General features: G+C 35.1%; 2 protein-coding genes across 2 annotated transcripts; both read left to right on the forward strand.

Annotated features, from left to right (window-relative positions):
- The first annotated feature begins 32,682 nt into the window (after positions 1 to 32,682).
- Positions 32,683 to 33,891, forward strand: LOC145685188 (uncharacterized). The gene has a single exon (XM_081757544.1). The coding sequence runs from the start codon at positions 32,683 to 32,685 to the stop codon at positions 33,889 to 33,891; it is 1,209 nt and encodes a 402-aa protein (XP_081613670.1).
- A 257-nt stretch (positions 33,892 to 34,148) lies between these two features.
- LOC145685189 (uncharacterized) lies at positions 34,149 to 36,788 on the forward strand. The gene has a single exon (XM_081757545.1). It carries the CDS (start codon positions 34,149 to 34,151, stop codon positions 36,786 to 36,788), a length of 2,640 nt encoding a protein of 879 aa, XP_081613671.1.
- The last annotated feature ends 35,301 nt before the right edge of the window (positions 36,789 to 72,089 follow it).

Here is a 72,089-nt window from a genome sequence, read left to right on the forward strand (position 1 = left end):
TACCTGTCATTTTTCGTAACAATTAAATCTAAGCTACCTATTACTGGCCAATGGTCTGAAATCCAAGTTTTTATCACATAACAACCCATACTACTACTACTGTTAGTAACAATATTGTCTATGCAACTCCCTCCATTAGGTGGGTTAGGTCTAGTCACTTGTGTTGTTGATATGCTTAGGCCGAAAGAGGATATGACATTATTTAAGTCTTGGCACTCTATACTTTCTCTTTTTCTAAAATCAACGTTAAAATCAGCACACAGAAATATTCTACAATTGTATTTACAAACATATTCTAAGATGCAGCTTAACCTATCTAAAAATAAATCAAAATTCTTATTCTCTGTATTTGGTCTGTACAAGGAAATGATAATTACTTTTAAATTTACAAGGTATATAGCTGTTACTTCAAATTCCATCTCAACTGAAAATCCCGTAACACCATCTAATCGTTTATAATCTGTACCATTTTTTACATAAATTAAACAGCCACCATGTTGTCGTGAGGGTCTACAGTAATAGTTTGCAATGTTGTAGCCGTTAATATTGTGAAGTTTAATCTCGTCATAATCAAGCCAGTGTTCTACCATACATATCACATCTAAACTTATATCCAAATCTTGTATAAAACTGGCTGCTGAGTGAAATTTATTGGAGAGACCTTGTTCACACGCTCCATGGCTCCAGGGCCTCTTCAACATGAACCTTTCTGTGTTTACTTATTTCGTCGTCCATGAACACGAAATATGGTCTGCTACACCACAGAAAACACGCACACATTCCGTCAACATGTTGTAATATCATTCTCTGGTGGCGGATTCTTCTGCAAAGATGCAGTGGTGTTCGTCCATTTTTCATGATACCTACACACACCATAACAGCAGGCTAACGATGCCTTCCACATTCAAGGATATTCTGTGACTATGATGTGTTTCGGTCTTTGGAACACCAATTGATGTGCATGTCGTAATTACTAGATACACAGAAATGTAACTTATTTGAAAACATGATATTGGGCAAGTTCACTTCGTCGCAGTTATTCATTACATGGTCAATATGAAAAATGGATTAACACCTCTGTACAATTTTGCAGTCGGATCTGTTATCAATATTGTAATGAGACCCTAACATTAAATACACGTATTTTCTGGGGTGCAGCGGGTCCAGATTTGATGTTTAAGGGCGACACGCACGTTCACACAGACGCGCCCAAATTGAAGAGACCCTGAAACATGAGAATGCATATCGAAATAACTGGCAACAATATTGCCTGATCTAAATCATATTTACCATTGCGGGTTGTTCTTGGCCAACCGAATACAACGACTTTTGTCTTTCAGGACAAGTAAATTACCCTTAGAGAGGACTGGATTTATTGGATTGTATTGGATTTTGAGTTTAACATCCCTTTTAGCACTGACGCTATATGAGACGGAACCTACAGACTAACGTGGGATACCAACAAAATAAGCTCTAGCCGGGAATCGAAGCCGGGTCTCTAACGCCAAAAACGCATACGCTAACGAAGGGGCACTGGGGAGGGATTGAATAACCTACTCCTGGAACTCACGATTTTCCTCATGGGCAGCATAGCAACAACGTGCAGCATGTGTTCGTGTTCGATGTCGTTATAAACCATATTGATTTGCTCAGAACCACTCGATATTCATGACAACTATAATTTCATGTTGTTTCTCTCTATGGATCTTTTTTATAAGTTCTGTTTCTATCCATTACGACGAATTCCTGCCATATTTGGTCGACCAATAAACTTAGCATTATGTCGGTACCCATGTATTCATCAGTTGCTTTACCCTTGACAATGCTTTAAAAATAGCTAAAAAATGTATTTGTTATCAACCAGTCTGTATCCCTATACATATCTTGAAAAAAAGTCATAATAGTAAGAAAGTTACATTTGTATGTATTTTTTTCACAAAAGGTATAGGTAGATCTGTCTTTGTGTATATAAGAATGCAAGATACTACAGTTCTATTTCTTCTACAAATTTGCTAGTATAATTCTATGATATGTGGTCAACATTTCAGCTCTCATTACAAATTTCCAAATTGCCTCACAATCCTTGATCAATACCGAAAAATGTACACAGTGAATATAACCCGACAGCATACGCGCTAACAGGAACATATTTGTGTAACGAAATGAAAAGTTTACTTTAAATTCCACACACAGGTAAGGAATAATTTTTAGCAGTAATTTAGCATAAGCATTCTACGTAGAACACAATTAAAAATTGTCAAAATGAAACACAGATTCTATAATTATAACATGATGTCTGTACTGCTCTACTGGGAAGTTAATCAGCATGTAGCTGGGCCAGCATTTTCTTTTGAAAATCCAGATGGTATAGGTAGTGCGGCGTTAAAGCGACATCGTAAAGGAAAATGGATAAGTGATTGAAAAGAACAAGCATTACCGGCGAAGGAGAGCTGATGTGGTAACTACGAATTTCATCTAATTTACAAGCGTCAAACCCGAAAGATGAAGCCTGGCCTTATGGCTTCTTCTGCAACTTATTTAACATTTTTACTATTATTTTACATATAAAATGTTACGGGCCTCAATCATTGGACCACTCAGAATTTAATATGTACAAAATGTAATTTATAATTGTATATCGTATCAACAAGTAAGACCTTAAAATTGGACCTGAGATGCAAGGGCCCCTTTCTAGGTTTGAAAGCAAGCGCAATCATTCGCTAAAATGGAAGGGAATCAGGTGGGAACTGAAAAAATACAATAAAACAATGAAGTGTCAGCAAAAACAATATACCCACCTACTCCTCCTTCAAAGGCGTGACCAATGTCTATTTTATAGCTGACATATAAACAGGGGTCGAAAACCTATTTTAAGAAGATCGGCCAAATTCTTCGCACATCGCTAAAAGAAATAGAAACAGAGACAGCGCTGTTGCAGACCTTAACGTAAAATAGGAAAAAATTGGACATTTTAATTGAAGGCTTGAAGTTAAATTAAAAATCCCTGTGCCCAATCCTGTACTATCAAAATAACCCATGAACAATCGTAACTATTTGTTCATTACTAACTGAGAAACAGTCGAAAAGTGTTTCAATGTTTTTAGACAGAAAAAACTCGACTCAGGAAGAAAGAGGTACCAACTCCCTTAAAGTATAACCTAATCTTCTACGGGGAATTAAACCCCGGACCTCATGTCTCAAAGGGATACGCTCTTGCCATTAGAAATCTTGCTGTTTAACGTTCCGCGACTATGCCCTTTAGATAGTGGAGGCATATGGTTAAGACAAATGAATGATGATGGAATTATTTGTAAAATGATAATGGGCAGAAAAGTATGTGGGTAATTTTGTTTCTGTCAATTTTCTCAAAAACGACTCAGATCGTTTTTTTAAATCTGATCATAGTCTCATTTCACAGCTATTTAATTAAATGGTGGTCCTTCGAGGACACTTTTATGTGAGAGTTACCCTAAAAATTACTTGCAATAGTTTTAAATAATTTGTATTAATATTTAACTTTCGAGGATTACATTTGCCATTTTCCTTCTTCGAAAGAACTAAAATCATACAAATTGCAGTTAGTATTTTGTTCTGGAAATCAGCGTTTCAATTGCGTCTTGCAATTGAATCCAACAGTTCCTAATGAATCGTATGCAACCTCCTTATATGCAAAGCATGGATTGGAGGATCATTACGGAAAGATGTCACGGGCCTTAGCCCCTGAACGATGGGAAGGATTTATTTGAGAGGTTACCTTTATCTATTGTTCATTCATCACCTATCCGTTTGTATCACCTTGTTTGTTTTGACAACCTCCACAGATCTAGATGACATTAATGTACTCAAAATTATGAGGAATTGTGTTGTAATGTGGCATACAAGTGAGATAAACACTCCGAGAACACATTGCTACCCTATTGTGTTGCTTAAAAATGAAGATAATTTATGAAGCTGAAATATTTTTTAATAATGAGGTTTAAATAAATAATGCTCTTAATGTCATAGAGAAATATAGAGTGCCACGTAAACCCCATGACGATAAGTTTTCTTTTTGATAAAGAAGTAACACACGTACGTTAATCAACTACATATAATGACATTAGGTGTCATGTGGTTTTTATGATTTATATCGCTGTTATTTCGAAACAAAAGCAGAATGTTATTATATTTCACATAATGCTAATATAAGTATAGGGAACGTTCTCATACATTATATTGTATACATGAAAATAAAGGAAAAAATCATACTATGCAAACAAACGAATAGAACAATCAACGTATTCAAAATAATAAATAATACAATAATTGATTACGGTACACCATTACCAAATAGCATCTTCATTCTGTTATTGTAGTTCATTTTGAAAGCTGATGACAAAATAGAGTACAAGAATTATTCTCACTGTACTTTACCGTCGTTTTAAGTCTTGAATATTTACTCATCCACTAGTCTATATTTGTGCTTGAAAACTGAGGCTGTACCTTTTATGCACTGAGAGCAGCAGTTGTGTATTCCATAATGAGTTTAGCTATCAAGCGGATGGACCACATTACATTCCTGGTGGAGGCTGGATTTATTCCCTAGTTCTCGTATATTTCCCTATAAGCTAATTAACATTCAAGAACTGCAGTGAAATTAAAGCATCGCCAAAAATATACAGTATAAGCATAACAATACACGGCAAATTTGTGCAACTGGAAATGAAATGATAACTTGGCAGATAGAATGATTTTCACAGTTCTACAGAAATCGAATGTTAGTGTCTTCAAGAGGACCATGAGTAAGGAAAAGAAAATGTCAAAATCGGTGAGCATGTCGAAGTAGCACTTTGGTGCTTTCTTACAAAAAAATTTGATTTTTCCTTTTAAAAACAAACTGTTGCTATAGTAACGAAGTAATTTATGAGCTTTTATTTCAACTTTCACAAACTTTTATATGAATCGGCTATATTCTTATAGATCTAAATTAAGTCGATTGATTGATGTATGAATATTTATGAAGTCGTCAATGGCGTGACTATTTGTTCCCGTCTGAATATGATAATTAGCCTTCACATTAAAATAAATTGTAGTTCAAACGTAAGTTCCACAAAATAAGAATAAAAGTATATATATATATATATATATATATATATATATATAAGTTAAAACGGAAGTCGCAAAGAAGCTTAAAAATAACAAAACAGTAACAGTAACACGCAAAATATAAAATAAAAATGCAATAATTCTATCATATTCAACCTACTCAATGATTGACAGTTTCCCTATAAAACCCACACTTATCTTCTAATAATTATCGCAGAAGCCACAGCCTGAGTGGGTGAGTTTTAAGGGGGTGGGGGTGGTCGAAAAGAACGGGTGGGACAGAAGAAGAGTTCGGGAAATCAATATTACTATAATTCTGAAAATTCTAATTTGTTACCCTAAAACTTTAATGATTGCGGGAACAAAAAATTTTCCAGAGTCTGGCCTCCTAGAACCCTTTACCTATGAGACTGGTTGTTACTGAGTTTGGGAACCTTCTGGAACTTCTCCGAATTTTTAGACAAATTTCGGAGCTGTTTATTCCTTACGTTCATGATTTCTGGTTCTTACAGCATTATCTTCAATTATGAAGCAAACTTTCGAATGATTCCACAAACTTGTCATGGATGCATAAAATTGGAAATATTCGAAGTCCATTTAAAAATGGACCACAGACACGGGGCAAAAAATGGGACTCAGGTGACACGAGAGTTATCTCCATAATTCGACATGTCCTATCACATTTCAAGTAGGCTGTAAGGTAAGAATAAGATGTTTTCTGAGAGAATAGTGTTATTTCTGGGCATTATTTATTTTACAAAATTCCATCTCTCTACACATTTTTCTTAACACCTAATAACCGTATTTTAACGAAATGTGAGTTTGTTTAGCCTAGTGTATAAACTACTCTTGAAGTAATGTTGTGTTTCTGAAGACTTTTGGGGAGAAATAGGATTTTTCATTCAGCCAAAAATTTGAAAACAATTCTTGCTTTACATCCCCAGAGGTGAGCATTCTCACTCTTTTAAACATCCTAATTACTCAGGTTTAATTGATTACTTATTTAACATGTTCACCTATACCATTTTATTATTACCTACATTATTTTACCCATAAGGACGCACTATCCGATTTTCTAAAGACTTTCTGACGTTTAACTTCTTTCGTCAACTTACTAGGACTACTGGACACTACAGGCACATAAACACAGAAACATCGAGGATAGTCAAAACCACAAAGGCTCTTTCCATGGCAAATCGAACCCGGAACACCGTGCACCAAAGGTACATATGCTAGCCACAAGACCTTCTGAGTCGCCGTGCTATGTCATTCAATTACATGTTACACGCTTAAGGCAATGAAGTACGAGCCACAGAGCTAAGATATTTTGGGATTGCACAGGAACATTCCAAATAGAAGTAACAAAATTTAAAAAATGAAAAACTAGGTATTGAAAGCAGCTTACCAATATTTCTGTGTATAATGCGTATATTGGTGAAAAAGCTCCAGGTTCTTTGTCAGGACCCTCACACACTTTTATAAGTTTTCGAAAGTCACCTTTTCTACTCTGAGGTGGCCACGAGCATGCAGTTTCATCAGAAGGAATCCAGCTGGTTGGGACAACTGATATTACCTGTGTCATCATCTCGTAAATATTCGACTAAACACCACTTCTGCGTCATTGTAAACTCAAAACCAACGGTTACAACCTTTAAAAGGAACAGAAGGTGATCATTGACCCTTTAAAGTAACAATTTGTATTTAGTAGCTCACTATAATATGGTATTACAAACGTAAATATGTAAGCCAATTATTTACTTCCGTACATTGTTATACGTATAGAACGTGAACCAGACATTCTGGTTTCGGGGCCTAAATATGCAATGGTATTGGGTTCAATTCATAGCTTTCTGTGACAAGGGCACCAAATCTGTAATGTGATGGATTCGTTCAAATAGAGGGACGCCACAACAGTGACACGAAATCAGCAATATCGAGCACACTTAAAATCACAAGAGCTCTCCCCCCGGGCATCAAACGGTATTTTAAAACAAGAAAACCTACGCACACAGTGTATCTACCACAAAGTTCCCTTGGTGCGAAGTGGGATCGAACCAGGGACCCCGAGGTGAGTCCTCTACCACTTTTTAAAACAGTGATTTTTTCCTTTCTTATCTTTCCACTTATCAGGACTACTAGACACGACAGTGACACAAACACAGAAACATCGAAGAGAGTTAAAATTACAAAGGCTCTGCCATCAAGAATCGAACCCGGAACCACGCATATCATTATTTTAAAACGAAAAAACCAACGCACACGTTGTTTGTGTTCCACAAAGTTACCTTGACGCGGGCTGGGATCGGACCAGGGTCCTCTAGGTGAGCACTCTAGCTTAAAAATACTTCCTGACTTTTTCTTTCTTTCTTAACGCCCCACTTATCAGTACTACTGGAAACGACAGGGACACGACCATAGAAACATCGTGGACAATTAAAATCACAAGGACTCTCCCACCTTGAATTGAACCCGGAAACCTGTACAACACTATTTTAAAACGAGAAAACGCACGCACACAGTGTGTGCACCACAAAATAAACATTGCGCGAGCTGGGATCGGGCCAGGGACCCCGACGTGAGCATTGTACGTTTTCTTTCTTATCTTTCCACTTATCAGGGCTGCTGGAATATATACAGGGTGTTAATCAGAAGCGGAGTTAGAAATTCTCTGCTGGGGGACAGACCTTGAGAACAACCGTGGAAAGCATCTTATACGTAGCATTTTTTACTTTTTGTCAAAAAGTTGGGGCAATGCTCCTCCATAGCTCCGCCCCTGGTGTTATTGAACTATGTCGACAAAGTGAAAGAGGTGATTCTTCACATCAAAATAAAGAAAAGTTCATGTTTGTTAAAGAGCATAATTTGAACCTATTTTAACGTCCTGGCCGTCTTCCATAATTCTGCTAGGAGTATGACTGAAGTTTTGTCCTTAGGGAATCTTTTATGCATATATTGCACATTGAAGAAATCTGTATTTTTTTTCTTTTTACACCAAGCTCCGTATGTTCAAAATAGCGTGTGTTGATTTTTTGCATTTTGGACAATCCTAGCTCTAAAACTATGTACACTCGTTTGAGATAATACAAAGACTCTTATAATATAATCTCGATGTGTACATTGTACTTTTCTCAATGCCTATATGAACTACTTTTTTCTTGAGGAATGGCTTCCTTCAGTTTGTTGGCTTAGTTCATTAACACCATATTTTATATTTATCCAGAATAACACAAAGATAATTTGGTACAGATGGAGTTGTACAAATTTTGACTAACAGCTCCTTCGTGGCTAAGCGGTTAGTATACGCACCTTTGGCGTGAAAGATCCGGGTTCGATTCTTGGCGGGAGTTCATGTGAAGCGGATTCCACGTTAATCAACTCAACAAATTTTGACTCTTTCCCGTTGCACATCCAGTATAACAGGCTATGTCAAGAGTATATTACCTGGCTAACATCTGCAACACTAGTCTCCTTAAGTTTTCGAAGTAGATCAGAAAATAGAAGGAATTACTACACAGTGCGCCATGACCACTTTTTTCGCTTCCTTTCTTGTATGCACAGAATAGGTACAGCTTACTACTTTCCTTTTTTCAGTAAGCTTGAAGTTGCACAACAACATAAAACTATTATAATTCATTAGGAAAATATTTCTGTTCTTTGCATCATCGTAAAAAAAGCACTGATGCTACATGAGACGTCGTAATACATTCCAATGTCTGAACTCTTACACCACGAATCGAACCAGAGACACCGTATACCAAAGGCATGCTTGTCATTGAACCAGCAAGAAGATCGAAGATTATATTCGTGTTATCAACGAACTTAATGGTGCAAGTAAAACGGGAGACTTTCCACCGAGAAACCACTTAGGGCAGTCACTAAGAGGAAATAGGCACAGTTGGAAATACCAGTACTGCATGTTTTTTCTTTAAAGCAAACTCATGGAATGTTGTTCGTGAATGTCTTTCAGTTTCTCTTTAAGAACTAAGATACAGTTTTCAATTTAAGTACAGTGAAGTACCGGTATTCCGAACAAGTCCGGGAGGAAAATTTTTATTTATTTATTTATTGTGGCAAAAATACGCAATTTTAGGAAGTTAATAACTAAGAGGATGAAAATGGATGCATGTTTTCGTAAAAAACAAAATAAACTTTCCTTAAACACAGTTTTTTTCATTGATACTTGTATTTTTTAAATATTGTTCAAGCTTTGCACGGTTATTTCTTCACTCAAATTGTAGCTTTGCCAACATTTAACCCTGTGGCCAATTTAGTCACACTTTAATCATTATCTAAACGCTTTAGAGCGTCTAGCTTATCTTGTTTACGCTTACTCGCCATAACAATCGACTCTCGCACTGTAATACGCAAATGCTCAAAACAGAGGAAACAATGTTCGCACTGAGAGAACAGCTGACAAACTGCCGACCGCTGCAGAGTGAACAACACAAAGATAATACACCCATAATGGAAAGATTTGTAACTACGGTACGTGGAAAAATAAAGGCAACATGTTTTCCCAACATTTATAACTTATCCAGTACAGTACATATGGTGTTGTCAGAAAACGTGTTTTGAAATATTATATGCTATATATTGAAAACACAATAGATCCGATTACCCGCTTCAAACCACGATTTTATTGTTAATCCGGGTAATCTGAACAGGGTTCGGTCCCAATTAGTTCAGATTAGCAGGACCCCACTATCGTTAGAAAGAAGTCCACCTCTAAACGTTTGGTAGGCCTACATCTTTACATCTAGTATGACCATGATAAATAGATGTTTTAGTATTGAAGTATCTTACTCAATAGGGCATGCACTGTATCCAAGAAGTACAAAAAGATATGCTATGACGTGAAAAACGCCAAAGCATTTGTTGCTTTACTTTTTTTTTTAATAATAATAATAATGAGAAATTGCCATTATGTGCTTCCGTCTAAAGCAGGCCTAAGTCTTTAATTCTCTGGTGGATAACGTAGAAATAAATTTATGATCTTTCAACGTGTTCTCTAGACTAATCAATATTAACATCTTAAGGACGAAGAACCTTTAACGAGGAGAAAAAGTTCTAGTTGTATGTAAAACTTAGTGAAGCTTTTCCGCGTACTTTGAGTGGAGCTAAATATTTGGGTAAGCCAAGTTGTGACACATAAATCTGTCTACCCAAGAAAATACTAACAAATAATTTACTTTGTGTATGTAAATCCGTTCGAGACGCACACTCGTTGTATGAAATTAAAACTACTGGAACTTACACTTGAAAAATACATCGACAGTATTTTTCTTCATCTCAAGGAGTTCGGTAATTAGTTTTATGCACAATTTATGTCACTGGAAGCCTAAAAGGAGGACAGTACGTATCTCAGTACTGCTTTTAAATTTTTGTACAGAATAAATTCTGATTGTAAAAATAAATAAATAAAATAGGAGTATATTTATTCACATTTTTTAAAAATTTTATTAACTATATTTTTTACAGTGAGTTCCATTATGACGATTCTCTACTTTCTCTTGTAGTAGCTAGCTTACGGAAAGAATTTACTACACTTACTATACCAAAAATAAACAATAGAAACATCAAATGAATGCCAATTACTTCAATGTGCCACAAACGAATGTGTTACATTAATGAGATTAACACTAAAACATTAAGAAGTTATTTTTAACATTTAAAAATAAGTAACCAATCCAACATAAATAGCTTAGATAAATTCAATACAATACAACATTACCAAACATCTACTCACCTCGTTCGGTGGTCCTCTGGATGATTTAATACTTGGAGAATCTGATAATTTCAAGTGTATTTTTCTTCTTCATAAATACACTTTTTGGACTTTCTTGTCTACATTTCTAGTCCTTCGATGAACTGAAAGATCTACATTGCACTTAGACTTATTGTATTTCCTTTGCATTAATATCTGCATTAATTAGTTCGTAGATGAACTGTGAAATAAATTCTACACTGCACTTTGTTAAACTATAGAAGACTAAACACTATCCCTGTGGTTATGTACGTGTGTGTGTCTATATCAATGATCAAGGAAAAAGGACTTGTAGCAAAGCTATACAACAAACATATTAATTATTTATAGACTAACATAACCACACGGATAGGGGTGCAGTCCTTGTCTACAGCTTTACAATGGACAGTGTAGAATTTGTTTTACAGTTCTTCTATCAACTAAGTAATGTAGATAATAGTGCAAAGGAAATACAATATATTTGACTAAGTACAATATAGATTTTTCAGTATATTCAAGGACTAGGAATGTAGACCAGAAAGTGCAAAAAGAATATTTAACGGTTCTGACGAAGAAGAAAAAAGCCTTCAAAATTATCAGATTGTTCAAAAATTAAATGAACAAGAGGACCACAGTACAAGGTGACTAGAAGTTTTGTGTATCAATAAACCGAATAGCTTCCATCAGTATTCACAGTATTGCCAAGGTTAAGACCGATGATCGCTTTATTAGATTCAGCATAATTTTCGAAGTAACAAGTACAATCAGATGCTACTGGTAAGAAGACATGAATATCCGAAACTATCGATATATTACTGAAAGAATACGTCACATCTGGAAGCAAATTGAAGTTAGTGAAGTTTATTACGATGATAGCTCATTTATACACTTGCGAAATACATAAAAAGTGATTAAATTAGGTTCTATTATACTGAACGAAAATTTCAGACGATTAAGTTTGAACACTTCTTTCGCATTTACCGTATTAAATGTAGTTAGGCACTTTCACTGTGATTAAATATAATAGTTATTTATTATTATTTCTCTCCGATTGTTAGTAACCGAATACTGCCTAACAACTGATTCCATTTATCAAAAGGAAAAAGCAGAAAAATCGTATAGTTACTATTTAATATGTCTGTCAAATATTGAGATAAACTACTAACACAATAAAAAGATGTAAGGCAAATCATCTTCACATTAGCTACAACCAGCACTAACTAAATCATTTAGATTAGCACTAATAAATAGCATGTTATAGGCAGTTATAATTAGCCACAGAAGATAAATTTCAATTATCAAATATTGTTTCACTTTCAACTATTTCAGTGGTAATTTGATATGTCACATTTGTGCAATCATTCCCTCCCCCATTTATGATTTAAGCTTTGTTAGTTTGGCCACCATTAGCACATATAATATGCTTAAATCTAACACAGAAAATTCTATCTTTACATATTCTCGCATTTATTTACAACTATGTTTTCAAACGAAGGTTATGGTGAAATCAAATTTACAAGTATTCGAAGTGAAAATAAAATTGAACCTAGAAATAAATTGACAAACATATTTCCTATTTCTCACATTTACGAATTTGTAATACGTATTCTGATAACTGTTGCATACACTTATTATTTACCTGTTTCCTTTGCTTTAATATCAATACTATATTATACAAGTATATTATAATACTTGCATATTATATACAAGTACTGGGTGTTCAATATACAATGCAACCCGGAGTTTGGGGTAGTAGAACTTTTGAACCGAAAGCGGTACACAAATAATGGTTATACCAAAATGAAGCCTTGTTCATGCATATATTTTTAAACTATGTGGCAATACTCGTTTTTCAAGTTAATAATCATGTATAATTTCAATTTTATTTTAATCAATGTTTATGTTGCAAGGATTGTATATTAAGGTTAAGGTGATTGAGTGTTATGAATTAGATATAATGCAAGCTGCAGAATGTTATTATTCAAGAGTCAGCATAACGTTGTAAATAGAATGTTAATAAAATGTCTTCGTTGAGAGTCTGGCAATGCAGGAAGGTAATGCAGACAATGCGTCAATTCTTGCATTGGCCAAATTCTGTTCATTGTAAAAAGAGAAACTGTAAGCTGTCACACATTTCACAAAATCACGGATATGAGGAAATTGCTTAGAATCGAGAAATCAGAGTGTGTCGAGAGTTGCAGTTTTTGAGTCTTGACACATGGAAAGAATTTGTTTTTCCATGTGAAAGGGGGTCGCACGTGCCGTCCAGCAGACGACAGAAGTTGGACCAGGTTGAACAAAACTGGAGGACATGGGAGCTTCAGGATCAGTCCCAAGGATCAGTTCCCGAGGAGTATTGAGAGATCAGTCTTCGAGAGATTTGATACAGCTTTTAGAAACAACGAGAGTTAGTCCGTAGCAATCATCTACATGAACAAGTCTTAGAGAATTTAGTCTAAGATCGCCGGACAGTCAAATGACAGTCAACGGAAAGTCATCGTAGACTACATTATTCGATCCACGTAGAACGTCGAGTCCACATAAGCATTTGGGAGAATTCCATAACTCAATGCTCGTCCGCACCGTCCAGTAACTAGGAGTATCAACTTGGAGAATCCACGTCCAACACCAAGGTCATCATTGGAGCGACATCAGAATCATCAGGTATGTGTTACACCTTCTCAGGGCTCAAAGGCTCAATACTTGATCATAGCAATACTCGTCTGGCAAATTCTCCGAATATCCGTTATTAACGCATCACGAACACTTGCAGTCATAAATCTTAATTATGAGAAATATACTCGTTATTAATCTAATGAAGTTAGTGTTTTCTTATTTGTATTAATCCCCATTAAGTAAACCTCTCGCATATGAATAGTAGATCATTCCCACTCATTCTAGATGGTGAGTGGAAGGCACTCAGTTTCACTCTAAATTGCATCCCCAATTAGGCACTGAGTGACTGGGTTGTCATGGTGGAGATGCTAGACATGTTGGAGACGCCGGTGGCTTACGCCTTTGTAAAGGTCTCAGTGGATTTAAATAATTTAATTCCCTCCCATCCCTCCCGTTCATGTTGGACATGCTGGTTTGCTTACGCAAGCGTATCGATCTCAGTAAATAAAAAGTAAACTGATCTCAGAGTTAGTAAAATTTAATTACCTCCCAACCCGCCCATTAATGGTGAAGTACGTAACATTAAGTTACAAAAGTGAATTTAAAATAGCAATTTTAATAGCAAGTAAAATTGAAATCCCACCCATCCCACCCTTTCGTTTCAAGTATGTTAACAAATATAAAATGTACCAATTAATTATCGCATAGTAACGAAAGTGATAACAAGTGATACCAAGTGGTATTTACAAACCATTCTGAAGGTTAGGATGAGTGATAGCATGAACAAAAGTGAGTACGGGATTTTGCGGTACTTAGTTCGAGTCTTCATGAAAATAATTTCAAATTAAAAGTGATAATATTTACATTTTAGTATAGTTTATTTTATTGCATATATATATATATATATATATTTTAGTTTAGGTTAGAAAAAATAATATCATACATGGTTATAGGATTTAAAGGTTATAGTAGAATTATTATTAAACAAATATTAATTAAAGGAAAACTAGAGCGTAAGAATTGTCACAACAAAACAAGCATCGCTGTAGCCGATGTGAGTGAGAGAATCGCACGGACCACTGTGGGCGTTGAAAGCCGAATGGTTCCGAGTAGCTACGAAGCTAAGCGAAGTCTTTTGCATCAGATAGACTGCGTCAAGGACACGAATACAGCGGCGAACGCTGGAGCGTATAATAGTGGAATGAGCATGTGTTATTCCAGACATAATAATAAAGAGTATTAGTGTACAATTAAGAGTATTATTAAGATAGAGAAATATGCTTTCTTTAAGCATGAATCATAGAGAACACTACCCGGTAATGAGAGACGATGGGAAACCGGTCTCAATATTTACTAAATCTAAATACTACTGCTTAGATCTAGGGGTACTTAAACATTTTTCAGAGTACAGTCCAACGTACGACGAAACAAAACAACAAGAGTTTCGAGGGAACGTATTAGGATACGCCTATAAGCACTATTATTTGATTGAGTTCACGCAGAAAAACTTCGATATGGAAGAGTTAGTAGAATTAGGGTTTTTACGTCACTACTTATCAATTTTGTCAGGAATATCCGAGACAAATACTCTCATAAGAAATGCTGTGTTTTTCGCAGTTAAGGAGGACAAAATTAAATATAAGATATGTGCGTTATTTTCGACTGGTGCGAGCCAGGATGTTGTAAACAAATGGCTAGATAGGTTTAGATTTAAGTACAATTGTACTCAGGCTGTTAAGGTAGCAGATTTTGTATCTACCTTAGGTCAATTACAGAAACAAGCTAAGTTTATTGTTGCAAGGAATAAATCCTTGCTGGATTTAGCCGCTTTTGCGAGTCTATTTTAAGAAAGGACACCGTGGTTGGTAAATAAATATTATTAAAACTGGTATATTGTAAATAGAATTAGTATTATTAGTATTTAGAGGATTATATATATGTTAGAGTATTAGTGCATGTTTTATTAGGATTATTAGGTGGTGATTAGGAATATTATTAGAATATTTATAAGAATATGTAGGTCATAAGAATATTTAGTGATTAATGTGAATAGAAATCTGACTATCAATTTATTTTAATGAATTATGTCTTTAAGGCATATAGTGGTTAATTTAGTGACGTAATAAATAGTTTAAAATTAGGAAAGACTACGGAGAAAAAGAAAGAAAAAGAAAATGTAAATATGAATGATTTTGTCATTAGTATTGTTTTAGGAAATTAGATGTAAGAAAGGCAAGAATGAAAAAAAAACAAGAAATGAATGATGCAATTGAAATAGATATAAGCTAGACAAGTAAGTTAAAATTAAAAACCCTGAAAATTAGGCGAACCTTTCATTAGGGGAAACTCTAATCAGGAAGGAAATCCCATTCTCTTCGAGTTGAATTGGGCGATTACCAAACTTCGATGAGAATATTTTATTTATTAAGCCACGTAAGTCTTCCGTGATTGTTGAAAAGAGACACAGGTGTTGACTCGTACATCACGCGCAAAGCAGTGCAATTTTTTTTGTGGAGAGATCCTTCATTTTTAGCCAAGTCCCTTAGTGTAAATTAAATTAAGCTAGTGATAAATTACTGAGTAGTTAATTCGGTATCCTAGAGTGTATGATTAGGATAGTCAAAATAGTTATAGATGTTAGGAGTGCATCTCGAATAGTAAAAAGAGCAGAATATAGTGATATTTTGGTATTTATGATAAGAAGTTGTCTAGTTCAATCATTTCATTTGTATTAGTTTGAAGGAAAGAGGAAAAGAGTTGGTAATTGGAAAAGAGTTGGTAGAAGGAAATTTAGTAGAAAATAGATTCTAGAAAAGTAGACAATTAAAAGACGATAGACGTAAAGAAAATAAGCAAGCATAGATACATAACATAGACTTAAATAATAATAATAAATGTGAATATGGAGAAGACGAGTGTGATAGTAAATAGTAAATAAAGAATTATGATTAAATAAGAATAAGAGAGTAGTAATAAAAAGTGAATATTTATAGAAGATATATAGCATGCATCGTCGAATGATATAGTTATAGAAGAAGTTATATATATGCATATTAAGCGCTAGAGTACTCAAAGAATAAGTATATGAAAATGATATAGATGAATTAAGCGCAAGAGTATAGAAATAAGAAAAATATTATCGGGGACAAGCAGATGTTGTTTTCCTGCGCAGAGTAGCCGTGAAAAGTTATAGTACGTTTCCGAGTTGGACAAATGAAGCAGTTATTATACTCACTTCGAGGAATTCCTTCTCACAGTTATAGGCCCTGTCGGCATTATTTAATAATATAATATGTTAATAATTTATATAGTAATAAGAATAATAATGAGTATAGAAGATAGTAATTTAATAAACGAATAGAGGAATAATAATATAATAATTAATAATGAAATATTTTTTGACCTAATGATATTGTTGTGGGAATGGCCACCCAGGACGAAGTAATTAGGCAAATAACTAAATAAATAATAATAAAGTAAATACGAAGTCTATGGTTATAAATCTAGTGAAATAAATAAATAGTTACGTCTACAATTTTGAAAAAAAACAACGTCACGAAAGTTTTAATAAATTAATTTGAGTATGGAGAAGAATCAAAATTTTTGAAAATTTTAAGCAGTCAGATTTTTAAAAAACATGTAGATAGTTAATAGTAAATGTGTTAGTTGTAGCCAAATTTTGATTGGGATGAGACGGCTAGTCAGGCAGCCGTTTTTAACAACCAAAGCCTCAAGAATCTCAAGGAAATGTGAGATTCCATCATTTTCCCTGAATCACAATCAATTTTTGTATACAGTTATCGAGTGTTAGGAGTTATAATAATAATATTTATAGGTTAATTATAGGTAAATAAACATAGTGTTCAAATATATTCGCGTGTTTAAATATGTAAAATTTTGTACTCACCCATATAGAATATTAATCCATTGTGTAGTCCATTATATAATCCATTGTTTACGTCCTTGAAGTAATTTATATTCACTAAATTATATATCACTTAATAGTATTTTCACCACATTCTAATATTCGGATAATAAAAGGAAAAGTCAGATTGAGTATAGCAAGATTAAGTAGTAGCATGAACTTTGAATGGGTAACACTAGTGTAGTGCATGAAATCCCGCAAGTACATGTCACGGATTGGAACAATTTTGGTATATCCAATAGACATTCGACAAGGGAAGTGAAAACTCCGACACGCCTTGTGATGTTGTTGTGCTATAAAAACACAATATTTTTGGAGAAATAACTAAATTCGTAGTGCGTATTAACAGCCAGTGTTCACCGAACCGAAACGACGCGCAAACAGATCTGTTGGAGCGGAAATAATCTTAACCTTGATTGAATAATGCTGAAACAGCGGTTGTCAAGCTGGAACTAGAGCAGCGTAGCAAACGTTCTACAAAATTTTATTTCCCTCAACATTAAAATCTCAGTGTTCAAATTTTATGATGAAAATAAAACAATTATATTTTCATTTTTTTTAAAGTACTACGATAATAATATCAGTGTAATATGTTTTAATACTGTGTTAAGAGTTTTTCTTCTAGATTTTCAATCAAATGGCAATGGAAATGAACGATTATCAACCATTACTAATACGGCCAATAAATACGTCAGTTGGCACGTATGGACAGCAAAAGTGATGGAAAGTTTTTGAAAGACGAAACCTAAGAGTGTTGTTGCTAGGAGAGATATAGCAATTCAGAATATCAGTAAATGTACATATATGTAATTTTGCACAGAGTACTTGTGCTAATGTGATGATCAAGTAATTCTCTGACAGCTCACTAGATGTCGTGAGCGTATACTTTTGTGAATACATTTTTCGAAGTTTCGCATCATATAATTTTATTAATTAAGAAAATGATTAAAAATTTAAAATATATATATATATAACATTAATGTTTTAGGTGAAGGAAAATCAATTATTGTTTACATTACTATTTTGCAGAGTTACACATGTCCTACTCAATTTCAAATTCAGATTTATGTTTTATTATTCATTTTTATATTGTATATTGTACAGGGAGATCATGAAAATATCGCCCTCTTACGAGGTCTACCTTGGATTGCGGAGCAACCAAGATTTTAAGGGGGGACATGTGGCAATACTCGTTTTTCAAGTTAATAATCATGTATAATTTCAATTTTATTTTAATCAATGTTTATGTTGCAAGGATTGTATATTAAGGTTAAGGTTATTGAGTGTTATGAATTAGATATAATGCAAGCTGCAGAATGTTATTATTCAAGAGTCAGCATAATGTAAATAGAATGTTAATAAAATGTCTTCGTTGAGAGTCTGGCAATGCAGGAAGGTAATGCAGACAATGCGTCAATTCTTGCATTGGCCAAATTCTGTTCATTGTAAAAAGAGAAACTGTAAGCTGTCACACATTTCACAAAATCACGGATATGAGGAAATTGCTTAGAATCGAGAAATCAGAGTGTGTCGAGAGTTGCAGTTTTTGAGTCTTGACACATGGAAAGAATTTGTTTTTCCATGTGAAAGGGGGTCGCACGTGCCGTCCAGCAGACGACAGAAGTTGGACCAGGTTGAACAAAACTGGAGGACATGGGAGCTTCAGGATCAGTCCCAAGGATCAGTTCCCGAGGAGTATTGAGAGATCAGTCTTCGAGAGATTTGATACAGCTTTTAGAAACAACGAGAGTTAGTCCGTAGCAATCATCTACATGAACAAGTCTTAGAGAATTTAGTCTAAGATCGCCGGACAGTCAAATGACAGTCAACGGAAAGTCATCGTAGACTACATTATTCGATCCACGTAGAACGTCGAGTCCACATAAGCATTTGGGAGAATTCCATAACTCAATGCTCGTCCGCACCGTCCAGTAACTAGGAGTATCAACTTGGAGAATCCACGTCCAACACCAAGGTCATCATTGGAGCGACATCAGAATCATCAGGTATGTGTTACACCTTCTCAGGGCTCAAAGGCTCAATACTTGATCATAGCAATACTCGTCTGGCAAATTCTCCGAATATCCGTTATTAACGCATCACGAACACTTGCAGTCATAAATCTTAATTATGAGAAATATACTCGTTATTAATCTAATGAAGTTAGTGTTTTCTTATTTGTATTAATCCCCATTAAGTAAACCTCTCGCATATGAATAGTAGATCATTCCCACTCATTCTAGATGGTGAGTGGAAGGCACTCAGTTTCACTCTAAATTGCATCCCCAATTAGGCACTGAGTGACTGGGTTGTCAACTAGGAAGCAACGACTGAAGTACACGAGGAACCACAGTGTTGCCAGATGTAACCGAAGGTGTAAATCAATCTTTTTTTACAAGTCACGTAAATTGACTCATAACTCATACGTGTAGATGTTGTGTCGTTAATTTTCAGTTTGTATAGTTGGAGTAGTTTGGAAATTATGGAATGGAAAAAAGAATTTTTCATTTCCACCGATAACTAATCGGACGAGGTCTCTGTAAGGGGGTTACTAAAGAAAACGTGGTTTTCATAAATTAACGTTCTGAATTGGCAACAGTGCTGATGTTTCAGTGTATCAAAATGTGTGTTAAGGATCTGTCTACATTATGCAATTCCTGAAAACAATTTTTTTTAAAAAAACTTTGAAATTATCGTGATAAAACTTTTACGTACATGCACCCGGCAACACTGCTATTCATCACGAACTGAATTGTCAGTTCCACGGCAGATTCTAGAAGTGCCCCCGTTTTGATTCAATGAATAGCAGTGTTGCCGGGTGCATGTAAGTAAGTTTTATCGCAATAATTTCAAAGTTTCTTTTCCATTGATTTTAGAAATAGCATAATGTAGACAAATCGCATTTTCGCCGATCCCAAGAGGTTCAGTCAGAACATGGCTGAAGTAGCATTCTTAATGATCACGTACCGATGACGTCACCTATTATTAATACTACTACTACTACTGCTGCTGCTGCTTTTGCTTTGGATCTGTATAGTACAAGGGCAAACTTATTTTAATGATAATTTTAAAAAATAATTGTTAAATCACTTTGTGAATATTATTTTAACAAACAAAGTGTTATAAAAAATTAAAAATTATTTAAAAAATCTCCTTAGGCAGGAGGCAGGGTTTGAACCCACGCCAAAAACGATTTTCCTTACTACCATGTTGCGCTAGTCCAATCAGCCCCGACAGCAGCTAGTGTTTACTTTGTGCTATATGTAGACATGACTCGTGATGTCGTATCTGTATCAAAGGATATCGGAAAATTCTTGGGATCCACGAAAATGCACTGAAACATCAGCACTGTTGCCAATTCAGAATGTTAATTTATGAAAACCACGTTTTCCGTAGTAACCACTTACAGAGGCCTCATCCGATTAGTTATCGGTGGAAATGAAAAATTCTTTTTTCCATTCCATAGTTTCCAAGGTACTCCAACTATACAAACTGAAAATTAACGACACAACATCTATACGTATGAGTTATGAGTCAATTTACGTGACTTGTAAAAAAATTGATTTACACCTTCGGTTACATCTGGCAACACTGTGTGGTTCCTAGTGTACTTTAATCGTTGCTTCCTAGTTTAAAAATATATGCATGAACAATGTTTTATTTTGGTATAACCAATATTTGTGTACCGCTTCCGGTTCAAAAGTTCTGCTATCCCAAACTCCAGGTTTCATTGTATATTGGACACCCTGTATACATACAAGATACTTGAATCTTAACAGTAAGTCTTAGTACAACTCGCTTTGTTTTACTAACATTTCCCTGCGTGTAAGCCTTTATCAACATGCACATTAAAACTTACATTTAAGTGAGTTTCACGATATTTTTTTTTCATTTTTTTGCATGTGATTTCCCTAAGTACGCATTCTGACTTATACATTCTGACAAAGAGTGGGGAGCCGGCGCTTTCTGCCTGTCACATTTTGGATGTATAAACGAGCGTTTACTTCGAGAATATCCGTGCTCGAGAGTGAAACTATACTTAGGAGGACGTCCAGTTTGGAGACATTTTCTTCCTGGAAGCTGAGTTCGCCTTCGTGAGACAGCTGTGGGTTGTACAGGAATGGTGGTTGCTCTGCGTCCTGCCGATACTTTTAACAATCCCAATCCCTTTTTGCCATACGAGTGGAGAGCTGACAAAAGTGAGGATTCGGTTATAACACGTCTATGAGCCCGATGTAAAGCTTTAATAGCAGAATGAAATTCTCCGGGATTATTATCGTATTTCATCAGTATATCCTCAAAAATTTCCTGAAGTTCTCTTGTGGCTTTCTCTTTCAGTTGCGCTGTGTGGTCAATCATTGGTAATTCACCAGAGATTGAGGAACGTTCTGAAACGTGTTCTTCATCATTCTTCTCTGAACTGGCTATATTGCCACTTGCCGCAGATGATGCTGGAATGGCTTGTCCTTTACGTGGGCATAGATACGTAAGAGACCCAAACCAATCAGGAGGCAAATCCATTTTTCCGGTTGCTACCCAATATAATTCCTCCTTGGTCTTCGAATCCTGGGGAACTATATTAATTGAGGTTACGTTAGCTTTTATGGAAACTGCATGTTGGTGTTTGCATGGTGCACCAGATCTTCCCATCATGCAATCACACCTAACCAAGTCCATATCAACTAGGTACGTTGTAGCCTCATCGGAAGCAGATGCTACACTATATAATGATCCACTTACGTAATGCACTGCTAGCTTCTCGATCTTCTCTGGATTTGGTTTGTAGCGTGACGGCAGCACTTCATCTCATCTACATTAGCAACATTAATGATTTTTCGTTCATAATACGATGGCATATCTCTTACCAAGAAATCTAGTAATTGAGGGATGTTGAAAGCTCTGTGCCTCATTAAAATTCTGTCCTTCAAAACTCTAAATGCTGCTTCAGTAATGTTATTTGTATTGTTTCCATGAGTTATTATACTTTTGCGGCTATACAAGCTCCAAGCATCACGTCTTTCACTAAGGGTTTTGATGTACAAGACATATTGTGGATATTTTAATGAATTATCGCTACAGAGCTTCTCCAAACCATCCTCAAATTCGTTTTTGCTTGAAGCGTATACCAATTTAGAAAAGCTCCTGTAAAGGTTTCGCCTCTCTCTTTTGTCAATGGAGTTCGTGGCACAATATAACCAACGCCACACAACTTGAAGGACATGAAAAATGCAAAGCATTAACAATGTTTCCGGAACGCACACAGATAAACTATTCCGCAGTGCAGCACGACCACCAAACGAATACTTTGTAAGTAGATTTTTATATTCACTCAAAGCCTTAGTTAAAATATCCTCTTTCTCAGAACTGGTAACAACTACTCCTACCGGTAATCCCCCAACAATGGTGTCAACCATTAAAAGAAAAATCCTACAGTTGAACCTATCAGCATTACCTGAACTATCAACAAATGCTATGTCCGCACTACTTTTCAGACGGTGCACACGCTCCATTAATGATGTACACAGAACAACGATAAAATTGTCTAATTCGGAGAAACTTATCCTGGGATTTTCACACCTTAGATCTGCCACTTTTTTAAATATTTTCCATTATTTTGTTCGGCGTGTACTCCCCATATTCATTTTTAAACACCTTATAATATAATCGATAGACCCATTGTAAGTCTGGACAAATGGAACGATCCGCAGAGACAACAGCATAGTCTTCGTGTTCCTCCATTAGTGTTCTCTTGTGGATTTCCATTGCTTGAGATGGGCTGTTACCTGCCTTGAAAACCTCCAAAAAAGTTCTTCTTGTTTCTGTAGACGGGTCCCGAAATTTCAAAGCTTCGGATCCCGTGGTGCGATGGTTGTGGTCACCAATTATTCTAACGATTGTTGGATACTTCGGCATGTATATGGTCTTAGACCTGAAATAATCATAACAAAAACAATTTAATGACTCATTGTATTAAAAAGAAAAGCGAGAAAAGCTATCAAATTTAGCGAGAAACACGACTAATTCTCTTACAATTGTCTGACATAAAAAGTATCTAACTGTTTCATTTTTATCAGCGTCTCCAAAACTTTTTAATGTCGTTGACACCCTGAAACAACTATTAATTATCTGCAGCCCTCAATAAATAAAAGATTATTTAAGAAAGAAATTGCATATAATGAAAATCAAGTAAAATTACGATTTTATAACACTAATGCCCAATTGCATCAATCGAGGATTAAAACCACATAAGGCACTCCATTATTTTCATCTTTGCATAAGAGTTGAGCGAGTTGATTTTGAGCAGCGAATCTATAGAGACGGAACTTACTGATTAACGTGGAATCCGAACCACATGAGCTCTCGCCGGAAATAGAACCTGGGTGTCCCATGCCAAAGGCGCGCGCGCTAACAGTAGCCACGAAGGAGCTTTCATCTTTGGATAGGAATCTTACATCGTTGCACCAAGAGTCTGTGAAAAAGGATTAACTTCTCCATGTTGGTGGACAAACTTTTTTTAAAAGCCATATCAACTACTGAAAATGAAATTGCATTTCTGCTTTTTCAGAATATTAAGGGTGCTCAGTGCACTATAACGGGATTCAGATATTGAAGGAAATATCTGCAGGAAATCTGTGAATGTACCATTTGGGGTTATTATTTGTCGTTTTATATGCACAGTGAATAGCATGCACGAAGCACTACCAAAGTCCAAAGCTTCGGATCTGAAGGTGAATCGTCTAAGTACTTCTTTAGATCGTTCAAAAACTTCAGGTTTACATTCGACTCGTCCATTGATACTTGCAGCATCTTTTTCGTATCTAAACCAATCTCTTTCAAGTTTCCAAAAATGCCATCAGATGATCCTCAGCAGTAGCATGACCTAAAAATGCAGACATAAGATATCTTGTTCGTCCCAAAATCTAGAACTATATCCATTTGACCCTTCTGAGCGACAGGACTGAAACTTTCATCAAAAGAAATACAGATGATAGGACACTCTTTAACCACGTTTGTCAATTCTTTTTGAAAGTGTGGGCACAGTCAATGTGCATCTTGAACTGCCTCGCAATTTCGCCGAGAAACATCACTTTAAAAAGATCACTACAAATGCCAAATTTCTAGCAAAAGAAGGGTTATAACTTGATTAATAGCCCACTGTATTTCTGCAGTAATAACTTTATGTTTGATGATAAAATTGTTGAGTATCTCTAGGCATAACACAAATATTGAATGTTGTGATTCTGTTATCAATAACACAAGTATGTTCGTTATTAACAACTCAAGTTTGCACTTCACGAAGTTCAGTTTTCACCGAAACAGAGTTGTAGTAAATGGAGCAGCATTCACAGGAACAGAGTCTGTAGTTGCTGCCTTAGTAGGTACCATGTGAAACAGTTTTTTGCTCAAACTTGAAGAATTTACTCTTTTAATATGCATTTTGCTTTCGGCATGAGATCGAAATGAAAAAATCCCATATTGCTAATATAAAAATTTGTCATCCACAAAGAGCAATACCCATACTTATTTTCTAACCTCTGAAGCAAATTCCAATTTGAATTTATTCTTCTGTCCAACCACTCATCTCTGAAAGAAGTCTTTTCTCTTATTTCACTCATTGTCTCTGAACAGATAAGTGCAACACTAATGTAAGTAAGTAAATGCATAACAATGGATGCAGTATATTATATACCGTACTTAATATACTCAGGTCTGCAAACTAGCTGTAGGGTAAAATTTACTGACTAAAAATGAGGAAATGCTGACTAAATACCTGACAGTACTGACATCAGTCCTCTTAAAATATAAATCAGGCTAGGCTACAATAACAAATCAAATAATTAACTGCTTTTAAAATTGGCCGCCACCTTCTCCTCACTAAGCAGCTATGAAAATTGAAATTCGATCTTGAAACGACAAAGAAACGCGATAAATAGGTAATGCTGTGCAATCATCGAAGCCCAGAGAAAATCACAGCTACTTAGGCCAATTCCCTTGCCTCCTTCTTAATATACAATATAAAAACAAAGAAGTACGTAGACAAAAATTTGTGCTGCATTGTGTACGACAAAAAAAAAATAAAATAAAAATAAAATAAAAAATTCAACAAACACTTTGTAGACTTTACAAAATATTTCTTCAAAAATCAATAGGTAATGCGCCTTGCAACAAAAGACACTTGACCTGAAACTCAATATCACTACTTTCATAATCTCTTGACCAACAACCCCACCTCGTAACTTTCATGTCCAGTAGACACCCTGATCGGAGGTCTGTTACAGTAAGCCTAGATCATTATTTATATTATATAAATGTATTATTAATTTATATTACAACTTGTATAAATAATTGTATATCATTTTATTCTAGTTATAATACAAGATTGTTATTACCCTGAACTTTTGGAATTCAAAAATCCAGGGTAGATTAAAAAGAAGGATAATATTTGTATATTTCATAATTTTTCCAGTATGTTGATCAAAATTCCAGTATCAAAATTAAATTCCAGTATAGTTCAAATATTTTCACTATCAGTATACACCATGACATTAGCAAGTGAAAGTGAATCACTGCGGTCCCACGAGGAATTTCATAGTTTCATTTGTACAATAGAATATGAATGTTCATATTGTATTCTAAGTAGGATTATAGGAATATGGCTTTAAATATATATGCAAATTTAATAAAACCCAATATTGCCAAATAAAACGCAATTTTGCTCAATAAAACCCAATTTTACCCAATAATACCCACTGGGCTGGGCTTTAAAAAATGGGTTTTTCACAACCCTTCTTTTACCAAATGTGAGAAGAGAGCAGTCACCAAATACCTCTTTTCAAAGAATATGGGAACGAAGAAAATTTGTGATGAATTGATATAAACAATGGCCAATGATTGTCTTTCATATAGCACAATGAAATCTTGGTAGCAGAGTTTGGAGGAGCACTGAAGATAAGGAGAGATGTGGAAGACCAAAAAATAGTGGTGACCGTGGAAACTGTGGATCGTGTGCATGACACGAATCTTGCAGACAGGCAACCTAGTCTTTCACGTATTGCAGAGACTCTTGGGATCAGTGTGGAACATGTGAATTACATCGTGCATGAAAAACTTTGTTTAAAAAAGTGTCGCAAAGTGGGTACCCCAACTCTTCACAGCTGATCAGAAGCGGACAAGACGGGACTGTGCAGAGAGTTTTGCGCCTTCTTTTAGTGAGTGTTTCCAGCTTTATTAAAGAAATTATTACTGCTGATGAAACGCAAATATATGTGTGATTGCGAGATCGAAACTCAGTCTATGCAGTGGTGCCATAGTGGGTCTCCAAGGCCGAAAAAAGGCCGTAGAGAAAGCGAAGTATGTCGATTTTGGGAATTGTTAGGGGGTAATATTGAGCGAATAGCTGGAAAATTACACACCGCATTGAAGGAAAACTGGTGAGGAAAACTGTCCCAACGCACAGTCTTCTTGCCAGACAATCCTCCTTGACACAAAGCAAGCCATCGCAATGCACAATCTGTGTAAACTGAAGTTCGATATCATTGACCATCCCCTATTCTCCAGATATGGTCCCTCAGACTATTATATTTTCCGAAAACTTAATATGGACCTAAAAGGAACTGAATTTAGACAATGACGTCATAGCTGCTGCAGAGTTGTGGTTTGTACCGCACGACAAAATGTTTTATCATCATGGGATAGAATTGCTGCAGGATCGTTCTATTAAGAGCGTCAACTTACAAGTCAACTATGCTGGATAAAATGCTATCACTGTGCACCTAGCGTCATGTTTTCACTCTGAGGCCAGAAACTTAAGTAACCCGCTTCGTAAATGGATATTTAATAAACTACGATCATACCAGGTAAACCAATAAGTATAAATTCAACGATCACCTAATGTGACAGCTGATGCTGTTTTTGAGATGTCAATTTCAGCATGTCTGGAGTAAACTGGATAATTTCAGACTCAGATCTGGCTGCATGTTAAGTGTTCCTGTATTTGTTCTCCTTAAGAACGAGGTGAGAAAACATTCTATCAAACAGATATGTAGTGGCAAATGGAAACAGAAATCGTACAGCCCTTTTGGAAACTTTAGGATAAACAGCCTTAGTTTGGAACCAAACTCCAGCAACGATAATAAAGTAAACAGCATTTTGAACGTCGAATTACAAGGTAGCTCGACAAGTCGGAAAATACAGGTGTAGGTGAGACGCCAATCATCTCATTAAGATATCATAAATTAAATATCACATAATCTATAAAAATATAAGTTAGTAGACATACCAACATCTCTTGGCAACTTTCTTTATCGTTACTCTGATGTGGGATGGGCATCCTGTGTGTTTCGCTGAAGCTTTACTTTTATCTCTGGGATGCGTGTTATGATGACACTGATAATCTGCCTATAATGAAAGAAAAAATGAAATCGATATGATAAATCCATTCTGAAGTTCTTATTAATTACTATAACAATAAATTAACTCTAATACTTGAAGTTCAGAGATTATAGTGCATAATTTAGTTATTGCAGTAGGAAACCATATGTATGTCACACAATGTATACTACAATAAATTAAGTTAAGCTTCTGCTTCGACCTATTATTACAATTTCAATTAGGGCCTACCGAAACCACGAGATATGTATTTAAAAAATCCTATTTAAATAGCATGAAGATCAGGATGAATTGATTTAAATCAGTCTGATTTAAATCACTTGATTTTTTAAATAAAAATCGTTGATTTAAATCAAATTCCGAAATAATTTAAAGTGAAAATAAGTAAAGTCCCGTTTCTGTTCTGTTATTTCGATTATGGAAGATGACAATCATAATACAATGATACTCAAATGTAAAGTATGTACAGCATTGTATGAAAACAAGTGTCATGCAGAGGATAATTAGGGAAAATCCCGTTTTGAACGGGTAACAGGGCAAACCTGTTTTCTTCTCTTCGTAACATATAGTTTATATTGTAAATCGTTAACTATTCCAACGGGGAAATCACCATCGACATTTAAGACGAAGATTCTTTTGTGTGCGCGTCTATATATTTGTTCCCAGATAATAGGGCGTATTTAGAAGTGTCCTATCCCCTCTCGAATTTTTTTTTTTTTGATTTTATAACTTTGGGCAAAATTTATGTATTTCGTACCGCAAGCTAGTTACAATTTCCTAAAAAATATGCCCCTGCCAAATATCAGTAACTTTTGTGAAAAAAAAAGTGTCACTTTGATAAGAGTTGCTGTACTTTTTCCTTAACGCTTAACCTTTTAAATTGTATCACCTATTTTTAGGTGATAGGCTAAAATCTCCATTATTCGATTAAAAAAGTACCAATAAAGCTCTTTACTTCGTTTTCTCGAAGGCATTGTAGAGCATGTTACATACGCTTTCACACCTCTCTGCGTCAAGACATAGGATGTGATGACATCATAAATTTAAAAAAAGATATTTTCTGTTGTGCCTATTTTTATTATTTTTTGGCAGGCCTACATTTTGCATTCAGAAGACAAATTCTGCACACTCGTTCAGTTCACCCTTAGTATTTTTTTAGATGATTTCAGATCTCTGCGTAAAAACAGGGGGGTCTAGAGGGAAAAAATGTAAAAAAATGGATTTTTTTAAACAAACAATAGCTTTTTTCGCGATTTTCCCGCCTACGATGGAGACATATGAATGGTACCATCTGAAAGGCTGTTCTATTCTGAAAAGAATGATGTACAAACCTTGATCTTAGGATAAATAGGGATGTCTCAGGAAACTGTTACCTGAGATCCTGTTTTATACGCGAATCTGGGGATATTATTTTTCGCGGGCTTACTTTTGCGTATAGAAGTTTGAAATTTTGGACACTCATTCACTGCACCCCTTAGTATTTTTCAATTTGTTTCAATCTTTACCTTTAAACGGAGGCGGTACAGAGGGATAAAAATTAAAAATGGGATATTTCTTAACAGAAAATCCCTTTTCTCGTGATTTTCCAGCCCCAGATAGCCTACACGATGGAGACATTTGAATGGTACCGTTTGATTCCGAAGAGAATAATGTACAAATCATGATTCTAGGATAAATAAGAATGAGTAAATTTTTGTATTACATCCGGGTCATCTGGGGTATTGTGGGGATGTTCTTAGCTCATTGTTAAATATTTTTCCCGCCCTCACTATTCAAGATAGAAGCTTCAAATTTTGTACACACATTTAGTACACTCTTTAGTATTTCCCAGTTGATTTTGAGATCTGTGCGTTAACATAGGGGAGTCCAGAGGGGATAAAAATTCAAAAAAAAAAAGATCAGAAAAAATCCCGACCTCTCAAAATTTTCCGCTTCAGGGACATGGTAGGGAAAATGTGAATGTTATCGTTTTAAAGGCTGTTCTATTCTGAAGAGAACGTGGTATGAACCATGATCCTAGGATAAATAGTAATGATGCTTGACGGAAAGTCTATAATTTACACCTTCTCCCCCCCAAAAAAAAGCCATAATTTAAAATTGTTAAAAAACATTGTTTGGGATTGATATAGGTTAACGATTGGGGATTAATTCAAAATTCAATCCCAATACTTTCACTTAAATGGCATAATTAACATTTAATACTAATTCCTAATGCTCTTCAGTTCGCGACTTGTATTATACGAGGAGAAAGATTTGATTTAAATAAAAAAAATCATCAAAATGTTTTTTGAAAAAATCATGATTTTTTCCACCCTGATGAAGATTAAACTTCCTTTAGGCACCTACATAACTAAAAATATTAGCTTTTAGCAATTTTTCTATGGATTAGTTCCAGGAAACTACAAAATTGCCAAATAGAGTCAAAATTTCTAATAAACTGATGTATTACGGTTTGATAAAGTACAACTTTGTTGAAATAGCAACACTGTTAGTCTAGTAGTATTGAATAGCATATCAAAAATAGGTTCCCCCTGCCGATACTTTAATGGTGCAAAATGTCAACGTTTTATATCTATTAGTTAGAACTTACAAAGGTGTATCAAGATAAATGGTCCACCTGTATACCGCCCAAGTCAATGCTGAAACGGAACGTTCCCGAATCCTGAATATTTACATAGGAGTGCCGAATCAAATTGGTAAAGCTTACATCCAGTTGTTTCATACTAGGAAATCAGATTATGATTATTGTAGGCACACCAACCGAAATAAGAACTTTCCATGGATACTGTGGTGTAAGTGCGTTACTTTTTTCTTATTGCATCAGACTGTCGAAAATTTTCTTTTTATCGTTGTGTAATATATGAACAAGGCCCACTTTCATAATGTTACTCTTTCATTAGGACGTAAAGCCAAAAAGGGTGTCTACTAAAATTCCAAAATGAAATTCCGTGACCTTTTCTTCCCAAACCATAAAATTTCGTAACATTCTCAAGAGCGAATTTGAATGAATTTTCATGCATGTGATAGAAGCGTGCCTTACTTGCGATTTGGTAGTATTTAAAGCCGACCATATAGATTTTTGGTGGTGAATTTTGATGTCTTATAGGAAAAAGTCTAGTCTGTACTTACATTTGTAGATGAAAAAAATCGTGTCCCAAACACTAAATTTCTTGATTTTTATGACCGTTTTCTGATTTCGTGACTTTTCATGACTTTCGTGACCGATAGACACCCTGTCAAATAAACCTCTCTCTGTCCACATGTAATCTACATAATTCAATCCATTAAAATAAATCTTTATAAAACACGAATTTTGGCAACCCTGAGTTAAGCTAACCAAGGAAGTTGAGGTAACTGTTACAGAAGATAAAAAAGTTCTTACATAACCTAAAATAACATAACTTACATATGATCTTCAAGGGCAGAAAACTTGGGATCTTCAAGTGGGTGGCTATGTAGCGCCTTCTTGGATACTGCTATTATACCGGAGAGCCAAAAACGCAGTTCTATTCTTTATAAAGATATTTTGCCCTTGTACATAAAATGTAGAGTAGGGTACAGTAATTTAGTTTAGCTTGTCTTCTGTTGAGTGGTATAGTCTAGGTTAGGGCGTGGAACCTTATTGTGCAGAAAAGTATTAAATCAGCTTTTTTTTCCCCAATAATAACCCTATCAACCATAGCATTTAACCCAGATATGCCTACCGTCCTTTTAAAAGGACACTCTGCAATACTGATTTTAAGGCGTCCTCGTCTATGCTCCATCAGTCCAATATGTTTTCTACTGGCTTATATGTTTACAAGAATGTTCAAGGAATCACTTGCGCGCTGTCGCTTTCTTTTGTTTTAAATATAGGTGTCGTGGTGGTCGCGTATTCTCACATGTGGTTAAAAGAATGGCAGGGAAGGACAAATGTCGTTTTTGGGTTTTATATATTTTAGTAATTTTAGTTTAAGTTAGCTATCATTAGAACATAAGATCTGGTAACACTGAAAAGAAAGGAGAGAGTGTGTGTGTGTGTCGATGGCGGTGTGTAAGGCCTTGAAAGCGGACTTGTGGTGGCACTGAACCAATTTTTGTGTAAAAATTGAAGCTAATGTGTAATATTATTTAAATACAGTCCACTTTTTTTATATAATGACTTCTGTCATTTAGAACCAAACCAAAACATGGTCCATATCGGGCCGGATCGTGTGTAGATGTGGTGTAGTGAAGAATGAACTCGTCCAGCCTTTGTTTGCGGAATGGTGGGAGAGAGTGATTATTTCTAATAACTGTGATTGTTTTAGTGACTGTGGTGTAGTTTGATTTTTGTAGCGGTGAACATAAATACGTTGGTGTTTTTGTAAAATTAAGTGTCACCATGGAGAAGTTACGTGCGACGAAAACAGTAATAAAACGCGGAATTACAAGGTTAAAGAATAAGGTTGGTGATACGTCATTAAGCCAAGTAGCCATTCAGTGCCATATTGACAAAGCAAAAGAACTTACTGCTGAATGTAAAGAATTGTTCGTAGAATTTGCAGTTATAGCTAAAGAAGAAGAACTTGCAGCTTTGGAAAATGAGATCAGTGAAATGGAAGAGACTTTGGACCAAATTAGTGAAACGTTACTAGAGCGAAAAGCTAGTTCGCAACAGCATTCTCAGAATAATTCAGGTAGTTCACTCCCCCATTCTGAAGTGCGGTTACCGAAGTTGGACTTGCCCAAATTCAATGGTGTATTAAGAGAATGGACAACAATTGGAGATTTATTCATAGCAGCAGTGCACAAAAACACTAATTTAAGTAACGCGCAAAAACTACAGTATTTAAAATCATCTGTAGGTGGTGAGGCTAGCATATAAATTCAAGGAATTAGCATTTCAGATGACAACTATACCAATGCTTGGGATGTTTTAGTTCAACGTTATGACAACAAACGTATGCTTGTAAATGACACAATTGGACGGCTGCTGAATCAAGAAAGGGTAGACAATGAATCCAGTGTGCAATTACGGAAGTTACTCGATACAACAAATGAATGTGTGCGTGCTTTAAAGGGTTTAAAAATTCCAGTTGAAGCTTGGGATGCAATTATAGTCTATATTGTGGTGGACAAGCTGGATTCCAAGACAAGAGAATCGTGGGAATTGTCATTGGAAGGACAGGAGATGGCAACCTTCACTGAACTCTTAAATCATCTCGAGAAAAGATCCAGAGCATTATTAGCGCAAGAAGCAGCTTCGTCTATCCCCTCTCTCAAAGTGAAAGGCAGTACAACAGGAAAACAGCAGTTTTATTACAAGAAATCCACCAGTTCGTTTCATACTGAATCTGTGTTTAAGTGTTTGTTCTGCGGTGATAAACATGCGTTGGCAGTGTGTGATAAATTTGTAAAATTAGAGCCAACAGAGCGCCATAGTTTTGTTAAGAAAAAAGGTCTGTGTTTTGTTTGCTTCAGTGATCAGCACAAGATAGGGGTCTGTGGTAGCAGGTCAAAGTGCAGAGTGTGCCATAATAAACATAATGAGTTATTGCACTTCGAGAAGAAGGAAGGAGCGCAGGGACAAAGCACAAATGAAGTGAGATCCCATTACATGCATAAAAATCAACCCACACAAGTATTGCTTTCAACTGCGTTGGTAAAAGTAAAAAATAAAAACGATGGCTTTCAAACATATCGTGCTTTAATAGATTCAGCCAGTGAATGTAGTTTCATAACTGAAAATTGTTGTCAACAGTTAGGATTACGAAAAGAAAAATGCAGTGTTGATATTTCTGGCATAACTAACACACGTGTCTCACGAGCCCATTCAGTTGTTAATTTTGAGATTCAGTCTCGAGCAAATGAATCAGCTGATGTGTTTAGTACTAGTGCTATTGTAATACGAAAGATCAGTGGGGATTTGCCTAAGATTTCATTAGCAAACGTGAACCAATGGTCACACATAAAAGGTTTATTTTTAGCTGATCCTAATTTCCACGTAAGTAAACAAGTTGATATTCTGTTGGTTGCGGATATATTTCCGTTATTAATTGGAGGTGACAAAAAAGTAGGAAATGAAGGTCAGCCTATCGCAATTGAAACAAAATTAGGGAATGTTATGTGTGTGGAAAGTTACGTTCAGAATGCAATTATGACAAGAAAATAAGGTGTCATTTTGTATCTAATAATCTAGATCATTGTTTGAAGAGATTTTGGGAAATTGAAAATGATCCTTCTCGTTACCATTTAACGGAAGATGAGAAAGCGTGCGAGTTGCAATTTGATAACACACATTATCGAAATTCAGAAGGTAGATATGTAGTGAAACTGCCATTTGCAGACAATAAAGATCAATTAGGCACTTCAAAGGAAATAGCTGTTAATCGTTTGTTGTCGAATAAAAAAAGATTCATGAAAAATGACATGTTACAAAAGAAATATACTGAATTTATGCATGAATATTTAGAATTAGGTCACATGGAACTTGTAGATAATTCTGAGAGTCCAGATCCTGCTAAAATTTGTTATCTGCCGCATCATGCTGTGTTTAAGGATAATAAAATCAGAGTTGTTTTTGATGCTAGCGCTAAGACCAGTACAGGCATATCATTAAATGATACATTGTTAGTAGGTCCTAAGTTGCAAGGAGATATAATTCCATTACTCATTAGATTTCGGGGTCACCAAGTAGCATTAAGTGCAGATATAGTAAAAATGTATAGACAAATTCGTGTTGACGACAATGACGTTGATTTCCAACGTATTGTCTGGCGTAGTTCTACCAACGAAAAAATACAAGAGTATAGATTGTTGACTGTAACATATGGTACAGCATGTGCGCCATATTTAGCCACAAAATGTTTACAGCAATTGGCGAAAGATGAAGGTCATAAATATCCGCTTGCTTCAAATGTAGTATTACGAGATTTCTTTGTAGATGATGTTCTGTCTGGAGCTGATAATGTTGCACAAGCCATAGAGTTAAAACAGCAATTAATTGAATTGTTAAAAGAAGGTGGCTTCGAGCTAAGCAAATGGGCTTCTAATAGTAAGGAAGTACTTGATTCAATGTCAAGAGAAAGCGACGAAATCAAAGTTTTTTTGACATTTGAAAGTGATGCAGTAAAGGTGCTGGGAATTCAGTGGTGTCCCAGTTCTGATTGTTTTTCATTTTGTGTAGCTAAGCCTAAGTGTAAGGATAGATTAACAAAACGGGTGTTATTGTCAAATATAGCTCAATTGTACGATCCTCTGGGATGGTTGTCTCCCATTGCCGTAAGGGCTAAAATTCTTTTACAAGAATTATGGATATTAAAGCTAGATTGGGATGATGAATTACCAACGAATGTAAGATTAATGTGGGAGCAATATTGTTCTGAGCTTCCATTAATTGAGTCAATTAAAATCAAACGTTGCTTAATGCAGCCAAATGCAGAGAAATTACAATTGATCGGATTTTGTGACGCAAGTGAAAAAGCGTACGCGGCAGTAGTGTATTTACGTTCTGTGTATTCAGATGGTCATGTAGAATGTAATCTTATAGTAAGTAAGACAAAGGTAGCGCCATGCAAGAAGATTACTTTACCTAGATTAGAACTTTGTGGTGCATTATTGTTAACTAGATTGATTAATGTAGTAAAGGAGTCGTGTTTGATCCCGGTGGATGATGTATTGGCTTTTACAGACTCTACAATAGTATTGTCATGGCTGTCATCTCTTCCTAGTAGGTGGCAGACCTTTGTAGGCAATCGAGTAGCAGAAATTCAGGAATCTCTTCCTATAAACAAGTGGTCTCACATCAATTCTCAATTAAACAGTGCAGATATTCCTTCTCGAGGGCTTGCAGTAAAACATTTAATAAATAATGAATTTTGGTGGCATGGCCCCGAATTTCTGAAACAAACAGTGTTGCCAATCTGCAAAACACAGGTGTTTCATCCAGATGCTATCAATGAACAGAAAAGACAGGTAGTAGTTATGCATTCGGCAATATGTACAGAATTGATAGAAAGATTTTCATCATTTTCTAGGTTGCTAAGAGCAGTAGCTTGGTGTCTAAGGTTTATTTACAATTGTAGATCGTCAAGTAAGTTGAGGGGAACTTTGAGCACTAGTGAATTAAGTCAGGCCTTGATTGCCTTAGTAAAGGTAGTGCAAGCCTCAAGTTTTCAAACAGAAATTAGAAATTTAGAAAACAAAAAAGAACTCAGCAATAAAAGTAGATTATTGAGTTTAAATCCATTCTTAGATGAGCAGGGAGTTCTGCGTGTAGGAGGTAGACTACGTAATGCTCAAATTTCAGAAAATCAAAAATTTCCAATGGTACTTCCCAGTAAACATAATTTTATAGAGTTGTTGGTACAGAATGAACATTTACAAACATTGCATGGAGGTGCAGAGCTGGTGTTAGTCAATTTGCGTCAAAGATTTTGGATTTTACGAGGCAGAGATGTTGTAAGACGTATAATAAAAGGTTGTGTAAGGTGTCGTCGATTTGAAAAGAACACGACTACACAATTGACGGATAATTTGCCGTTGCGTAGAGTTACTCCTGGTAAGGTTTTTACTTATTGCGGAATTGATTATGCTGGGCCCATGTTAGTTAAATCTAGTAAACTCAGAGGCCAGCGAGCTTACAAGTGTTATACTGTACTCTTTATCTGTTTGACTACTAAGGCCATACATCTTGAGCTTGTAAGTGATGCTAGTACTGAAACATTTCTTGCTGCCTTACGAAGATTTGTATCGCGTAGAGGAAAACCATTACATGTATATACTGACTGCGGTAGCAATTTTGTCGGTGCCAATGTAGAGTTAAAAAGATTATTGAAATTTATGTTAAATACACAACATAAGGAAAAGTTATCAGAATTTGTTAATAGTCAAGGTATTGAATGGCATTTCAATCCTCCTACAGCTAGTCATTTTGGTGGACTCTGGGAAGCAGGTGTAAAATCAGTAAAATGTCACTTAAAACGTATTGTTGGTAGTGAAAAGTTAACATTCGAGGAATTGTATACAGTGTTAACTCAAATTGAGTCAAACGCAACTCTAGGCCTTTGACTCCATTGTCTAGTGACCCTAATGATTTGCATGTATTGACACCAGGTGATTTTTTGGTTGGGCAGGCATTTTTAGCTGTACCCAGTGAAGATTGTACAGTAGGTAGGATAAGTTTGATATCTAGGTGGAAACTTGTTCAAAGTTTGGTTCAAACATTCTGGAAACGGTGGCGATTGGAATATTTGTCAAGGTTACAACAGAGGCCTAAATGGTTGTTACAAAAAGAAAATTTAAAGGTTGGTAGCATGGTTTTGCTGAAGGATGATCATTTGCCACCGCAGCAATAGAAACTAGGTAGGATCACAAAGGTTCATATGGGAACAGATGGATTGGTACGTGTGGTAACTGTACGCACTGCGCAAGGAGAATGTAAGAGGCCTATTGTTAAAGTCTCGATCTTGCCTTTTGAACAATTGAATGAATCGAAAATTGTATTGTAATTATTATATGTAAGTATATGTTGAAGTGAAGACATCAAGGGCGGGGGCATGTTGGGTTTTATATATTTTAGTAATTTTAGTTTAAGTTAGCTATCATTAGAACATAAGATCTGGTAACATTGAAAAGAAAGGAGAGTGTGTGTGTGTGTGTCGATGGCGGTGTGTAAGGCCTTGAAAGCGGACTTGTGGTGGCACTGAACCAATTTTTGTGTAAAAATTGAAGCTAATGTGTAATATTATTTAAATACAGTCCACTTTTTTTATATAATGACTTCTGTCATTTAGAACCAAACCAAAACAGTCGTTCTGAAAGGAAAGATTTTATAAATAATACTGAATTTATTTCATTGTTGAGGGTTTGCGCTGCTTGAATAAAGAGAGGGATAATGTCCGTAACGATATGTAACGGCCCGTTTATCGGTTGTTTACATTTCGTTGAAGTTGGTTCCCGTATAGTACTGCTGTGCCCAGTTTTGTTATGTGTAGGTATATATTAGTTTTAATGTTAATTTGTTCTTACTGTCAGTAAAAGAAATGGCACCATGTTAATTCATTCTTAAATGGATAAAGGAATAAATGTACTCAAGTTTATATGAGATACGTACGTACGTAAACACATACCCAGAAATTTCATCTGAAAATTTCAATATTTTCTTGACCCTGTTATTATATATATATTTATTTCGAGTCATACCAACGGATTCTTCATGTTGTATAGTGTTTTATAGTCTATTCTTAAAACAATTAATATAAATGATACTAAATTTTGCGTAAAATTACCTGATTCTGCATAGTCGATGATGTATGTACCGATGTTTGGCTTGTGTTTCGCTTTTGTTACTGTCAAATGACAGGGATATTATAAGCAATGAACGCCCAAATAATTTTCTTTTGTAAATACATAAGTAGATAGGATGGATCGCCAATTCTTTGAGTGGTAATGAATTTCTATGTGTATTAACGAAAATATGTTCGAGAATCTAGGCAATGTGTTATATTAGACCGCTGTAATAACAGAATTCCATAAAATGTCTATAAAATGTCTTTGACATACCACGATGTAGGCAAATGTTTAATACCATTTTTTTCATATCTGTGATGATGTAATTGTTTGATGATTGGCACGAATAAAATAGTCACGAAAATTTGACTTTATAATTTCGAATAAGTTTATACAAATCTAATTATTCATTTTTTTCTTTAATGTACAATTTAAGTCTGACAACGCTAATTTTCTTTTCACTCTTGGTTGGCCACTAAACAAGAATTTGAGATCTTCCGATAAATTCGTTGCGCGTGTGAATTGATTTTTGTTGGGTTAGATTAGCCCTAGTTGATAATAACTTCATTTTTTTAATATAAATGTATCATATATTTCATAGTTAAGAAATCTAAAGCTAATATAACCTGATTTTTTTTCAATACCCCAAAATAAGGGTGTTATAAGTGGCGACCCTTAGCCAAGGATAAGTATTAACTTCGCTATAGTATGTAAGGCTGGAGATGTTATAAGTAGCGACTATTCAGCCTTAGGATATATTTTATAATTATTGTTTTGTGTGCCAAACTGAGATGAAATGTAAAGTAATGAGTGGATATAATGATGATGAGTTATTAGACGCGTGACCCAATTAATGAAAAATGAGTGACGAAACTCATAGTGTAGATGGTTCTACCGAACATTTTAAATGTTGTGACAATAAGTACAGTTCTAGTGACAGTGTATCCGTATGCTGTGAAACTTGTGATCAATGGTTCCACATCCGTTGTTTAAACATTCCTGATGAGGAACAGGAAGTACTACGTACCACTAACAATAAATGGGTTTGCTTCGATTGCAAACTGGACAATACTTTAATCACAGAAATTGAGCAACCTGTGGTGACGAACCCGAAAAGGAAAGGCGTACCCGAAATTGAAATTGGTGGGGGACCATTACTTAAGACTTTGATTGGGATCATTAAAGACTTGAGAACGGAAATGTGTCATGAATGGTAAAATGGATGCCGGTAAAAATGACTTAAAAACTGACATAAACAAATTAGGTAGTGACATTGTTACAATTAAAGAATCTCTTTCCACGGTACAGGAGGATTTATCCACTGTCAAACGTGAATTGAAAGGTGAGGTGTCACAGTTAAGAACTGAATTGGAAGAAAGTAATCAAAATTTAGGTCAAACTGTAGAAAATGTTAGGAAGTTTTGTAGTTAAGAAGTAGATAATTTAAATGTTGAAATTATAAAGGTTAGGTCAGACTTTGAAAATACAAGCAAAATATGTAAGGAGACTGCGGAAATTGTAGATTGTAAGGTTGAAACTTTGACAAAAGATATTGAAACTTTGAAAAGTGACATTAGTAAAGTGAATGTAAGACTAAATAGTGACTTGCAAAATGTAAAAGAGAGGCAAGTTGAGGAACATCGAGAACTTCGGGAAGCTAATGAAAAGACAGTCAATATGATACAATTAATGGAAAAAGACGTTATCGATGCGTATCGTTACAATCGTGATCAATGTGAACGAAATGCCGAAACTCTGAAAAGTTTGATTGAGAACCGTGGTAACCCGAATTTAGTTGAAATTCCCTCCGAAAGTCGTAGATTAGTTCGGGATGGCAATGCACTTTCGAGAACTCCTGTATTTAAACTTGATGACATTTTAGTGAATGATACCGAGAATAACACGAATTATTCTTCATCTTCTTCGTCGGATTATGAAAAATGTTGCAAAGAATTTCGTAAACCTAATCGGCTGAAAAAGAAGAAAAAGACAAAGAAATCGGTCCGTACGGGGATTAGTGAAAATCAGTATGGTCATAGAGATCTTGTGGCTGATAGTCAAGACAATCCAATTACTTTAGAGCTAAATAAAAAGATCAGACCTTGGGAAACTAGTCCTTCATACAAAAGGGGGGCTGGCACATATCTCAAAGAAATTCATCATTTTCCTAAATTTGACGGTCAGTTAACGCAAGGGGTAGCTCAAATCTTTTTAGACGATCTTTTACAAAGGATGAACATGTATGTTCTCACGGATAGGGATCGTATATACATAGTGGGACGAGTTTTAGAGAAATCTGCGAAAATATGGTATCGTAGTGTTACTTCTCAAAAAAAAGTCTTTCCCTGACTTCGTGCGACTTTCCAAACTTCAATACACATCGGAGCGGTTAGAGAGGGCACAAAAGCGCCACCTCTACTCGTTACGATATGATAAGTCAAGACATTCTTCCCTGTTAGGATTTGTGCGTCACATTGTGGAGAAATATACTTCAATCGTAACTTCACCTTCGGATCAAGAGTTGAAGGATCTGATCCTGGACTGCCTTCCTGAGGAAGAAGCTAAAATTTTGAAACTAGGATCAGCTAGCACATTGCAGGATCTGATGTTACGAATAGCTAAATTAGAATGTGGTCCAACTCCCACCTTAGGAAATCAGGGCAGTTCAAAATTTCAACCTAGAAAACCACAAGTTAGGAAAACATTCTTCTTACCGAATAACTCAACTCGAACCGACAATGCGGTACAGACCGAGCCAATCCACAATGAAAGTGGGGGAAGAGAAAATAATTCTAATTCTCAATTTAGAAATAATAATCTTCAAAGTTTCAATGGGAGATCATACCGCAATAATTGGAAAAGAAATCGAAATCAGAAACAAGGATGGGAAAAGAATAGAAATAGTAATTTTAGACCCATAAATGGTATGCAGCCAGTTCCGATGTATGGGGGTGTACCAGTACCTTATACATTACCTGGAATGTAAAATTTTAGCAATATGAAACCGGTTATGGTACCAGGTTCTTCTGTTACGATGGTCACTTCTCCCTTTTCACAAACCTTACCTATCGTGACCACTGTCACTCCTGCTTTGCGTCCACCGTATCCTTCGGTGACTGCGGAAGCGACAAATTGTAATATCGGTTCCCAATTTGTTGGCCAACCGGAGGTTGTTTCGGAAAACATGTTGAGCAGTCGTCATTGTGGGGAGACGACGGCTGCTTCAACCCACTTCTCTCCCCGAATCAAAATGTTAGTAAAACTTATTCTCTCGAAAACGAAAATGTGTTGATTGGAAATGAACCTTTTTGAAACTATTAACCTATTTGTTTTGAGAGAAGAAGAAGGGAATGTGTCTAAACAAGATTTTGAGATATTTCCTTCCCCTTCTATAGACTGTAAGGTGGGGGAAATGCAAATTAAGTGTATCCTGGATACTGGGGCTGAGATAAATCTTTTAAATTATAATATTTGGCAAAACCTTCAAAATTCTTTTCGTTCGTAAAAGCTCAAACCAGTGCCCAGTGTACATTTAACTGCTTTCGCAGGTAAAGATAATTTCCCTGTGAACGGATTACTCGAATTAACTTTAAATATACAAGATAATCTTTTTAATGTCCCAGTCTTTGTTGTGAAAGACATGAGAGCTGGATTGTTATTAGGCTCACCATTCTTCGCTAAGTTCCGAGTCACGTTGGATAGTCACAATAGAAAATTAATTTTGAAAAATAATAACGATGAAGAAGTGACTTTGGATATTTCTTATCCAAAAGTACTCCTTATTCATTTAGATGCTAATTCGGAATCATGTGAACCTAACCAAATTCTTTCTTCTTCTAATGAACAATGTAGGGATTATGGTGAAATTTCGGATTTGGAAATTAAAGAATACATCGAAAGTCGCGATGATTTAGATAATGATACAAAATTAAAATTAGAAAATTTGCTCCTTAAATTCAAACACTTATTTTGCGAATATCCAAAACCAGTCCGATGCGAGCCTTATAAGATAGAATTGACAGACCAAGAACCTGTGGTCGGAAAGATCTATCCAATCCCTCAAGCAATGCAGAAAGAGTTTGAGGAAGAGTTGAATAAATGGATAAGGTTGGGGATAGCTAAAGAACATCCCAGCAGTTACCGAAATCCAATCCATTGCGTGAGAAAGTCCTCTGGGGGTGTGAGGCCTGTAATCAACCTCAGATTACTGAACTTAAAAGTCGTGAGTCCCAAAATACAGATTGAACCTATCAATGAAATTCTTACTCGCATCTCTGGAGCTAAAATTTTTAGCTTCATGGATGCTACGATGGGATATTATGGTATTAGACTGCATCCCGATTCCTTCGCATCCACAAGTTTTATTTATTTAGGTCGACAGTATGTATTATGTGTCCTACCAATGGGTCTAAAGTCTAGTCCTAGTATCTTCCAAAATGTGATGAATTCATATTTTGGATTAGATACTAGAAAGTTCGTTGTAGTGTATCTTGACGATTTGATGTGTTTTAGTTCTACTTTTGACGAACATTTTATTGATTTGGAACAACTCTTTGAAATTCTAACCTTTGGAAATTTTGCACTAAATTTTAAGAAATGTCAATTCGTCAAGTCCGAAATTTTATTTTTGGGACATGTTGTGAATGGGAAGGAATTAAAACCAAATCCCAAGCAGAACGAAGCGATCAAGTATTTTCCGATACCGAAGACTAAGAAGAAACTTCGGTCCTTCTTAGACATTCTTTCTTGGAGGAGAAAATTCATTCCTCAGTTTGCCGCTTTAAGAGCGCCATTTTCCGATCTCTTAAAGAAAGACAAGAAATATTGTCTAACTGATGAGTTGTTGAATAGATTCCAACAATTGAGAGAATTGTTGAGTGAGCCTCCAGCGCTCAGTCAACCCAATTTCGATCAACCGTTTCATTTATTCTCGGACGCGTCGTTAGAAAATCTCGCTGGCTATCTGGTTCAGTATGATGATGCTGGCGAGCTTCTGGTTGTTGGGTATGCGAGCAGAAAATTAAAATTGTATGAAGTTTCTTACTCGATCTTCCAATTAGAGTTGATAGCAGTATTGTTTCTATGCGAACATCTCTCGTATTATATTTTAGGTAGAAAAGTTACGGTCCATTGCGATAACAGCGCGGTGACGTACGGATTTACGTTACAAAACTTAGATCCCCGAACCACGAAAATTTTGTTATAGTTACAAAGGTTCGATCTTCGGTTCGAGCACATTAAGGGAGAAGATAACTAAATAGCCGACATATTGAGTCGCAATACTCCGGAACTCCCTGCCGAACCCGAAGAGTATCATGTAAATTTTGTTAGTTATGATGACATTACGTGGTTCAGTGTAGATGAATTGGTACAAATGCAAACGGGAGATAAGTATTGTAATGAATTAAAAGTGAAAATGTCAGACAATATGGAATCTCGAATTCGGCTGGTAAATAATTTGGTCTATATTCAAAATTCGAAAACAAAACATTGGTTGCTAGTAATTCCGGAGTCATTAATTGAAAGAACAATTAAGAACGTTCATGAAACGGAACATTTTGGTGTTAGCAAATGTTTGAAATTAGTTCAAGACTAATTTTTCTAGAAAGGACAAAAACGTACATTTCTAAATTACATCAATAATTGCGAATCATGTGCGCGAACGAAGTTCTCCAACAGATCCATCGCTCGTGAGGATCTGCATATTCAGGCAGAAAAGCCACATTCCAAATTATGCATCGATCTCGTGGGGATATTACCATGTAGCTATGGGCTCTACTACATACTTTCAATTGTTGATGTCTATTCGAGATTTTTGTGTTATTTACCGTTAAGGACTGCCACGACTGCTGAGATTGTTCGGACGCTAGAAAAGGAATATTTCTACCTTTTCCCTTATCCAAATTTTATCATATCCGACCAGGGCCCACAGTTCCTTTCGAACACGTGGAAGACGTACTGCAATGATCACCAAATTCAGCACATTTTGGTCTCGCCATATAACTCGTCAGGAAATGGCATAGTTGAACGTTCGCATCGAGAACTCAATTGAATTATTCGATTATTGTGCAGCCATAAACATACTAAGTGGAAAACAGTGCTAAAGGTGGCACAAGATCTACTAAACTATTCGTACAATAATACCATTGGATGTACGCCTGCTGAGGTGTTCATTTCTTTCTCCGCTGCCGATAGATTCAGAGAAAATTTTCCATGGTCTACCGAATTGAAAACAATAGAAATTTCTAAACGGCATATTCAGGTGGAATCTCGTTTGTTATCCAAACGGAAACGAAAGTCGCAAAATAATGTGGTTGAAATTAAGGAAATGGACTTGGTTATGGTCAAAACCCATTTTCACTCTGATGCGTTTAAGAAGGCCACACATAAATATATGCCTGTATTCACAGGGCCCTTTGTTGTGACGAAAGTACATTATAACTCCGTTTCCTTGAAAGATTTAGAGGAGAGAGAAGTGCCGACTCAAAATTTATCAAATGTAAAATTGTTCAATTGCTCTCCAGAAAAGAGAGAAAAATTGTTAAAAGAGTTTAAGTAGTAAAAAAAACACAAATATTTTGTTAAAGATATTAAGTAGTTATTTTTTTATCTTAAAGCCGCCGAGAAATATGTAACAGCCGGTTTATCGGTTGTTTACATTCGTTGAAGTTGGTTCCCGTATTGTACTGCTGTGCCCAGTTTTGTTATGTGTAGGTTTATATTAGTTTTAATATTAATTCGTTCTTACTGTCAGTAAAAGAAATGGCACCATGTTAATTCATTCTTATTGTTAGTAAAAGAAATGGCACAGAAGAAGGAATAAATGTACTCAAGTTTATATGAGATACGTACGTACGTAAACTCTTACCCAGAAATTTCATCTGAAAATTTCAATATTTTCTTAACCCTGTTATTATATATATATTTATTTCGAGTCATACCAACGGCTACTTCATGTCGTATAGTGTTGTATAGTCTATTCTTAAAACAATTAATATAAATGATACTAAATTTTGCGTAAAATTACCTGATTCTGCATAGTCGATGATGCATGTACCGATGTTTGGCTTGTGTTTCGCTTTTGTTACTGTCAAGGCGGTCATTCCCACTCTTACCGCAAGAGGGCATCGGATCGCTATTAGAGAAAACGTAATGTTAAAAAAATTAAGATGGAGATTCCGTCGCGAGTTGAATTTTTCGTTTCCGAGGTAATTTATAAACAACAGCCAGACAAAAGTGTTCTGGTTGTGTACAGAGTAAGTGTACATTCCTAAATTAGTAAATGTGGTTCTCGGTAAGTTAGAAATTGGAAATATATATATATATATATATATATATATATATATTCATCATCTCTAAGGTTATATTCTTGTAATGCTATGTATTTGTGATAAAACTGTGTTAATTATAGTCGAAGATATACTATTTAAAAACGAAATTTATTAAAGTCTGGTGACGCGAGCTAAATGACGCAGTGAATCGACAGATTTCAATGTATAAAGACGATGGCCTAGGTCAGCTCCTCTAAATTTAGAAATTTCGTAACCAAAAGTATTAATTTGGAAGTCAAATTAGTCTAAAGTATTAATTGGGACAACCTAAGTTATTATTCGGAAGAAAAGAGACACTGAAGAGCCTGACTGAAGAAAACATTTATCAGTAACATTTTCGGCTAGAGGCCATCGAGTATTACGTCCGCCATTACTAGTGATATGAAGTAATGGGCCAGGAAGTATAGTCGTTGGAGTTAATTTCGTCGGATTCCAGAACCAGAGTCCTATATTCATAGGACGTGGAGCTTGTAACCCGGGGATGTCAGTTTCAACGTTTTAAATAAACAGGTTTGACAACCCAGTCTATCCTGCGAAGCCAGAGATCGAGATTACGAGGACTAAGAGAACTATTTTGTAGGAAATTCTGCTAAATTGGTAACATCCACTTTGTTTTTTCTTTTTTTTCGATTATAATCAGAATCACAAATTTACCAAATGGAATGATTCAGAATTAATATGGGTAGCTAAACCGGAAGGCGTTATGCGTCTCCATACTCATCACGTTTATCCACTCATACAATATGCCATAAGCATATGTGATTGAATTCTTAAATTTTATGTGTTTGATACGTGCACTTGGAAATTTGCATGTAGATATTATGGTGAACCTTTACTTTGAACGTACCGCTCAATATTAATGTACTTTGAGATTTTGAATGTTTAGGTTAGGTAGGATTACTTTAAGCACATTTCTAAATTATGTCCCATAACAGTGTGTTGTAAAATGTTCGTTGTAGGTTAGGTGAGAGTTCATTTTTAATGTGTGTCCCATAATATACCATGTTTTTTTAATTGATTAGGTTAGGAAATTTAATTTTGTCCGTGCTTCTAAATCTAATATGTGCCTTTTCGTATTGTCTTGTGATATATTTTGCTTGTGTTAGGGAAAACCTTTACTGTGAACGTACCTCTGAATACTTCATCTATGAATAATACGGTAAAATATTATTCTGAGCGGACCTCCAGTGTGCCTTCAGTATATTACTTCAGAAGATAATTTGATGGTTTAGGTTAGAATTTTTAAGTGCTTCGTGGTACATTTCGTTTCATTTTTATATTGCTCTGTAATATAGGTTGTTTGTAAACGTTATGGTGAAATTTCTTTGAGAATGCCTCTATAAATAAATGTGCCTTTTTACATCATATTTGTATATGTAGTTAGCTTGTGTATGTTAGGGAAAAGTTCCATTTCGGACGTGCTGCTAAATCTTAATGTACCCCTTGATATTATTTCGTGATATATCTCTGTCTGCTCGATCCGTACAGATTCGGTAAAACTGTACTTTGAACGTGCCTTTCAATATTTTTTCGTGTGTCTTTTTTTTAATGTTGCCTTGTAATACATTTTGTAGGTTAGGGAAATTTTAAACTAATGTGTCCTTTGCTATTGAGACTGCATCATGATATAGGTGCGAATAATCGATCTGTGCCGATTCGGTAAAACTTTACTTTGGACATACCTCCGGATTTCAATATTATTATTTCTAAAAATACTACTTCGTGCCATGTTTTATCTTTATAGGTTAGGTAGATGTTTACTTTAAACGTGCCATTATTACGGTATGAAATTAGACGTTCGTGTCTACATACTGAATGCTTATTTGCCTCTTCGGAAACCGATACAGTTGAAATGTCTCTCAGCTTGCTATCCTTAAATTGAATATGATTTATTACGCGTATCCATCACTCTTCAAGTTTAACTACTTGTGAACTAAAATAATAATAAGTTAAAGTGATAATAGTCCTGAAAAGGCGTTCCAGTATCTGGTCCCTGTCGCGTAGATGTAGATTTTTTTCGCTAAACATTTGTAAATATCTCGTTTTCCATTAACAGTAGTGCTTTTCATATTAGATGTATTATGTGAATGATGCATAGGCTAACGTGAAGTAATATATGATGCTACTTACTTACTTTTAAATTAAAATGAAAATGTAGTAGCGATGATACGGCTTATGTTTGCATTTTATTTGACGAATGACAGGGATATTATAAGCAATGAACGCCCAAATAATTTTCTTTTGTAAATACATAAGTAGAGAGGATCGCCAATTCTTTGAGTGGTAATGAATTTCTATGTGTATTAACGAAAATATCTTCGAGAATCTAGGCAATGTGTTATATTAGACCGCTGTAATAACAGAATTCCATAAAATGTCTATAAAATATCTTTGACATATCACGATGGAGGCAAATGTTTAATAATTTTTTTTATATCTGTGATGATGTAATTGTTTGATGATTGGCACGAATAAAATAGTCACGGAAATTTGACTTTATAATTTCAAACAATTTTCATAAACTTAAGTTTATAAAATTCTAATTATTCATTTTTTTCTTTAATGTACAATTTAAGTCTGACAACGCTGATTTTCTTTTCACTCTTGGTTGGCCACTAAACAAGAATTTGAGATCTTCCGATAAATTCGTTGCGCGTGTGAATTGATTTTTGTTGGGTTAGATTAGCCCTAGTGGATAATAACTTCTTTTTTTTTAAATATAAATGTATCATATATTTCATAGTTAAGAAATCTAAAGCTAATATAACCTGATTTTTTTTCAATACCCCAAAATAAGGGTGTTATAGATATTTATTTAATTTCCCTTTTAACGTTCTTGTAATTCAATTTGAATTCTCAGTGTCCTTTAAAAAGGACAGTAGGAATATAAGAGTCAAAAAATTACGAAAATCAAATATTGTGCTTCGTGTTGTTTTCATACAATTTTCATTTCTGCTACTATATTTACACATAATTTAACTGCATAATGTGCAATATGAAATATTTTTATTAAAATAAGTAGATTAGTGTTCTCTTCAGCAGTCAGGATCATATTTTGAAGTACAAGGCCAAATATTATTCAATTATACTCCTCACAACAAAATTAACTCTTTATCAGCATTATTCTATCGCAAACTATCCTAACTTTTGCTAAGAAATTTTAATTTAGGTGTTGAATAATCAAATTGTGTTTTATTGTGTACAAAGCAGAAAATGTTACTAAACATATTCCTCACATCATGCGCAAATTTATCTATGACAACAACATTGTAGCTGAGGCTTCAATTGCCATATCAGCAACTCCCATGAATACTGCTTCCAAATTTTCTCAAAGGGAGAAGGCAAATGTTACAATCAAACAGCCTCATAACGTATATGTGTACAACACAGCAATGGGGGGCGTTAATGGTTGCGATCAAATATCAGTTTGTATCGCACTACAATTCGAGGGAAAAAATGGTACTTCTCATTGGTTATTTTCCTACTAGACGCTGCAACACAAAATGCATGGCAGTTATACAGACAACGGGGAGGAAACTTGGTCAACTGACATTTCGGAGAAGAATTGCAGTGGCACTTTTGGAATCCGTAATATCCAGAGGGAAATGTAAACTCTTGCGCCCGTCCAGTCTTGAAAATGCAGACATGGGATTTGATCGATTGAATCATAAGCTGGTGTCTCAGGGAAAGCAGACAAGGTGCCGCTTGTGCCATAAAAAAGGGTGAAGAAAGTGTGTAAAGTGTGATGTAACCTTACACGTTGGTAATTGTTTTGAGGCGTTCCACATGCCGAAATAAAAACAGAAGTGCAAAGAAAAGGACACGACTGAAAAATGCGCATTTTGATACCACTAAAGTGTGTATTTTGAAGAATAGTATGTAATTTTTTGTAGAGTATGTAAAATAAAGATATCTAATAAATAAATATATGAATAGCAACTGCAAATATACCTGGGTTGTTCATTACTTTACTAGCATTCTTCCTTTCTTTGTAGATAACATTTTAAATAGTTGACAAAAGTTTAGTTTTCAAAAATATATTATTTTTATACGTGCATGTGCCTACTGTCCTTTTTAAAGGTCACCCCCTCCCGGTGAAACTGGAAGTGGGGGATCATCTTTTTTGCCTTTTTTCGTCATAAGGTAGTAATTTGAGCTAAAATAAAAAAAATTAAAATCATTAATAGTAGAATTTTTTTCAGGCATAACTGGGTTAATACAGTTTCCATACATTTTGCTAAACTTTTACGACGGTGGAAATTAATATCTAATAGAGTGCTCTTTTGTATGCAATCACTTAAATTAACAATAAATTTACTGTTTTTGGCCTACCTATGCTGCGTCTTTACCATTTGAGGATTGTAAGCATGCAACCATACAAGGTGAATAATTTACTTTATGAATGTAGTGTGCATCCTTAAAATAGGATAGAGAATTTTTAACCGTTCGGAAACACTTGCTAACGTTGAAAGACTATTTTGTGGAAAGAAAAGAAAAGATAAACGTAAGTATGCAGACATAGAATAAGACAGTAGGGAATATGCCGTGAATACTTGTTTGCAGGGTTGGCTGGTTTAAACCACAAACCAAAAAACGAAACATGTTTGTAAAATCTTGATGAATACACACTTGTGGGTTATCACGATTCACTCCCGTATATTATTAGTATTATATTCAGATCTATTATTCACAGATTATATTACAAAAGCATCTTTTTCTTTATAAGTTTATGAATGTTTCTTTTGTGATTTTTTATAGTTGTATATTGCATTATTGTTATGCAATTGCAAAGAAAAGCTCTAAATATTATTTCGGTGCTTGGGGTCCCTGGTTCGATCCCAGCTCACGCCGTGTGCACTTTGTGGTGGACAAACATCATGGTCGTGAGTTCTCTCGGGGTTCTCCCATCTCATCCCACTTTCTTCATTTCACTCATCACCATCTCCTTTAGCCTAACCGGCATAAACGTGGGACGTAAAACTTGAAGATTTCAGTTCATTTCAAAATAAATCGAAATGCCGTACTTTTTTTGGGAGGAGGGTGTCATAAAAACCCCACAAGAGGCATTTATTAAAATCAGAAGTATCTTTGGTATCTATTTATGTATAAATGGGTCAGAGCCAACGTGGACTCAAACAATTCTAATCTTTATTCACTTTTCTTACTTATATGTAAATTAAGTCGTCGTATTTCTTTAACTTGTACTATTAAAAATCGTAGGGAACTAACTTGGACTGAAATAGTTCTGTACTCTGCACTATTTTGAAATTGTACATATAATTCTGTATAATGGTTTCACTTGTGTAACTGTTTATCTTTAATCCTTCTGAAATGACTCTTGATAGTTATATTAACAAGCAAGGTTGGCAAAAACCATTCTTGTTCATTGACAAAAAAAACTTTTTTGTTTAAACCTGGTTTTTTGGGTTTAAACCTTGTTTTTTTGGTCGGCAGACGTATCGCATTTGTGGCCAATTAGTCCCGGTTTCGAGTTAAAATGGAGGACAATTTCTCTCGGATGTAAGCCGAGAAGCAGTTTGGATTCCGCTTTTACCTTATGTGACCGCTTCCTGCATAACCTGATTGTTGCATAATAACACCAAGTTGAAATAAACTTATTTCTGTCCATAAGTGATACAAATACATAGAGCAAATTATTTAAACAAACAAACAAAAAGTTTAAACCCACAAAAACCGATTTTTAAGTACATTGCACGTATAGGCCTAGTCGTTTTTCAGTCAATCAAAACTTACTATATTAATGTCTTCAGTAACGCACAAATGCGTAATTCAATACGTTTAAGGCATTACTGGAGCAGACGGCTCTACCAAATTTTCACACATGTATCGCATTTTCCGATTTCTTCTAGCAGAGCATGTACTGAATGAAGAGTTAATGCTTAAACCACGAACCAACTTGTGCTAGGTGGCCACTGGAAGCACGAATGCCATAAACCGGGTCAGAGCCCGAGGGGGTGCGTCCGTAGGGAGCAGGCGAGTCAGCGACGGGGGCATACACATAAAAAAGGATAGTGCAAAAATACATAAAAAATCCGCAATAATTTTCAACTTTGAAAACACTTAAATAATTGTAATAACTCTTACATTCAAAATGGCTTCACTAGTTTTCCGGGTACAAATGGCCCGCAGCGAGGAGAAATTCGTTTGGGAGTATGTTTAGTACAAGGGGTCCACAAGCACGTAAAAAACTCAAAATTTACAGAAGAAATGAATGATGCAAGTACTTAGACGTAACCAAATCTAACCTAACCTAAGGTAACCTGAACTAACATAAACTTCCCTAATATTATAGAAATAAGCGAAATTCTATTATTTTTTGGAAAATTATGCGGGACACCTACATTAATTTAACATACACTAACATAACCTACTTTAAACTAACCGAATGTGAATAGAAATTACCAAAATTGTAACATTTTTTAGAGAAAAGAGCTGGACCCCTTCTGCTAAACATAGGTCTTCGTTTGTTTTGAATTTTTATTTACTTTTCCACACTTCGCGTAGTACATTTTACGTTTCAACATACCATGACGCTGCCAAAACTTCATGATATGACGCTCTTTATGACATAGTCCTTTGTAATAAAATCGTATGTTTGCATTATATCCATCACAAATGTCCATTGCTAACACGAACACAATATTTCCGCCATTTATTTCCACCTTCTTCGCATTCTTGTATTCTTCCGCCTTCCGGTTCAGTAAATACCGGCAGTTACACTTACAATACGTTCACTCCCACTCAAAATGCACTTCAATATGATATCTAATGACAGAAATTACTTATGTTCACACTGTACTTCTTTCAGGAAAAGTGTTTATCGTATTTAACTTATAAATCTTGTTTTTCGTAGAGTCTGCTCGAGTGAACCCCGTTTAAAATACTAAATTTTCATTTTTGTGGGGGGAGGGTTGTATTCCTTTGTACAGATTTACTTTAAGAGGCTTCGGTGTACGTACATAATAGGAACATGGAGCAGGCGCGTCAGCGAAGATCGGTGAACACATAGAGGTTGGCGCAAGACATTGTATATGGCTTAAAATCTCTTACTTTACGTATTGAATTATGCATTTGTGCGTTACTAAAGACATTACAGATTGCTGTTGCAAAGTAACATAACACATTACCAGCGTAAATTTCTTAATTTCATGAATCGCTCAACTCTCGGACATTTCTATAGTAGCGCGTGATGAGTTAGTACATTGACTTCGGATACTTCACTTCGTATCCTCTGCTTACTAGCTACCTTATGGGTGAATCCGTGCTTAAGATCGACTTTAATGTTTTCTACGTTGACACGTGTCTCATAGGTAAGAACACAACCATTTAGATTTACACACTAGTCTATTAAAATATTATTACGAATTTGTTTTGTAAAGTGTACAAACATTTACAGCAAATCTGCACCATTATTGCGCTGAAAATTACACTACGATACTTACAGTTAAATTTTTCCATTGCAATGTTTATACACTGCACAGTATTTGCAATGTGACGCCTGTTGAACTTGGAAACTACTCCTGTTTTAAATGTGTTCTTTTATAAATTATTGTCTGAAATGTATATAACATTAGCTTATATACGCAACTAAATTATGGAATACATTTACAAGGGTTATAATTAATCAAATCATGGAGTTCACTTACCTTATATATTGTTTGTCTTCCATCATTGTTAATTCCTCGTTCAACTCGATAAGTAAGTCGATTTAATGTTTCAAATTCTTTAAACCAAGAGATCCATTCCTCCCTTTCTCTTATACAAAGTCTAATTACGTTATTTTCTAATTTCACGTAATTAATATTTGTAGGTAGAATATACATTAATCTTCCTGCCATTATGCCCTCCACAGCTCCGCTAGTTACTTCCAATCTAAGTGAACGATTCGATTTGTGTCACTACTCCGTTTCTGTCACTGAATGGAATTATAACGTATGAACAATTCAACCAATCAGAACTGCGAAATTTCTCCGGTTGTGGATTCTCGGGAGTGAAAAAAAATATGCTGCCGGTACCACTTCTATTCGGAACTGCAAACAATAGTGCCAGATCGATGTTTCTTTTTCCGCTGAAACAGAGCTAAATATTAGCTGAAATCCGCTAAAATAAATTGTTGTTACTAATATACAAAGAAACAATAAATATTCCAAACAGTATTTGAAAAGTAAGAATAACTAATTATTACTCACCAATACTGTTGAAGTTACAGTCAAAATGATTCAGCTTATTCATCATCCCTTAATATAAAGTATAAAGGATATATAAATTCATCATCCCTTTGTCAGTATATGAAGGGATTGAGTTTGATTGTGTATAATTGCGGGACCTTGCAACTACGCCTATTTTAGAACCGTTGATAAAAGTTATTAATCGTAACAAAACATCTGGAAAATCCATATCGTAAGTCACAAGTTTTATTGATTCTTGAATTACTTTGAAACATACTTTAAGGGAAAACGAAATTGTTTCCTACACTCTTATGTTCTTCGAAAGTTCCACTTAAGTTATGTATAACATTTTCGCACCTACATCGAACATCGGCTGTACCCTCGGAAAATATTTGACCCGTTTACTTAATGTTTTGTAACAAAACTTCGTAATACCTTGGGTCTCATTCTGTATCAGTCTTCCCAACTTATACGTTAAGAACGTTTGGTAGCTTGATTGTCAAAAATTTGGGGATGATAATCTCCAAAATGCAAAATTTGCGTTTTGTCATTATATCTAAAAATTAGTACGTGATATCGAATATTGGAAGCTAATATAAAAATTCTGCGTTGTGTTTACGGAAGCCGACACGGAATTCTCTCTAAACACAGTAAATTACTTAAATACTTAATTGAGTCCAGAGTATGAAGTCCGTGAAAACAGCTTCATTATGTCGTGTACCTCATTCCGTATAGATGTGTTTTGTTGACGCGACGCAAAATTTGCGTTTAGTTTGCGATTTTCTGGGTTGAATTAAAATTATTTTTTCCATTGTTTGCCTTGCGTTACCATTCGAGAACTTCCAAACGACGAAATAAAATGAATTCCCGTTTCAAGTAACGCTTTTTGGATCCGGATCACTGGATCCGAATGTTAATTTCCTATTAAGTATAAATAAATTGCATTGCCTTCCTCTAGTTTCTAATTGCAAATTACCAAGACCGATAAACAGATGTAAATGAGATTTATCCCAGTAGAGGTTTATTCGTCCAAAATTATCTAATGCAAAATATTCTCTGGTTCACCTGAAATATATAGGAAAGAGTATGGATGTGATTGTGAACGGTAACTTAACTGCTTTCACTGGTTCAGAAAATTTACACATTCCGTTTTACAAGATATCGTGATCTAAATTATAAAGTACAGGATTAGCTGTTTGCCGCTTGCCTGAAGATGTGCCTCACCTTATTCAATTTCTTATGGAAGTGTGAAGAAAAGCGCATGCAACCAATATCACTAAAATTGAAGCATCAGTACTTAGTAGACGAAAAAACGAATGTCACTCAGTGGTAGCAGTATATCAAGTAGTAAATTTTCAATGCAAGAGAAACTTAAGTGTTTTTTTTCAAATTCCTATTTTACATATTTCCGTCGACATATCCTTTATTGGAGCCAAATTTAAGGATGTCCAGAACTGGTGCTTTTACCTTAATATTTTAAAGTGATTCCACATTACTAACACTAACCTTCTGTTACGTTGTGTTTAGGTACAGCGGCGGTAAGAACTAATTCCGTATCCCTCCTTCATGTGCCGAGAGTCATTTTAATCGAAAAATTAACATTTTTGACGACAACTCGTTGTAACAATTTCCGAATGCGAATTGGTCTTTGCCATGAAATGCCACATTGCCATCAAAATTGGTCTTTTAACCATTATGTGAAATTTTATACTTGAAATTTTGTATCTTACGTTTTTGAGAGAGCCGAATGGCGCCCTATTCGGAAGAGTATCAGGACTTTGGATGATTATATGAAAACGCTAGGACATAAGTCTTGTTTTGTATTATAGCCCTCTTTCTGTCCATTTAATAAATAACGTGTGTAATACTAAACCTGATTTCCTTGTAACAAAGTACGTAAGGTTTAAAGGGAGAAAAATAAAATAGTTGATCTGGTCTTACTAAAAATTCATCTTATGTTTATGTTTCTGATTTACAGGAGATAAAACTTAAACAATGAGCTTACACATTCTAATTTGCGACTCCGAACCGAGAGTTTCTTTCAAATTAAACATTGCCATCAAATTGGTTTCCGGAGGATAAGATGAAATTTCCTGAGACTAAATATCTTTATCAACCGTATTGTGACATATTGTAAAAATTGATATCCAAACTCGTAAGTCTGAAACAATTGAAAGTAAAGAAACTTATATTTACGTTGAAGCGGCACCCATATAACACAAATCGTACCGCATCCAACGGTCGATCTAAAATTAGGAATTGATATAAATACAGCTCAAAGGAAAATCGGCTTGGACTTTAGCAGGAGCGTTATAACTCAAAGGTTTTCTTGCAGAGGCTCTGGTCTGTACTCTTCTGTATGTAAAACAGAAGTTTGAAAAAAAAACTGGCCATAAAAAGATCTGCCACTACCATTCAGGGAAACAAATAGCGATACAATATTTTAATGAATTAATATTTTAATGACAATAAACGGTTTAATGGAACTAATATATATTATCCATATTGTCTTTTAAAGTTCACTGAATAACTAACAATAAATAATCATACAATGTTTTTCGTGAAAATATTTCCTACAAATTATACAAGAAATATTTTTTGGATATTCAATTAAAGCATATTTATTATAAAAGGAATATTTTATAAACCTTGCCCTTGAAATATTCATTGAATGTCTAACATTAAATACTCATAAAATATCTCTTATATACATTTAATGCCAAATATATAATAAAGAGTTTTGTGTACTCAGTTATAGCAATGGAGTAAATATTCTAATGTAATATAAACATTTACTTGACTTCGAATCTTTGCACTATTCAAAAAATCACTAACGTGAAATATTAATACAACAGTTTACGTTTAATATTTAATTCTACATATAAAAATTATTTGCATATTCAGTTACAGCATAGCTATAAATAGTGTAACGTAATATAACATATATATTTATTAGACATTATCTTTCAAATACTCAATGAATCATTAACAAAAAAATCATAAAAAAATTACTTGTAAATATTTTTAGCTAAATATATACAATAAATACTTTTGTACATTCAATTATGGCATAGCATTAAATATTGCAACAAAATACAACATATATATTTACTAGACATTATCTTACAAGCGTTCCATAAATCATTGCTGGTACATTATTTTTTGTCTAAATATTTTCTACTTAATATATAATAAATGCTTTTTGGATTTTTTTATGGCAGATAAGTAAATATTTTAATGCAATACAATATATATATCTTGTAGATATTATCTTTCAAATATTCAATGAATCACTAACATAGAATATTCACACAACATTTCTCTTAAAAACATTTGCTACTAAATATGTAATAAATATTTTTTGCATATTCAGTTACTGCATTGCACCAAATATTGTAATGTAATATGACATAAATACTTGCTAAACATTGTATATCAAATATTCATTTGAATCGCTAACATGAAAAATATTCATACAATAGTTTTTGCATAAATATTTTATGTTAAATATATGATAAATATTTATTGCATATTGAATTTTGGCTTAGCAATATATATTGCAATGTAATGTAACAAAAATATTAACTGGACATTTTCTTTCATTTATTCAATGAATTACTAACACGAAATATTCTTACAACATTTTTGGTGGAAATATTTGTTACTAAACATATAATAAATACTTCTAGTATATTCCGTTTTGGCATAGCAGTAAATATTATTATGTAATATTACATAAACACTTGCTAACCATTATCTATCAAGCATTCAATGAATCATTAACATGAAATATTCATACAACAGTTCTCGTTTAAATAATTTATGTTAAATATGTGATAAATATTTATTGCATATTCAATTTTGGCTTAGCAATATATATTGTAATGTAATGCAACAAAAATATTTACTGAACATTTTCATTCATTTATTCAATGAATTACTAACACGAAATATTCGTACATTTTCCGTGTAAATATTTCCTACTATACATATAAGAAATACTTTTAGTATATTCCATTTTGGTACAGCAGTAAATATTGTTATGTAATATCATATAAATATTTAGTAGCTTTCAAATATTTGCTGAATCGTAAACACAAAATATTCATACAACATTTTTCGTGTCACTATTTCCTATTAAATATATAATAAATATTTGTGGAATATTCCATTTTGGTATAGCAGTAAATATTGTTATGTAATATTAAGTAAATAATTAGTAAACATTGGTTTTCAAATATTTGTTGAGTCATAAACACGAAATATTCATACAACCTTTTTTGGTTTTAAATATTTGTTACTAAACATATAATAAATATTTGTAGAATATTCCATTTTGGCATAGCAGTAAATATTGTTATGTAATATTAAGTAAAAAATTAGTGAACATTGGTTTTCAAATATTTGCTGAATCATAAACACGAAATATTCATAGAACCTTTTTTGGTTTTAAATATTTGTTACTAAACATATAATAAATATTTGTAGAATATTCCATTTTGGCATAGCAGTAAATATTGTTATGTAATATTAAGTAAAAAATTAGTGAACATTGGTTTTCAAATATTTGCTGAATCATAAACACGAAATATTCATATAACACTTTTGGTGGAAATGTTTGTTACTAAACATATAATGAGTATTGATTAAACATTTTTCTTCAAATATTTATGCAATAACAAAAAAGAAACATTTATACAATGTTTGTAATCAACTATTTCTTGTTACATATTCATTACACATTTTTATACACTGTTTTTTTTTCAATAAATATTATTTCAATATTGAGTATAAATTCAATATTAAAAAAATATTATTTCAACTTTCAATGCTGTTAGGATGTAGGTCTTGAAAGTTCTGTTGATAGTAGGGGTGTAGTTGTTGTTCACCAATAACACTCCAAACAGTACTGTGATCAACCCCAGATCCATGCACTATTTCCTTTGACCCGACCATTCTCCGATAATTCATCCTCTCGTTCTCGCTCGTTTGCATTAGTCAATCGCAGTTTCGGCGGGCTATAGCTCGGGATTGCTGCAATTTTCGAAATAGGGATCCATTTCTCGAATTGCTTTCTGTGTTCTTTTCCATCCTTCCTGTATGTTTTACCTAATGTTTCCTATCTCAACCAGTGCTATCATATGATCCCCTTTGCGCCGCCACTGTTCCTCATCGGTTTGTAATTGAATCGAATCTCCTTGTCTAATAATGCAAGGAGTAAGACGAATGTTTACTTTGATCCGGCCTTTCCCCGACAATTCGTCCCCTAGTTCTATTCATTTTTGTTCTATTTTGGTACATTTTCGGCGGGCTATAACTTAGAACTGACGCATTTTTGGACAAAAACTTCTTATCTCAAATCACATTACTTCTTTTATCATTCTCCATCATCCCTTGAACTTTAAACCCATGATTAAAGATACATGCGGTATATTAAAGTTGGGAAATTGCCCTATACCTTCCAAACGTATGCTGGAAGGTATAGGGCAATTTCTCAACTTTAATACACCCATGATTTATAATCTGGAAAAATATACTGAGAGGCATGACACCATTAGCTTCTCCAGGAGATGTGAGGGGGTGACATGTAAAAGCAATGCAAAACTATTGATATTGATGACGTATTCATAGTTTTCGTAGACACTAAGATGAATAGTGACCTACCCGATGGTGTTTAAGTCCAAATTAGTCCCCATTGGGACGGAGGTGAGGAGTAGCGACAAAAAGTATTTGGCGTTTTAAAATAATGAAAAATGTCTAATATTTGTGTCCAACTCATAGGGGTAGCTACCACGATGTCATATAAGTCCAAGTTTAGTACCATGAACATAGGTTAAGGAAAAAGATAGATAGTGCTTAGAGAACAAATCTTTTTTCAGAAATCTTTGAGTTTTACGTCACACGTTTATGCCGGTTAGGCTAAAGGAGACGATGATGATGAGAGATGAATGAAATGGTGGAACGAAGAAAGTGGAGGAAACGGGAGAAACCCGAGAAAACCCACGCACACGGTGTGTGTCCACCACAAAGTTCACTTGGCGAGAGCAGGGTTTGAATCCGGGACCTCAAGCACCAGAGGTAAACGCTCTACCACTGAGCCACCGTGGCCCCTGCTTAGGGAACGTGGCATGACTACATTTTCATTGAAATGTTTATTTTACACATATATATGCCCACAAGAGTTTTGGAGAAGGGTTTAGTGTATATATATATATATATGTGTATATATATACCACTTTTAAGAATAAACTGTCGAATGAAGTTTGAAATGAAATGAGAATGTCGGAGAATCGTTAAAATACAAAAAAAAAACTATTTTCTGCATAAATGACGGAGTCATTGTAGAATTGCAGTGTCTGATCATCTCTCTGTTAAAAGATATCAGAACAAGAATGGAAAGATTTATCAATATACAGTTTTCCGCACTTCATACAGGTTCCAGAGAACAGGTACAATACCCTTTGTTAACCCTCTACTCAAACCAAAAATGGTAAAAGTTAAATATTTTGTGTTTTAACAACATTGATCTCCATAGAAGAAATTGGTAATATATAAGGAGAAACGCTTCTTTTAGTACTCGACTCGGAGTCTCAAGAAAACATGATAAAATAATAATAATAATAATAATAATAATAATAATAATAATAATAATAATAATAATAATAATAATAATAATAATAATAATAATAATAATAATAATAATGTTTGCTATTATAACTTTTAATAGTCAGAGAGGAAAAGGTATAGATCACGATCATACTTTTTTTATTATTTATCAATGTTTCAAGAAAGGATATCTGCTCCATCTATATTACCCTACTAAAATGAAATCGGTAAAACTTACTCGTGCTTCCTGTTTTCACATTAATCGCAACAAAGGAAACGGTATTAGTAGCAACAAACAGTTGTTTTAAAATCATTTCGGCATTTTTAGAAGTGACGTCATTTCCACCCAGAATACTCTACTAAAACAGGAAGTGTTAAAGTACTATTGGTTCCGTTTTCACTATTGATTTTTTCGAGACTGGCGCCGTGGGAAACCCGGCGTTCGATTCCCGGCGAAAGCTCATGTGGTTGGCAATACTCGTTAGCTGTAGCTCCACATACCTTATAGCCTCGCTACTAAAAAAGGACTCTAAACTGAAACTCAAATCAAATCAAATCATTCGAGAGTGACGAGACTTGGCTTTTCTAGTTGATTTAACGTCTCAAGAAACCAACCGTACTGCTGTACGAATAGAGGAAGTAATGGTAATAGATAGCAAGCAGATGCTTCTTGGAATCGATTCAGCTTCTCAAGTAAACATCCCACCTCAACCCGTAAGACTCTTGTAACAATGAAAGATGTAAATATTTACTAATACTTTCCGTATCAATGTTGATTTCCATAATAAATAAATAATAAGAGACATCGATACTTTATCGCAATAAATTCGGTGTCCGAAGAACAGTTTCCATCTCTTTCGTTAACACTCTATTTAAATCGACAGGGGCAGAAATTGTTCATTTCCAGTTTTAATCCTCATCATCATTGAACAAAGACGGTAATAGATAGCGACATACTCTTTTTTGATCGATTCATGGTCTTAACAAAATATTTTCTCTTCTTCTACTAAGACGGATAGTCGAAGACACTTCCTACCTAATATGTTTCATTTCTCATTATTCGTCGAATGCAGCAGGAAATTATAAGTTTGTTATGACACTTTAATTCTCGCATAATTGAGCCACCTACAGTAGTTTCAAAACTTAGACCAAACTCATTTATTAGTTTATTGCATCTATAGATCAGAAACATTAGTTTTATAGTTTTACCTTTTAGCATTTAAAATGAAAAATTAAATATTTTACGTCCCAAAGTTATGGCAGCTAGGCTAAAGGAGAAGTGAGAAGTGAATGAAACGGTGGAGTGAAGAAACTGGAAGGAAACGAGAGAACCCCAAGAAATCTCACGAAAACGGTGTTTGTCAACCACGAAGTTCACACGGCGCAAACTGGAATCGAACCAAGGACCGCATGCACCAGAGGTGAACTCTGTACCACTGAGCCACGCGGCTCCAGGATTTAACAAAAGGTTAAAGTATTTATGTGGTAGCAACGAGCGTAACAGAAATATATTATTCTGATTTCTGGTTTATGTTTCTAATTCTGGAGGTATTAGCCCCAATCGAGTGCACTTATTACTCATTTCTAACACATCAGGTATGTCGTTATGGTTTCTATATCAAGGACAGTAGTATAAGTTATATAAGAGGTCACGCAACGCACAAATCAATACGTATGTATATAAATCAATACATCGTCGACATGTATTTCGCAATTATTTCATAATAATCCTATTTGAACAGACACGTTTTCCCGAGAGATGTTAGTAGATGGACGAATAAGACTTTTGTACAAATTAATTAGGTGAAGTATTGTACCTCGATACTTGTCTCTTTTAATATTTTCTTCCTACACATCCTCATCTAAATTTTTCTTCATGTGCATTTCCGACACTTTTTAAAAACTTTTTTCTACTAATCACAACCCATGTCATATGAAAGGGATTAGCCTACAAATTGATATTTGTTGGAAATTGTCGTTTAAGCTATAATGTATTTATTACTCTGGCACGGAAAATTGAACCTGGGACGTAGAGCGTTCACACATGGAGCGTGGGATCTCTGGGTCGATCCCAGCTCGTGTCAAGTGGAATTTTTGTTGGGGGAAACCGTGTTTGGGGGGTTTCTTGGGGTTCTCCCGTTTCCTCCAACTTTATTCATTCCACTATTGCACTCATTTCTCATCATCGCCGTCTCATTTTGCCTAACCGACATAAGCATGCGACTTAAAACTGAAAGTTTTCACTTTATTTCATTTTGAACCCGGGACTAACAAGAAAACATTTTCTGGTGACACACGGAATCTAGAACGAGACTATGGTCAATGGATTTGTGTTAGTGAACAAGAAAATCAATAGACTGGAGACACCATCGATCGCAACCGTTCCTTACTTATGGAGGGGGGAGTAGGGGCAGTGGCAACACAACACGTCGTGGATAATGAGACGAAGTATAAAGAAAGTTCGATGAAAATATGCGTAGAAGCATAACATACACTACAATGTGACATTAGATTCGGCAATACTGTGACAAGTGAAGGTAGAGGCGTAGCACTTAATGACAGAGGAAGGGATGATCAAGCGCAAGTAAAATGGTCATATAATTGAGGGAAACGGAGAAGCAAGATGTCAGGGTAATGGTACAATAATAATACATGATCAAGTAATCAATCACAAAGTATAGACAGCTTGTAGACGACACCAGGAAGCAGAAATGGAAGAAAGAGAGCTATGGAGTCGATTGTCCGTAGGGTCCGGACCCCCTCCCCTAGTAAAGTCCGATGTTTATAGACCGTTCTATACGTGTAGGCATTGATTTTGATATGTTTATGATGGTGATGCTGATGATGACAGAAAAGTAAGACAATACACGCCCCTGTGCGAATGCACTGCAAAGTCCAATACATCATTATACATTGACAGATCACTTCAGGGAGGTGGAAGCCATTGTCCCCTTGCCTTTCTACTCTCCCCCCATGTACTTGACCATGTCCCTGATATAGTACTATGCTATTCCTCTCAAATTCGGCTCGTATATGTTCATCCCTTCTACGGAACGTTTCCTCTACGCTATAATCCACGCTACCCACCCTCCTCCTCTGCCGTTACGTTCTGCGCCTCTGCCCTCACTTGTCAGAGTATTGTCGAATCTAATGTCGCATTGTAGTATGTGCTTAGCTTCCCTTCTAAGCATATTTTCATTTAACTCGCGCCATATTTCAACTCATTATCCACAAGTTGTGTTGGCAGTACCCCTACTCTTTCTCCCATATGTACGGAACGGTTGCGGTCGAGGGTTTCTTCCTTCCACGGAATTTCGTGTTCACTAACACAAATCGATTGACCCTAGTTTCGTTCCACCACAGTCGTACATGCTAACGACTACCTCGCCAGGGAGGGCAACACTATATTATTCGCTATAGAATTAATTTATTCTTTGCTTTTAAAGTTTAATTTGTCGCCGAAAATATATTTCTAAAACAGGTCTAAAAACAACAGGCAAAGTAGGGTAGTTATATAAAATTTGGTGTAAGGTAAACGATTCACCTAGGTATCCTTTTTCACTAAATAAATTTGGTATTTCAAGTTTGTATATTGAATCGTTTGTAAACGAAGAAAACTTTGGCTAATGATAATTACAACATCATACTTTTAAATCAACGCCAATTTTTTTTGTAATATCTACACAGGCTCAAGAGTAGCGTATAAAATATTAAGTAAGTCTATGTTCTTAAGAACCCGGTGGCTCAATGCCAAATTTATAAAAGCTCTTCATATACTTCTGTTCTTTGCCAAAAGGACTCAGTTTTGTTACACAATCAAATATTTCCATAATACTGAAACTTATGGTTATGACTCTTTTCTTGAAGCAGGGGGCACCGTCGTTTAGTGGTAGATTCTTACCTTTGCTGCGTGAGGTCCAAAATCCGATTCCGGCCAAGTAAGTTTGTGGTGAATAACATCGTGTCCATGGGGTTTATTGGGATACTCCCATTTCCTCATGAATTCTCACTACATCAATTGTTCCATAATTATTAACTTGCTTTATCATCGTCTTCCTTAGCCTAACGGGCATATTCGTGGAACGTTAAATTAAAAAAATATTGATTTTAGTTTTTCTTTTTTGAAGTAAATATTAGAAAAATGTCTTTGACAAGTGTAAAAAATGCCTTAATTTGTATAGGCACCAAGGATATCTCAAAATGTGAGGTTTGAATAAGCATTTTTACGTTATTATATACACATGTGCGATACACATGCCTAATGGCCAATTCGTTGACGGTTCCATATGCCACAGAGTTAGAATACCTAAATATGACTTTAGGAACAAGGCAGAAAAAATTTATGCTATTGTCTAATGGTAAATAGTTTCTATGCGGTGGGTGAAGTAGTGTGAAGTAATTAATCTTTTATTTAGACTTCTTTCTGAGTAAAGGAATATAAATATAAGGCTTCACAATTCATATAGCACTAATTATTAAGAAGTAGATAACTGCTTCATCCATATACAGTTTAAATGCTATGATACTTATAAAGATGAAGATACTCAAGTAAAATCGAGGACATTGTTGAAAATCTTGAAACAGAAGCATTTAAGAAAAGAACAAGAAAGGAAAGAAAGAAAAATAAAACAAAGTAAAAGAGAACAATGAAAACAGATTTTCATTTAACCATCGTTTACAAAGATCATAATTTTGGCAAGGACACGTTTTGAAATAACTTTCCAAAAATAGAATATAATGTAATGTTTGAACTACATGAAAATATTTTTAAAAAGATGTCTAGGAGATTACTTTATACATAAAAGATTACATATTAGCAGCATTTAAAAGAATTGAGAATAATATTTAACATCATTGAAAGACTGTAGAACACTATATGAACTAAAAATTTACGTGATATCAACACTAAATCAAAAGATTGCAGTCTTTATAGCATTAACTATATCTGAAGTTAAATACGTATTAGAGGAACAACAGACAAAGATAATGTAAGGAAAGAGCTGAAATGGGATATGATGAACACATTTATAATATACTATATAAGAACTTCGCGAACTAATTCAACAAAATTAAAATACGCATACACACACACATTCTCTCTCTTTCTTTGTGAGGTGAGACATGTGCCTCTGTAAACATTCGGAAAACGTAACTAATGTATATATTCATTTTAGAAATGAGATTATATTATGCTACAGATAAAGGATATATTCCAAATATCTGTCTTCTCCCTTCCACATCCAAACATAATGATAGACGTTCCAAACTATTTTCGTGAAGACATGGAACTGTTTCTCTTATAACTTGATTTTCGTCTTCTGTGACTCTCATTTTAAGATGGTTAGCATTCCGGATTTTCTACTGGTAGAGTATCGATTGTAGGTGGCGCAAAAGGTAAAAATCGATAACAGTAAGATCTGACGACATGGATAGGCACTCTACCGGACCACGTTGACAGATCCAATGCCCAGGAATCTGTTGGTTCAATCTTTAGATCATTTCAATGCCGTAATAAAGTGCTCCTCGGTCCGCATTGAGGAGTAGAGTATCCTTTGTTGGACTTCTAGTGTTCACTGGTAGCACCATTCATGATTTGCTTTTAACTGTTGCTGCCTTTAGTCTTCCAGGTCTGCGTTCATCGGCGTGACGACGGAACCTGTTCTGAATTCATTGATGACTTTTCCCACGGTCTCATGAATTATCTACGTGCTGTGAGTTTCATTGAATGTACTTGCTAACACTCCCAGCCAACAGAATGATGTCAATCCTTTCTTTTTTCGTTAGTAACATCTCTCTTTCTTTCTTGATTCACCTGCCTCTGAAAAGGAAAAACAAACGTTTTAGTCTATTTATTTATTTATTTTATTTCTTTATTCATTGAACAAATTCCCAGATACAGCATAAATTTCCCATTTTACACAGGGACATGTTAACAAAAGGAAGAAAAAAACAAGACAACAATAACTACAACATAGAAAAAAGAGTGTAAAAGTAAATCTATTCCGTCAAAACTCGTTTAATTGCTCTTTCAAATACTGGGTAGCTCGAAAAAATGTCGACATCAGTTGTTACTTGATTATAACAGTTTGGCATTCTATAAAAAAAGAGACCTCTGTATAATAGCCAACCTAGGACGGGCAAGATGGAACAGGTGGGTATTCCGGGTGATACGGGAAGGGACACGTAAGAATAGTTCCTGAAGTAATATTTCCGTAATAGTTTCCATTAACTATTTTATGTAGATACTTCAGGTCAGAGATAATTCTGCGTACTTCAGGAGTCTCAATATTAAGATTTCGCAAGAGTTCCTCCTTAGATAATGATCGAAGTGCAGGAACACTAAAACGGACTATAGCAATGAAGTAATTGTGAACATAATCAAGTCTGGAGACGTGTGTAGGTGCTGCCATGGCCCACTTGGGAGAGCAGTATTCGATCTTGGGCGCTATTGAAGTTTTATAAAACGTTGCTAAGCAAGAAACAGTGCGCAGTTCGGTGAATCGATAAAGAAGTCCCAACATGCGCATTGAATTCTTTAGGATTGAGGAGATGTGGTCAGAGAATGTGAGTTTTGAATCAAAGATGACACCGAGATCATTACGACTAGCAGAATGTGTGATAGGGGAATCGTTGATATGGTATGTGGAGGGACTGGGACTGGTAATACACACACACGCATATATATATATATATATATATATATATATATATATATATATATATATATATATATATATATATTTACATCAGCTAATGCTTATGACAACAAATACTATTCGAAGCTTTCTCGCACCCACTGGAAAACGTGAAGTATATTAATATTTATTTGCATATATTGTTATTGTAGACTGTTCCCATAATGCCCACCGACTTCGATTTTACAAAATTTGAGAAATAAATTTCACTTTTTATTTAGTGGTCAATTTGAAGGCATTTTGTTATACTACCATTAAGAAACCCATATACATCATATTACGAATCAATCATTATGGAACAATCTCATGTGTGACACGCAGCAGTGGTACCAATCTTTGAAAGTTTCATTTACAACTTTTTTCCTTTTTCTTTTTTAACTGATTTTGTGAGTAATGATGCATTCAGTATAAAGGTACAAGGTACCGTACAACAAGATATTCTCTCTCTCACTCACTCTCTCTCTCTCTCTCTCTCTCTCTCTCTCTCTCTGTGTGTTGGTGTGTGTTTTTGTTTCAACTTTCCGGCGTAAGCGTCTGGATACTACCAGGTATACTTTCCTGTGTACATATGCTAGTGTGTGTGTGTGTGGCGCGGGTATATGAAATATTAATTGGGATCGCGTAGTGGAACTTATCGATATTAGTACGTACATACGAACGGCTTTTGCTTCACACGATAACTTTGGACGAATGCGAATTTTTAAATTCTGCTTTTTGCAATAAATAAGTAGAGTGATTCCTCTCGAGGGAGTTCCCCTAAATGGTAGCCCCCACCATGTCCAATTGAATCACAAATTGCCGCAATCGTTTGTACATTGTTTGTACAGAAATATGCAGGCCAAATTTTCGTTTGTACACTATTAGGGGCGCCGCCAGAAGGAAAACAAATTGGGGGCTGTCTAAGTAGTAGCCCCCCACCAACATGTCCTATTCAATCACAAATGATCGCAATTGTTTGTACTTCGTTTGTACAGAATTGTGCAGGTGAAATTTTCCTTTGTACACAATTAGGGGCGCCGCCAGAACAGAAAAAATGGGGGCTGTCTAAGTGGTAGCCCCCCACCATGTCCAATTCAAGCACAAATATTCGCAATCGTTTGTACTTCGTTTGTACAGAAATATGCAGGCGAAATGTTTATTTGTACACAATTAGGGGCGCCGCCAGAACGAAAACAAAGTGGGAGGGCTGTCTACATGGAAGCCCCCTACCATGTCTAATTCAATCACAAATTGTCGCAATCCTACGTACGTCGTTTGTACAGAAATGTGCAGGTAAAATTTTCGTTTGTAGACAATTAGGGGCGCCGCCGGAACGAAAACAAAGTGGGGGCTGTCTAAGTGGTAGCCACCCACCATGTCCAATTTAAGCACAAATTTTCGCAATCGTTTCTACATTGTTTGTACAGAAATGTGCAGGCAAAATTTTCGTTTGCACACAATTAGGGGCGCTGCCAGAACGAAAACAAAGTGAGGGCTGTTTTAATGGTAGCCTCCACCATGTCCAATTCAATCACAAATTATTTCAATCGTTTGTACACCGTTTGTTCAGAAATTTGCAGGCCAAATTTTCGTTTGTAAACTATTAGAGGCGCCGCCAGAACGAAAATAAATTGGGGGCCGTCTAGGTGGTAGCCCCCCCATGTCCAATTTAAGCACAAATTTTCGCAATCCTTTCTACAACGTTTGTACAAAAATGTGCAGGCGAAATGTTTGAACAAAATTAGGGGCGCCGCCAGAACGAAAACAAAGTGGGGGCTGTCTAAGTGGTACCCTCATGTCCAATTGAATCACAAATTGTCGCAATCGTTTGTACTTCCTTTGTACAGAAATTTGCAGGCGAAATGTATGTTCGCACACAATTAGGGGCGCCACCAGAACGAAAAAAATTGGGGGCTGTCTAAGTGGCAGCCCCCCACCAACATGCCCTATTCAATCACAAATTGTCGTAATCGTTTGTACTTTGTTTGTACAGAAATGCGCAGGCGAAATTCTTGTTTGTACACAATTAGGGGCGCCGCCAGAACAGAAAAAATGGGGGCTGTCTATGAGGTACCCCCTACCATTTCCAATTCAAGCACAAATTTTCGCAATCGTTTGTACGTCGTTTCTACAGAAGTGTGCTAGCGAAATGTTTGTTTGTACACAGTTAGGGACGCCGCCAGAACGAAAACAAAGTGGGGGGCTGTCTAAGTGGTAGCCCCTTCCACCATGTCCAATTCAACCACAAATTGTCGCAATCGTTTGTACTTCGTTTGTGCAGAAACGGGCAGGCAAAATTTTCGTTTGTACACAATTAGGGGCGTCGCCTGAACGAAAACAAAGTGGGAGCTGTCTAAGTGGTAGCTTCCCACCATCTCCAATTGAATCACAAATTTTCGTAATCGTTTGTACTTCCTTTGTACGGAATGTGCAGGAGAAATGTTTGTTTGTACACAATTAAAGGCGCCGCCAGAACGAAAACAAAGTGGGGTGTGTCTAAGTGGTAGCCACCGACCATGTCCAAGTCAATCACAAATACTCGCATTCGTCTGTACGTCGTTTCTACAGAAATATGCAGGCGAAATGTTTGTTTGTACACAATTAGGGACGCCGCCAGAACGAAAACAAAGTAGGGTGCTTTCTAAGTAATACCCCCCCCCCCATGTCCAATTGAATCGCAAATTGTCGCAATCGTTTGTACAGAAATGTGCAGGCGAAATGTTTGTTTGTACAAAATGAGGGGCGCCGCCAGAACGAAAACAAAGTGGGGGCTGTCTAAGTGGTAGCCCCCGACCATGTCCAATTCAATCACAAATTGTCGCAATCGTTTGTACATCTTTTTTACTGAAATTTGCAGGCGAAATCTTCTTTTGTACATAATTAATATCGCCGCCAGAACGAAAACAAAGTGACGCTGTCTAAATGGTAGCCCCCACCATATCCAATTCAATCACAAATTATATCAATCGCTTGTACATCATTTGCTGAGAAATGTGCAGGCAAAATTTTCGTTTGTACACTATTAGGGGCGCCGGCAGAACGAAAACAATGTGAGGGACTGTATAAATGCTAGAAACATTAAAAAAAAGTGTCACATTTATGGAGTATTGTTCTAACAGGACTTTGTTCACACTATTGTGTGGTTTGGTATGTTCACACTATGGTGTGATTCACTATATTGATCTTATTCTAACGATGATGGAATTAAATGTTTTTCTTCTTTTGTTTTTTTTATATTTATATTTATACTTACAATCATTATTGCTGAGTTAGTTTATTAAACTCGGCTCTTATTATTAAACTTATTCATTATTTCTTACGTGAGCTGAATCCTTATGAGATTTTTTTTTCTTTCTATCTTGCGCAGAAACCGTTATTCTCATCTCGTACAGGAAATTGATAAGTGGAAGATATAACAAATTCAGAAAGTAGACTGTTAAAGGGAAAATTATAACACAGTATTTTGTTTTATTTGATCATCTTCGTTAAGCTCATTTTGCAGAAACTATAGAATGCATGGTGAAGTATTTTGGTGCATTCAGCATTCTGATTTACGAGTAGAGTTGCTAACTGGCCGGTATTTGCTGTGATTTTGATTAAGGCCGGTGACCGGTACAAACTTCTTATTAGCCCCCTTCTGACCGGTATTTTGCAATCTGCAATCCAGAATATAACATTGCACATCGACATTTTTCAACAGGGCCTTTACAAACACAAATTTCCGTTGCATTATACATTATCGACATTTTTTTTTTAAGTATGGCAGTTTTTTTTATTTATTTAACATAAGAAATTTGATAAAACTTATATTTTATTGTAAAAGAATTTTACATTTATTGAGAGTAGAAAATGACTTTTTAAATCAATTTCCTTTGTTTGCAGTGTAAGTTTATAGAGTAAATTTCATTTTATGAATCAACTATTGTTACATAAAGATAAATATCCAGTATTATTCATCTGTTTCGATAATTTTAAACAAGTGGCAATTGCTGGTAAATACAACAACGATCAATACAGTCTTCAGTTTCTCATTTGTACAGAGAATTTTGAGGGTGTGCCGGTAATTTTGTTTTCCTGAGTTGGCAACGTATTTACGAGGTTTGTTTCAACTCTGCTACGTAGTGGCTCCGTACTGACACTCCGCATGTAAATAAGTATGTAAGGCTACCATACGCCCCGCTATCTTAAGATTTGTCCCGGTGTGCAGAAATTTTAATTCTTGTCCTGTTTTTTTCTTTATTATTATTATTATTAATTACATATCAAAATTTCTAAAAAGATAATAAAATCGACGTATTCCTTTTGTTTTCAATTCCGACAATACTATAGGAACAATTTCATTCTAATCTTTATTATTATTTCAAACGCTGCTTCCCCGGATATAACATGCAATGTTTAAATCCTCCTAAGTAGCACTCTTATCACTAAAAGTAAGAATGTATACCCCGAGGTGGCAACAAATTCTTGTGACGTTGCAAACCAGCCCCGAAAACACATTTGTTTGCTTCAGAAAAACAATTATGCGAATTGCTTTCTTTTAGTTCGCATTTTAGGTTAACAAAAATAAATCAGTCTATTGAAATTTGGAAACAACTTCATAAATCTGGATTTTTTTTATAGACATGTAGAGCATGTAAAGGTGGTTTTTGTAATAATATTGAAAATATAATTTTTGCCTAAATATTGTATGTTAACTGATTGCGTTTATATTGTACAACAGCTTCTAGTTTCTATAATAATTTTTAGCACTGTTGATTAAGTATGCACTATATTAATACATTATTTTAAGTTTTATAACTAGTGCGATACTGTAGTAGAATTCGAAAGGTAAAATTAATACAAAGTGCAATATTTACTACTAATTTGTAAGATGTCCCGTTCTTTCTGTTTTCAAAAAGTATGGTAGTCTTAAAGTATGCTAAACCATACAAAATAAATTGAACTATAAATTGTACCCCTCTGATAGTGCTCTCAAACGGGTCGGGTCGGGTTGTCGGGTCTGGTCAGTCGGATTAGCTCGTGTCAGGTCGTCACAATCTTCACTTATTTTCTATACGGAATACTATAAGAGCTTTGTTGTAGAATTCAATTCGAAGTTGGTGAATGAATGATAATTGTGACTAATTGAAGGTGAAATAGTAATAAAATTTTAATTTAACCCTAAATTAACTAATTGGCATTGTAATTGTAATTAATATTACTACTGACTTTTTTCCTTTCTGCGTTTTTATGTCAAGTTAAATGTCACATTAAGTGAAATTGAAAGGAAATATCTAGTTA

This window comes from Thermobia domestica, chromosome 5 (genome assembly GCF_964235325.1).
Source record: "Thermobia domestica chromosome 5, izTheDome1.hap1.1, whole genome shotgun sequence".
Classification (NCBI taxonomy): domain Eukaryota; kingdom Metazoa; phylum Arthropoda; class Insecta; order Zygentoma; family Lepismatidae; genus Thermobia; species Thermobia domestica.

Coding starts and splice junctions, on each gene's coding strand:
- LOC145685188 (XM_081757544.1), top strand. CDS start 32,683: ATGCTTGTAAATGACACAATTGGACGGCTGCTGAATCAAGAAAGGGTA.
- LOC145685189 (XM_081757545.1), top strand. CDS start 34,149: ATGTTACAAAAGAAATATACTGAATTTATGCATGAATATTTAGAATTA.